This window comes from Microtus pennsylvanicus, chromosome X (genome assembly GCF_037038515.1).
Source record: "Microtus pennsylvanicus isolate mMicPen1 chromosome X, mMicPen1.hap1, whole genome shotgun sequence".
NCBI lineage: Eukaryota > Metazoa > Chordata > Mammalia > Rodentia > Cricetidae > Microtus > Microtus pennsylvanicus.
The window spans coordinates 44566708-44638514 of NC_134601.1; the positions used below are offsets into that span (position 1 = coordinate 44566708).

General features: G+C 44.0%; 1 protein-coding gene and 1 non-coding gene across 2 annotated transcripts; both read right to left on the bottom strand.

Annotated features, from left to right (window-relative positions):
• Positions 1-16323: 16323 nt before the first annotated feature.
• Utp14a (UTP14A small subunit processome component) lies at positions 16324-39975 on the bottom strand. Its single transcript, XM_075957598.1, has 15 exons — positions 39875-39975; positions 38616-38691; positions 37447-37517; positions 36423-36487; positions 31729-31871; positions 31340-31495; positions 25089-25208; positions 24896-24990; positions 24219-24342; positions 24056-24133; positions 22851-23229; positions 21096-21490; positions 20188-20381; positions 19975-20074; positions 16324-16725 (listed from the first exon to the last, which is right to left on the bottom strand). Exons 1-15 carry the CDS (start codon positions 39898-39900, stop codon positions 16456-16458), a joined length of 2292 nt encoding a protein of 763 aa, XP_075813713.1. The 5' UTR covers positions 39901-39975; the 3' UTR covers positions 16324-16455.
• Positions 39976-71472: 31497 nt separating this feature from the next.
• On the bottom strand, positions 71473-71635 carry LOC142841915 (U1 spliceosomal RNA). The gene has a single exon (XR_012909150.1). It is a non-coding gene; the product is annotated as a U1 spliceosomal RNA (small nuclear RNA).
• Between the last annotated feature and the right edge of the window lie 172 nt (positions 71636-71807).

Consider the following 71807-nt stretch of genomic DNA (forward strand, 5'->3'; position numbering starts at 1 on the left):
TTGTGAGCCACCATGTGGTTGCTGGGAATTGAACTCATAACCTTTGGAAGAGCAGGCAATGCTCTTAACCACTGAGCCATCTCTCCAGCCCCTCTTCTGACTTTAAAGGCCGTTCTTGGACTGGAGATGTAACTCAGTCTGGAGTGTTTGCTTATCATTGCCAAGTCTTAAGTTTGATCCTTAACACCCCATAAACCAGATACAGTGGGGGCATGCCTGTAATCCCCTCACTTAGGAGGTGGAGACAGGAAGATCAGATGTTCACGGTCATCCTTATCTGCCTGCTGAATTCAAACACCACCTGAGCTATTTGTGACCCTGTCTCAAAAAAAAAAAAAGCTTATGCTTGTTGTTGTCAACTACGTCTTAAAGTGATCAAGAATGGCCTCACGAGGTGGATCTCTGAGATCAAGGCCAACCTGGTCTATAGACTGAGTTCTAGGACAGCCAAAGTTACCCAGAGAAACCCTGTATTGAAAAACCAAAAAAAGGGGGGACCTCAAATAAAACCATAGACAAACTAGAACATAGATGAATAAGCTTCTTATCTGATCTCAGAAGTAGGGAAAGTTGTTTCAGGCATAAAGGTAAATGAAAGAACAATGAAGAACATGGATTTGGCTATGTAAAAACATAAAACTTTCTTAATTTTTAAATCATGTGTATGATGCATGTGTGGGCATGTACACATGAATATGAGTCTGTGAAGGTCAGAGGCATCATATCTGCATGGAGCTGGAGTTCATACAGGTGGATGGTTATGCACCACCTGATGTGGGTGGTGGGAACCAGACTCAGGACCTCTTCAAACACTGTATGTACTCTCACTCGCTGAACATCTTTCTTGCTCTAAAGCATCTTTTCTTAAAACATTTGTGTATGTTTGTATGTCCCCACAGGAGTCAAAAAGAGGGTATTGGATACTGGATAGAGCTGGAGTCATGTACAGTTATGAGTCACTTGACATGGGTGCTAGGAACTGAACTCAGATTCTCTTAGAAGAGCTCTTTATTCTTTGAACCACTTCTCTGGCCCAGAATGTCTTAATTAAAAAAAATAGAAAGTCTTACAAGTTCACAAGGAAAAGAAAACCAGTCAAAGGACACCAATTGGCCATTTATAATAAGATTTTTTTTAAAGTTTTTGGTTTTTCGAGATGGTTCAGTCCTGGTTGTCCTGGGACTCACTTGGTAGACTATGCTGGCTTCAGACTCACAGAGATCCATCTGCCTCTGCCTCCCGAGTGCTGAAAGTGAAGTTGCGTTGCATGCCACCATGCCTGACGTATAATAAATTCTAATAGCCAATGGACTGGGAGTGGCAGCACGTGTCTGTAATCCCGACATTAGAAATGCTGAAGCAGGAGGATTATCTTGAATTCAAGGCCAATCAATCAATCAATCAATCAATCAATCAATCAAATAAGAGTTGTTGGAAGTGGAGAGATAGTTCAGTAGTTAAGGTTAAGAGCACTGGCTGCTCTTCCAGAGGACCTGAGTTCAATTCTAAGCACCCATATGGCAGCTCACAACTCCAGTTACAGGGCCTCCAACAGCCGGGCGATGGTGGCGCAGGCCTTTAATCCCAGCACTCGGAGGCAGAGGCAGGCGGATCTCTGTGAGTTCGAGATCAGCCTGGTCTACAGAGCTAGTTCCAGGACAGGCTCCAAAGCCACAGAGAAACCCTGCTTAGAAAAACCAAAAAAAAAAAAAAAAAAAACAAAAAAACCCAAAAAAACAGGGCCTCCAACACCCTCACACAGACATACACATAGGCAAGACACCAATGTACATAAAATGAATAAATAAATTTTAAAAAATAGTAAGAGCTGTCAATATGGCTCAGTGAATGAAGTCACTTGCCACCAAGGCTGTTGACCTAAGTTCAATACCCACAGTAGAATAAGGGAACCAGCTCCCACAAATTGTCCTCTGATCTACACATACACACACACACCACACACAGACCATGTATACATGCATATACATGTGCTCACACTTACATTTAATAAATGTAATAAAAACGTTTAAAATTAAGAAAACTGTTGAAAGCAGTGTGCTATCCTTAACATTCTATCAGTAATTTTTCATGTAGTCAATAAATGCCAAATTAAAAATAAGAAAAATAAATATGTAATGATACGAATAAAATACTAGAATGTTAATAGTAGTTAGCTTTATGTTGGTAGGATTACGAAAGAGTTTTATGATTGTTATAGTTCCCTGCATTTTAAAAACTTCTACAATGAGCATGTGATGGTCATACCTATATGTACATACACACACACACACACACACACACACATATATATACATAAATATGTTCATTTTTGAAAGAGGAACTCATGTAGCCCACGTTGGCCTTAAATTTACTACATAGATGAGGATGACTTTGAGTTTCTGTTCCTCCTGCCTTCACCTCCATGCTGGCATTACAAGCATGCTTTACTAAACCTGGATTATTCCGTGTTGGGGATTGAACTCAGGACTTCAGCATTCTACCAGCAGAGCCAGATGCCCAATCCTTTCTAGACCGTCTTTTAACGGAGGAAACTACTATCTTATTTCATTTTGCTACTTTAGACTTTCCCAATTCTTTTCTTACATTTTATTATGGGCCCTAGAGATTAAGGCTTCTTTTTAGCATTGTTTACATGAGACCTCTGGATCGGAGAGGGGAAATGAGTTGCTTAGTGCCCCAGGAGAAAAGTAGTACCAGAGTCTGGAAGCTAAGTTGGCCCCTGAGGCTGATTTCATGAACTTTTCACTCCCTCACAGAACAACAGATTCCAAGTGAACATAGGTCCTGATATTTTGTCGCTTTAGGGATGGAACCCAGGGCCTCTTCTGTGCTAAGCTGCACTCTACTGAGTCATATTCCTAGCCCTATAACTGCTACCTTGAGTAGTATATGTCCCCAGGGACTTGACAGCCACCCTGACTTCTAATCCTGGTCTTAATAACAGACTGAACTTTTAACTTACTCTAGGCCTCAAGTACATAGACAGAACCATCTCCTGAACCTGGCCCTGAGTAACCCCTCATCTGTGATGTGTAGTAAGTCTTTTTTTTTCATCTCCTTACTCCCATATAAATATTGATGGTTGGAAGGAAACAGGGAGCTTGGTATGATGGTACTCACCTGTAATCCCAGGGGTGTATCTCAATCTGTAGCCCAAACTGGCTTTGACTTATGCTGGTCTCAAAATTGAATCAATTGTACTGCTGCAGGCTTTAGAGTTCTGCAATTACAGGTACGAACTCCCACTCCTAGAAAAGGTATATTTTTCTTTTCTTTTCTTTCTTTCTTTCTTTCTTTCTTTCTTTCTTTCTTTCTTTCTTTCTTTCTTTCTTTTTTGGTTTGTTTTTTTTGAGACAGAGTTTATCTGTGTAACAGCCCCTAGCTGACCTGGAACTTCCTCCATTGACCAGGCTGGCCTCGAACTCACAGAGCCCTGACTGTGCATCCAGAGTGCTGGGATTAAAGGCATGTGCCACCACCACCAAGATCCTCTGTCTGACATTCTTTCAGTTCCTTTTTCTGCAGTGGGCTCTGAGCCTTCAGGAGTGTATTTAGGTGTCCCATTTTTTTTCAAAGGGAGTATTTTCTTACAGGCAAGTGGAAGGGCATCTTTTAACTAGAGTGGCCAGATCAAGGCCAGAGCTCTAACCTACCGATTAACCGCTTTCCAATGCCTGGGCAAAGGAATAAAACTCCCTTACTGCTCCCTAACTTCCTAGCTAGGGCTGAAACCAGAAACATTTCAACCATTTTCTGCTGTATGCATTCTCACTTTGCCTGTACTACAAGACACTAGAGCAAGGAGGCTACCACGGGGCCAGTGAAATGGTTCAGCACACAAGGTCTTAACATCTAGCTTTAATCCCCTGAACCTACATGGTAACATTTGAAGGTGGGTAATTGGTCTAGGCCTTTTTTGTTTGTTTGTTTGTTTGTTTGAGACATGATCTCCGTGTGTATCTCTGATTGTCCTGGGAATCAGTCTGTAGACTAGGCTAGTCTCAAACTCATAGAGATCCTTCTGCCTCTGCCTCTTCCTCTGCCTCTGCCTCTGCCTCCTGAGGAATTAAAGGCATGCACCACCACTGCTCAGCTTGGTCTACACCTTTTATTTTTTAAAGAACCACATTTATTTACTTATCTGTGCTCATTTGTATAGGCACTCATGCCACCGCTTATGTGTGGAGGTTAGAGGTAGCAAGAAGTTCAAGAAGTTCATAGACAAGAGAAAGGGACTTGATGAAGTCTTTCCTTTATTTCTCTCTACCTAGAACTTTAAACTCAAGGGACTGGGTGTGGTCAAGGATACAGCTCCCGAGAAGCAACTAGAGAAGAGGTTGGGGGAGCGAGTGCAAGCAGAGAATCAAGATTTGGATTAAAAGAAACACCAGAGCTGGGTGTAGTCGTGACATACCTATAAGCTCAGCACTCTGGCGGTCCAGGCACAAAGGTCTATGGGGACACATAGCAAAATCAGACCGGATCAAAAAGTTGGCAGGTGATCAGAGTATGGGAAAGCTTCTGGAAGGAAGAGAAACTGGAACATTGACTTGGAGAATTTAGGTATGGAGAGTGCTGGGGGAGGGCACAGCAGGCTATTAGAACATCAGGAATCCACATGTGTGTATGTGTGTGTGTGGGGGGGGGAATTTGGAGATTTGGAGATATTGGCACAAAAACAAACAGATACCCAGATAGGACAATGAGAGTTGCAAAGAACAAGACGACCAGCCAGAAGCCAGTTAGCCTCAAAGGGAGAAAACAAGTTCCAACGTCACTGTAGAGTTATAAAACAGGCTCTACTGATAGGAGCATGGGAAAAGAAATTCTGTATCCCTTTTGAGAAGTACATGGCTGTGCCTAACCATCTTCTATTCCTCACCAGGATGAGTTGATTTGGGAGTATTTTCATAGAGAAAAAAATCAGGGGATGGGGAGATGACTCAGTGGTTAAGAGTACTGATTGCTCTCAATTCTCAGTAGCCACATGACAGCTCACAACTGTCTGTAATTCCAGTTCCAGGGGACCTAATACCCTCATATAGACATACACACAAAGCAAAACACCAGTGAACATAAAATAAAAATAAATAATTAAAAAAAATCAGTGGCCGGGCGGTGGTGGCGCACGCCTTTAATCCCAGCACTCGGGAGGCAGAGGCAGGAGGATCTCTGTGAGTTCGAGACCAGCCTGGTCTACAAGAGCTAGTTCCAGGACAGGCTCCAAAACCACAGAGAAACCCTGTCTCAAAAAACCAAAAAAAAAAAAAAAATCAGTGTAAGTATTTGACAATCACGTTGTGAACATGTAGATCACTCTGTGTGTGTGTGTGTGTGTGTATGCATACCAAACTTCCAAGGATATGCACAAAATATATCTTATGCTGCAAAATGGAAGAAGAGAAGGTGGTAGGCTCATTTGCATACTTTTGGAAGCTTCAGGATATAGAGAGAAGGTCATTGGACTTGGATTTGAATTCCAACTCTTCTATTGCCTTATCTGGAGAACCCAAGGCAAATCCCTTCACTTCTCTGGACCCCCTTTCTCAAATGACCCACCTCCATCATTTCCGCTTTTTCTGTTTAAACAAAAAAAGAAGACTTTAAGTTTAACACCTCTGAAAATGGGCACAATAACAGTACTTATTTGCCAGGCAGCAGTGGCTCACACCTTTGATCCCAGTGATCAGGAGGCAGAGGCAGGCAAAGCTCTGAGTTTGAGGCCAGCATGGTCTACAGAGCAAGTTCCAGGACAGCCAGGGCTAAATGAAGAAATCCTGTTGAGAAAAAAACAAAACAAAGACTAACCACCTATTCTACATAGTTGTTGGGACTGTGACGTAAGGTGACTTGTGATGCACCTGAAGTATGGAAGCATGGAGAACTTCTTCTTTGTTTCTAGGTGATGAACTTGGAACTTGCTATGTAGATCAGGTTGACCCTGAACTCACAGAGATCTGCCTGCCACTGCCTCTTGAGTGCTGGGATTAAAGGTGTGTGCCACCATGCCTGGCACCACATGACCAACTTTCTGGTGCCATCATCCCATGTCACCCCTAGGAGCCTGTCTTGTAAACCTTGACACCCTCTGATTTCCATCAAGTTGTGACTTCCTCTTTCTTTTGTTTTTGTTTCTTGAGACAGGGTTTCTCTGTGCAACAGCCCTGGCTCTCCCAACTCTCACTACATAGAACAAGCTGGCCCAGAACTCACAGAGATCCATCTACCTCTGCCTCTTGAGTCCTGGGATTAAAGGCCTGTGGTGCCATATCTTCTGAAATGCTTCTTGTCCTCAAGAAGGTTACATGAAAAAAGTTATGCCAGATAGTTGGCAAGGAGGTCCTCGGTGTGTGTGTGTGGGGGGGGGGGGACCATGTTATAAATGACTAGGGAGTGAAAAGCTGAACTCACCTGGGGGCCTGTGGGCAGCTGTCTGCAGCGTAGGCAGCTTAGGTGGCCCTTTAAGGCAGGCAGAGAACAAGGTGGAGGGGCTAATTTGGGTGGTCCAAATAGGCAACGCAGTTGCCAACAGCTGAGGCTCTGGAACAGAACTTGGGTTTTGGAGAAGTGCAACTGAAGTGTTGAAGGAAGAGGGAGAACACATAAACCCCTTAATCCCCCATGGAGAGCTTACTCGGGTGAATTCATGGTCTTTGCTTGTTATTCGTGGAGCCAGGTCTCCAGCATGCACGCCTGTAATTTTAGGCCAGGGAAAACTGAGGTGGGAGGATCTCGGAGACTGAGAGCAGCCCCAGACTACAGAGGGAGACAATCTGAGAAAAAGCAAAAATGAAAGTGTGGAGCCAGGAGGGAGCCTGACTCAAGGCTTAGGTGGGAGGGTTACTGGAGAATGGAGCTTGAGAGCTAATCCCACTGCCAGTGTGGAGGCACTTCAGTTGTGGAGCCAGGGAGAAGAAGGGCTGTGAGTGTCAACGAGAGTCTGTCTACTCGGGACTCCGAATTCAAGGCACAATTTACAAAGAAGCAACTGAAGATTCTGAAGCTGAGGATGTTTACTCAGTGGACAGGATGCTTCCCTAACCTGTACCCAGCCCTGGGTTCTTAGCTCTGGCACCTCCTAAACCAGGTATGGTAGCATACAAACTTGTAGTTCCAGCACTGGGGAGGTGGAGGCAGAAGGACCAAATGACGAGGATTTCCTCAGCTACATATTGAATTTAGAATGCAGGGCCATCCTGGGCTACTTGAGACCTTGTCACAAAACTGGGGGCTAGAGATAGCTTAGTGATTATGAGCACTTGCTGCCCTTTCAGAGGACCTGGGTTTTGTTCCCTAGGTACCCACATGTAGGTTCACAACCATCTGGTCCACACACATGCGGTACACATATGAATATACAGTGACACATTTATACACATGAAATAAAAGAAACAAATCTGCCAGGCGGTGGTGGCACACGCCTTTAATCCCAGCACTTGGGAGGCAGAGGCAGGCGGATCTCTGTGAGTTCGAGGCCAACCTGGTTTACAAGAGCTAGCTCCAAAGCTACAGAGAAACCCTGTTTTGAAAAACCTAAAAAAGAAAGAAAGAACGAACGAAAGAAAGAAAACAAGTCTTTTAAAAAAAAGTTAAAACCAAAAAACAGAACTGGGCTGGCAAGAAGACTCGGCAAATAAAGGTGCTTGCTGCCAAGCCTGACAACCTGAGTTTGATCCTCAGAACATATATGGTGGAAGGAGAGAACCTACTCCTGCAAGTTGGTCTCTGCTCTCCAGGGCATGCTCCTCCAATAAATAAATAAAAACTACCAAACTCCCCAAACTGATAAAATTTTAACAATGACAAAAAACAAACAACCACCAAATAAACTATTAAAAATTATGGGTCTCTTCCACAAATCCTCTCAAATTTATTGTAATTTCTTTCTGGTACTTCCAGAGACGTTCATTGCTATTATTTTTTTTTAATAATTCATTTACTTTTATTTCACTTGCATTCATTTGTGTTTTGCCTATATGAATGTTTGTGTGAAAGTGTTGGATTCCCTGAAACTGGAGTTACAGGCAGTTACGAGCTGCCATATGGGTACTGGGAATTGAATCCTGGGCCCCATGAAGAATAGCCAGTGCTTTTATCTGCTGAGCCAGCTCTCCAGTCCTCCTCCCTCAGCCTCCCAAGTGCTGGGATTCTAGGCTTGAACCACCAGACAGGATGTTTTTTCAAGCAAAAAACAGTTGCTAACATAGAACTACAAGACCCAGCAAGGGAAAAGGGAAAGGCAGGGCCCAACCAACTTAACTTACTTCTTTCTTTCTTTCTTTCTTTCTTTCTTTCTTTCTTTCTTTCTTTCTTTCTTCTTTTTTTGTTTTGTTTTTTTGTTTTTGTTTTTCAAGACGGAGTTTCTGTTTCTCTGTGTAATAGCTCTGGCTGTCCCGGAACTCGCTCTGTAGACCAGGCAGGCATCAAACTCACAAAGATCTGCCTGCCTCTGCTTCCTGAGTGCTGGGATTAAAGGTGTGCACCACGACGGCCCAGCCAATTTAACTTCTTAATCACACAGAAGAAATCCCCAGATCTCATAGAATAGAAAAAGAAGGGAAAAAGCAATGTGAATGTCCGTGCAAGAAGAACACGGGGCTGATAAGATAGATGGCTCAGTGGACAAAGGTGACCCAAGTTTAATCCTCAGAACGCTCAAGGTGGAAGGGAAGAATGGACTCAAATTGTCTTCTGACCTCCACACAATATACTGAGACATGTGCACTCACACACATACATGCCGGGGGTTGTGGGTCACAACCTTAATCCCGGCTCTCAGGAGGCAAAGGCAGGTGGATCTCTGTGAGTTTGAGGCCAGCCTGGTCTACAAACCGGGTTCCAGGACAACCAAAGCTACACAGAGAAACCTTGTCTTGAAAACAAACAAAAAAACTCCAACAGGGTTGGCTAATTATGAAAGCAACTCTATGTGGCTGAGAACAAGTCTTTTTTGGCAGGTGAGCAGGAAGAGAGTGAACTTCAAAGGAAAGGGGTACTGGTGAAACAGCTCTTTGGGTAAAAGTCCTTGCTTCCAAACCCTCTGACCTGACTTTAATCCCTAAGACCCACATAGTGGAAAGAGAGAACCAACTGCTGCAAGTTGTCTTCTTCATGATACTTGTGCACCCTGCACACCTAAATAAATAAGTGCAGGGCCAGGCTTGGTGGCATTTGCCTTTTATTCCAGAACTTTGGAGGCAGAGGCGGAGGAGTCTTTTGTTTGTTGGTTGGTTTGTTTTTCGAGAAAGGGTTTCTCTGTAGCTTTGGAGCTTGTCCTGGCACTTGCTGTGTAGACCAGGCTGGCCTCGAACTCACAGAGATCCACCTGCCTCTGCCTCCCAAATGCTGGAATTAAAGGCATGTGCCACCACCACCTGGTGGCTGAGGAGTCTTTTGAGACTAGTCTGGTCAACACAGTGAGTCCCGGACCAGCCAGGGCTACATGGTGAGATGTTGTCTTTTTTTTTAAAGTAGTATTTTTATAAAGGAAAACAGGTGGGACAGGACAGCAAAGATCAGTAACTTCTTTGCTATATGTTCTGGGAGGTCTTGAGCACCTATCTCTGTCCTTTCCTTCTATACTCTGGACCCTGTCAATACAGTGAGCACCATGTGTCTCCACATACCATAGAATAAGGTAACTAAGAACAGTCTACAATACTATGAGGATGGGCCTGCCTGCCTACAGAAGGAGCCCAAGGATGCCTCTAAGATGATCTTCATCCAGAGGGTCAGTTTACCCCAAGTTTCTTTGGCAGGTGCTGGAGAGAGGACCCCAGAATTCAACAACCTTTGGGTCCTCAACCAGGGTGTGATGGCGAATACCTTTAAATTGCAGCACTCGGGAGGCAGAGGCAGGTGGATCTCTGTGAGTTTGAGGCCAGCCTGCTCAACATAGCAAGTTCCAGGCCAATTAGGGCTGTGTAATGAGACTCTGAAACAAAGAAAGGAAGTTAAAACTAGGTAGGCTGGGTGATACAGACCTAAAATATTAGCATTTATTAGGTGGAAGAAGGAAGATCAGGAGTTCAAGGCCATCCTCAGCTATATAGTGAGCTTGAGGATACTCTGACTATATAAGATACTACTCAAAACTAAAAGCAAAACTCCCAAGCCAACAATGCAAACATGTTAGAATCAACCAAAAGCACGCCTGCCCTTGCCAGATATATGGTGAGGTCTGGGGACCTGGAGATGAGAGACGCATCCCTACAGACAAAAGAAAAAAAATCAATTAATTCTTTCTCCTTTTTACAACATGCTCACCGTCTGCAAGTTACCTCACGTTATCAGGTGGAGCCAACAAGGCATGGAATGCTGATGATATGGCAGGCCCAGTATCAACAGCCTTATTGGTGTCATCTCAGTTCAGCCTCTAACAATCCTGTAAGATGGGTACCATTTTTTTTTTTTTGGTTTTTCGAGGCAGGGTTTCTATGTGGTTTTGGAGCCTGTCCTGGAACTAGCTCTTGTAGACCAGGCTGGTCGAACTCACAGAGATCCGCCTGCCTCTGCCTCCCAAGTGCTGGGATTAAAGGCGTGCGCCACCACCGCCCGGCGGATGGGTACCATTTTTATGCCCATTTTACAGATGGGGAACAGAGGATCAGGAAATGAAGCAACTCACGGAAGACAGTGCTATGAACTGTTTGAGGTTGGGATTTAAACTCAGGTCTTCTTGGCTCTAAGCCCCACATGCTAAGTGCTTGAGCTGTCCACTACACAGCCTCCAGTATCCTTTGCTGCCTTGTTCCTCACTACTCTATGGCTTCCCCCAATTAGTAGATTAGTCATGTGTTGACACTTCTAGTCTCAGTCTAATGGCTTGTTTATTTAACTGATGGATGCTGCTCCCCATTTGAGGCCATTAGCATTTAAACAAAACAAAACAAAACTGCTGAGCCTGGCAAAGTGACACCGTGTTTACTGTTTTTTTCCCTAGTGTTAATTGTGAACATTTTCCAAATATGTATTTTGATGTGCTAACTGTCCCTAAAGAGAACTTCAGAGCAGCTCAGTAATCTCACGTGGCTCTAGTCCCACTCCCCTTAATCTCTGGTGAGGGGGAGAAAAATCTTGACTAGCATGGAGGAAAGGGGATGGTGACAGTCTCAAGCTGATGAATAATCAGGGGGCAGAGGAACTGGACTGGGCCTTGGGGATAAGCCTTGCAATATCCCCTCTCCAGCTTGAAGAGGGAATTTGGTATTTCTTGCCTGGACAATGAGAACATCTGTGCCAAGGCAGAGGAGGAGGCCGGGCGATCCGAGGCATCTCTGCCGGAGTCTCTTGACACTGTCTGATTGTTACTGTTTCAGTTTCTGCTTGGATCACTGACCGTGTCCCTTTAGAGCAGGCTGGTTTGGGTGAAGACAGTGTAGGGCTGAGGACACACAGAGAACACAAACCCACTGCGGGGGGTGGGGTTATGAGGTGGGCAGAGAGTTTCACTAACCCAGAGTGACCAGGTTACAAATGAGCTGCTGCAAAGCACAGAGTGAATACATCCAGAAATGGGAGGGAGCAGTCTTTTCATTGCCCCCCAACCCCCCTCCGCAGTAATTGGTGTTGAAAGCGTCCGGTATGTTTGCAGCAGCCTTCTTCTCCTGACAGGTTGGGGTTAAGCACGACCTTGGGACAAGCAGATGGAGAGCTACAGGTTTGTCCCTTATATGGGACAGTTTGTTTCGCAGTGAGAAAACCCTGACTACCTACTTTTTTCCGTTTCAGTTGTAAACTTGGAACTGATGATTTTATGTCTTCTTGCAAACCACTCCCAGTAGTGGATGGTTCTAGCACCCATTGTGTTCAGTCAGTGACTGGAGCTATACCTGGCCCCACCGACTCTGCTTTGGATTGCAGATGAGCTAAAGCAGCTTCCTTAGTTGGCCATGACTCAGGTGCATTCACAGTTCTGGGGACTCAGAGGTAGGCATTTGCCTCCTGCATAATTACGTTCATCAGTTTCAAAAACTACTGGCTGCCCTTTCAAAAACCGTTCAGGCACCATGCTGTGCCTGGCACAAGCTAGTAATCCCGATCTGGTCCTGGCCCTGGCCAGTGTACAACCTTAAGTCACAAAAGGCGGGCAGTTAACAAACACATCCAGTTATCTGCCAATCACAAGAGATCTATTGAGCAAGCTAGGGTAAGGAACAGGGACCTCCTTCAAAGAGCTTCTGGTCTGGTGAGTAAATAAGGTCTTGGCTGCAGAGGATCGGGCGAGAGATACCGTCAACGTGGGCATTATGGAACAGACATGTTTTTAAGTAGTTATTGGCCTGTGGCTGGGTTTTCTACTTAGGACACATCCCTCACCTGAGATGAAAGAGTTTAGTTCCAAGCCCTCCACCTGCTGACAGTTGATACAAAGCCCAGAGGCATGGTCCCTCTGAAGGGCCAGAACCCGAGGCAGGGAGCTACCCACTTCCTCAAGCACTAGGCTGGGATGTGAATTCTCCGTCTCCCTGGGTGGTCAGGGCTCTCACTGACGGGGCCAAATTGTCCATAACTAATAACTAAGGCTCCTAATGCTGGAGGGGGGTGTTGGGGAACGTCGTCTCAACCTCGGCCGGCTGAGCGCGAGTACTCAGGTGGTAGCTGCATACTGAAGGCACAGGTTTGGGGCGGAAGGAGGGAGGAGGCTCTGGGTAAAGACATCACTGGCATTCTGGTCGCAGTGTCACCCTTGGGCGCTCCGGGCAGGCTAGAGGAACAGCGCTCAGCCGATCCCTAAACACTTCCGACGGGCACCAGGTCCCGGGCGGGTTCCGAGGGCCGGGCTAAGTAGAGGCGGCCGGGCCCGCCCAGTTTGGGTTCCCGCTCTTGGGTTGTGGGTCCGCTCGAGAGGTGCCCGCGCAGGGCCGGGCTTCCCCGAGGGCGGGTTGCATGGTGCCCGGGGCAGAACGGCTTTGGGGCCTGGGCGAGGTAGCGAGGCAGGGCGGAGGGAGTAGTGCGTGCATGGGGAGAGCACGCGGGAGCTCGAGTCGCCGGCCCGGGAAGGGTGGGTCTGGGTTCCGCGGCGACTGTGGCGGGAGGAGCGAACCAGGGAACTAGGGAGGTGGGCCCGGCTGGAGGGCCGGAGCCACGGGGGGGGGGGGGGGGGAGACGGGGGGGGCGGAGCGCTGAGGGCGGAGATGGGGCCGCGGGAGGGAGGGGGCCGGCGGGGCGCGGCCAAGGGGCGGGGCCCCGGGACCTGGGGAAGATAAGAGCGTGCTCGTGGGGAGCGAAGGCGGGGGACTTAGAGACCAAAGAGGAGACAAAAGGACCGGGTGTGTGGGAGGGGCATAGACAAGCGGGGCTAGGGGAGGGGTGTCGGGGGACGCCTAACAGGGAGGGGTGTGTGTGGGGGGTGGCGTGGGAGGAGCTTAGAGTGGGACGTGAAGGGACAACATAAGAGAGTGTGGGGGTACAGGGAAGGGGGGCAGGAGTTCTCCACCACGCTGGCCACGAAGGGGAGGGGACGCCGCGAAGTGGAGGCCGCTGGGAGGAATGGCCACACACAGGGAGGGAGGTCCTGGGGATGGATGGACAGTCCGCTAGAAAGAGAGACCGGGAGGCGAAGGGTGCACAGACTCTGGGAGAAAAGAACCTTTCGAGAACCCAAGGGTGGAGGCGGATGGGCGTGTATGGAGCGCAGAGGGCTGGGACTGAATGCTGCCCTTTGGGATGACCAAAAGACCAGTGGGGGCTGCAACAGACGGGACGGGGCTATCAAGGCAGTGCGAAAACTGCTCAGGGGAAAGTGGAACCTAGGAGGATTGCTATGCGGTGGCAGGGGTGGCTTCGGGCTCGGCAGGAAGGCGCCACCACCGTCTTCTGCCCGTCCCCAGTGTGCCCCGCCCCGTCCGGGGGCCCTAAGGGCAGCGGCCTGGCCGTGGGGGAGCCGAGCCAGGGCGGTACCATTCGGAACGGAGAGGGAGGGTTGGGGGGAAGGGAGGAGCCAGGGGTCAGAACCCTGTTGGGGGCGGGAGGGGGGCGCCACACCCTGGGAAAAAGGCTTGGGCACATCCAGAACCGACCAATCAGCAAGCAAAGCTGGGGTGGCGTCAAGGGGCAGCTTCGACCAATGAAAAGGAAGAACACTTCGGAGGTTCGGAGGAAGAAAAGGAAAAAAAAGCCCCACGAAACAACAATCGAATCCGTTTGGGGGCTTGGAAGAAGGGGAGTGGGCGTCGTTTATGTCATGTTCCCGATTCTGCCCGCTCCTTTAAAGGATGGGTGGCTTACATCACTCTACTGCTTTGCAGCGCAAACAGCGCTCAGGAGGGTCCCGAGAAAGTAGACCAGGAATTGGCCACTTTTTGGTGGCGCTTCGATTTGGGGAGTGGGTTGCACAGAGGTGGCAGCTTTGTGCGTAAGAGTGAAAGAATGTTGAGGTATCTTAAATGGAGGCAGGAGAAGGTGGAAGTTCCCCATTCTCCTGCACTGGCTACTAATTTAAGTGTCAACTAGCGGAGCCGATTATGGACAATCTCAAGCCAGTGCATAACTTTGAAAAATGCCCTTTGGGCAGAGAACACTACTTATTATATTAATTTCCCGTGACAGCTAGTCCCAGGTACTTCCTGAGGACTGCTGGTAAGAACCATCCCACACAGTTACCACTCAGAATTTCAGAAAAAAAAAAGCTGATTTTTATTAATTTACTGTGTAACACAGGACTTCCCGCTCTACACTGAGATCTTTTGCCTGTAAAAACCAAGGTATTGGGGGTCTAAAACGCCCAATGTTTGCCGTCTAAACATTTCAGAACTGCTTTGGAGTAGCACACTTGTCAAAGAGGTCCAGATGGAGAGGAGGGGTTGTAAAAACCAAAAAAAAAAAAAAAAAAACAACCCACGGTAGCAATAGGTCCAGTGATTATAAATGTTCAAAGCTGAAACTATGTAAAATTGTGTACTTCTGTGTTTTTCTCAGAAAGGTTCCTAACTATCAGCACATTCTTAGCGTTTATGTCCTGTGCTACAAACTTATTATAAGGTTATGAGGGATGAGCCTCCATGGGAGTGTGGTCCAGAACCTTTGTCATGCTAAGCACTTGCTCTACCACTACACTTCCAGCTTTCCAGGTACTGTGATACAAAATGAGGCAAAAGTCAATCAATGTTAACTACCATATGGCTAAATACTGCTTGAATCAATGGTGAGGGACTGGCTGGGTGAGTTAGAAAGGAAACATGTTTATTCTGAAATTGCGTGTGTGCCTCTAACGTGAGGCTAAAACTTCACTGTCTTGGTATGCAGGCATGCAAAAATGATTCTGATCTTCCACCTCTGGAGTGTCAGGGATTGCACTACAGCTCTAGAACACCTCCGTGACCCCACTTTCAGGGGTTACTGGGAGAATCAAACCTGGGCCTTCTAGATATGTAGGCTGGCACACTCGTGTTGTCTGACAAACTTTTCCTGGGGAGACTCAACACATATCTACTCACCCCAGATAGGGAGCCCATGACAGACCAAAGGGGATACCACTAAAGTTCAACTTGGTGAGAACCAGTAAGTTTTACTGGGGGTACTTACAGGATTATGGGTCGGGGGTCACTTGTAGGAGGGAAATGATCCAGCTGCATTGTCCGAGTCCACCCTGGCATGGGAACCTGAAGCACACTGCACAGCCTGCAGGCTGGAGAGTGTCCTTTCTGGGTGCCTCAGTTGCTCTAGACCTCTTCAAGATCTATTTAAGAGTCTGGAAATGGCAGCTTGGCTCTTTCCATCTGAGAGGGACTCCTAACTTTTATTACTTAGGCTGGCAGGAAGGGGGCTGAGTGAAATCTGGTCAGCTGCAGGGAGTTCCAGAAGCTATTCTGAGTTGTTACCTTAATGCTTAAAGAGCTTCCTGCAGGATAGAATGTTTATTTCTTGGAAGAATCAAAACTCCCTGCCACATCTCCCAAAACTGATACTCTACACAGCAACCTGAATGAGCAGGGAAGCTCGCAGATGCAAAAAGATTAAGTTTCAACTCCTGGGGTTAGGCCCCACTTCAGCTTGGTTCCATGACCAGCCAAGGGCAGGATTCAGCTGTGGCTTGTACATGCTGCTTCTAGATCCAGAGGTTAAACCACAGTGCTTTATCAATCCCTCGTTATAAATTGGTATTCACAGTGGATCATGATTAATGGGTGATATGTATGAAACCAGCGATGTGGATAAGTTTCCTTCATTTTCATGACCAGCTACAAGTCTTGGTAAGGAAAGAAGGTGAAATTCCCCTTACAAGGTGCTAAGTAGAGAAGTACAAAGGCGGGGCATCCAAAGTGTCTAATTCAACAGGGAGATAATACAGACAGAGTCGAGTTATAAAGGTAAAAATGCCTTTATTTCTAAGATATGGCTTAACTACACACAGTGTATTAATTAAGCCAGTTTTGGAATTCATTTTGCAGCATAGGACAAGTAGAGGAATGGTCAGGACACTCCTCTGGCAATTCAATCTATTGAGCTCTTTTTCAGCTGTTTCTGATGTTTGGAGCGTCGTTTTGGATTGCTCTGCATGACAGACAGGTCAGACCTTGGGGAAGATTGGTAACCCACATCCTCTGCTTTTATGGGCTTGATAATATGGCCTGCTTTGGTGACAACCTTGGGAGCAGTCAGCTTTTGGAAAGCTCTCTGCGTGTTCCACGTGGATCCTATAGGATTCTGGATGGTCCTTTCAAATTGCTGATGGTGGGTGAATGGATACGGGAGCACTCGCACCTGGAAGGGAAGAGGGATTTGGCGTGAGGCCTAAGGTGCAGTTGTTTAAAGGGAGCCTAGAGAAGGCATAATGGCTCATGCTTGTAATCTCAGCATTTGCAAGGCTGAGACAGGAGGATCACAGGTTCAAGGTCAGCCCAGTCCATAGTTCAGTTCTATGTGACAATCACAAGGGAGGTAAGCTTGAGAGGCCAAAGCACCCCAGTATAATCTTAGGACTGATAATCTGTTTGAAGTTATTTGGTACCCACACTCTCAGGCTTGGCCAATGGTTTTAGGACTGAAAACCCAGAAAACCACTCCTGCCCGGCTACAGTAATTCCAAGGCTGCTAACCAGTGCGTACTTATACAACACTGTCACTTCAAGGAGCCCAGGAGTATTTGTACATCCTCATGGATTCTGACCCTTCTATTCTCCTCCTGCTCTCTATTCTCTCCCCCCCTTGTTTTTTTCATAACAGAGTCTCACTAATGTAGCCCTGACTGGCCTGAAACTTGCTATGTAGACCAGGCTGTCCTGAACTTCACAGAGATCTACCTTCCTTTCCTCTTTATGATTGATGTTTTAAGGGAACCAAAGATACGCCTCTGAAGCCTGAATGCCTCCAGGTTCTTGAGCTCAGCTTCATTTTTTTTTTTTTTTTTTGGTTTTTCGAGACAGAGTTTCTCTGTGGCTTTGGAGCCTGTCCCGGAACTAGCTCTGTAGACCAGGCTGGTCTCGAACTCACAGAGATCCGCCTGCCTCTGCCTCCCGAGTGCTGGGATTAAAGGCGTGCGCCACCACCGCCGGGCCTCAGCTTCATTTTCTTAAGGCAGAGGATGTAGAGCTGGTTGGCCCTACTTGATAGCACCAGCCATCTCCCTTGGCGTCATCATATGTCTAGATGGGGAAGTGATTTTCCCAAGTAAAATAAGCAAATGCAAGAACAGAACCCTTGGGTTCCTGGTCCTTGCCCTGTGCTCTTCTCCACTCCAGAGTGCTAGCATCAGGTTTGTAATCGCTTTCCCAATGTCAGTACTGAAAGAAAAGGCTTCCTTTGCCTTTCGGCTACGGAAATGTCTCGTTTGGGTTAATGTTCTTCTATCTGTGCATGCTACTAAGGGTATGAAAACATAAAGTCAGTTTCAGGAGTCCTCTCCTGTTTTGACACACTTCGTTCTATTGCTCCTATGGTGTCTAGCTGATTCAGTGGTTTTCAACCTCTGGGTCGCAACCCCTTTCAGGGTCAAATGACCCTCTTGTAGGTTTTCTCATATCAGATATTTTCATAACAGTAGCAAATGATAGTTATGAACTTGCCACGAAAATTATGGTTGGGGGCACCACAACATGAGGAACTATATTAAAGGGTCATAGCAGTAGGAAGAGAGAGAACCCCTGAACTAGTTAAAAAGAAGAGACAGTTGGTTGTGTTCGTACAGCACACACAAAGTCCTAGATCCAATCCCCAGGGATCACATAAACTAGATGTGGTGGCATATATCTACAATTCAAGCACTTGGGAGGAGGTGGCAGGAAGAACAGATATTCAAGGCCACGCTCAGGAACATAGTGAATTCAAAGTCAGACTAAGCTATACATGAGATCCTGTCTAAAAAAAAAAAAGGCAAAGCAAAAGTCAAGAAAGATTCCTGGAAAATCATTTCATAATTTGCTGTGACGATAGTAAATAAACATGGGAAGGAAAGGCCAGCCTTTCTGAGAAGCACACTCTTAGCTGTCATCTGTAATTTTGGCCCATTGGAGCCTTCTCCTCTTACAATGTGGGCCTCTGTAAATTAGAATCAGGTTGTCAGGCTTGGCAACAAATGCTTTTACCCAGTGAACCACCTCACCGGTCCTATCAGGGTGTTTCTTCCCTCTCCTTCTATATCCAGTTGTTTAGTTATTATAGTTTCAGCTGGAATTATATTGGCAACAGTTTCTGCAGTGATTGGCTTAGAAACTGAGATCACACAGAATGACTAAACTGTTATTGCTTGAGTTTTGAGAGAGGGCCTCGTATCCCAGGCTGCTCACCAATTCACTGGGTAGCTAAGGACGACCTTGAACTTTTGATCTTCCTGTCTCCACCTCCAGAGTGCTAAGATTAGAGATTAAAGGTATGCTTTCTGTCTAGCTCCAATGTTACAATGCTAGTAACAGAACCCACAGCCTTGTGCATGCTAGGCAAGCAGTCTAACAACTGAGCCACATCCCCAGCTCTCCTCTCTGTGCTGTACACATTACATAGTTCTTTTCTCTTTAGAAGGGCAAGCACAACTCATTTCAAATGAGAGGCAGACCACAGGACTAAAGGGAACATGCAGATTATGCAGTTCAATGACAGTTTTTTTTTGGGGGGGGGTCACATACTCACCTTGAGAGAAGCCCAATTTCTCTCTGGACCTTCTGTCCATTTTCTAACTTTTCTACTTTATGTGCAACAGCACTCAGTATTGCCTGACATATTCTAGAGGACAATGGCTATGCTCTAGTTTCCTAAACTGTAAACACCCCTTGCTCATTATTACTATTATTAGTATTTTTTGAGACAGGGTCTCACTCTGTAGCTCTGACTACCCTAGAACTTGCTCTGTAGATCAGAGATACACCTGCCTTTGCTGGGGTTAAGGGCGGATGCCACCTCATACAGCTCATCCCTTGCTTATTAGCGTATGATTCAGCTGAAAATTTCTTCACTTTTGTGGACAGATAATGAATGGTTCATCGCCACTTTTCTTGACACATGACTCAAACATTCTGGTCTCCAAGTGTTACCTTGACTACAAATCCAAGCGTAGAGCGGAATGGTAAATTTTTAGTTTAGCAAACCTCATTTAGAGCAGAATGATCCAGGGTACAAGTTTCACTGCGACTTGGTGGCTCAGTTACTGCTTGCAAAGAATCTCTTTCAGCCTAAACCTTGCCAGTAGCCAGAACAGCACAGCCTGTCTGGCTTTACTGCTCTCCCAACCAGTCAGTGGAATAGACAAATTTGATCTGTTGGTCACCATCACACCAGGTATGGTGGCACAGGCTTTAACAGGTGCTGAGGTTAGTGATTAGAGGTGTGGGTCGTGTCCAGCATGGAGCAATTGGAGTTCAAGGCCAGACTGGGGTAAGGTGTCTCAAAAAAATGCAAAAGTCTAGAAACCCTAAATGAAAACATCATGATCTCTCTCCCCACCAGTTACTAAAAGAGTTCTCTCAAGCAAGAGAAGCAGGTAGTGGAGATCAGTCACCAAGAGAGTGCTTGGAACCTCACCTGGTGAGCCGCAGCGTGGATGTTGCGTTTCTCATTGATAATCACATTGGGCAAATTCCTGTCTTTTCTCGGTGGACCTTCAGGAGCTTTAATAAGAAACCTGGAAAGCCATAGTCAAAGGAGTATTCAGGATTTAGTCAAAAGTGCGGGGAACACGCTTCAGGGTGGGCTGGGGAAACCGTGCTCTTTTGACAGGCTTTTCCCTCCGCTTACCGGCGTCTTTTTTTGGCGCTGGGCTTCAGGTCCATCCCGCCCCACTCTCCCCAGCCAGGCAAGGTCAGGTCCAAGTCCTTTGGCTTATTGGCCTGGATAGTTTCCCTCTTCTCTTTTAGGAACTCCTTGATGACATCATCTCCGGCAAAAGCTTCCTTTATCATTTGCTTTTGGTCTCTCTCCACTTCATCTTCCTGGGAAGAAATAAGAGCAAGAACTGAAACTTGTCTTGCAAGTTCTTCACGACGAGACCGAATCCTGGGTTGTGACATCTTAGCGCCCCCTAGGGGGAAGTGCTGAAAGAATGATCGATTCGCAATAGGAACCAATCAGGCAATCATGCTCCAATTTCTTTCTCTCTAGGGTGACACAATTTAAACCCTTTAATAAGGAAGTTTTAGGGTGGGAGAAAAGATGGCAAGGGTCAAAACAGAATCTCCAAGTGTGGCCGGAATGTGAGCTCCAGCAGCTTTATATCCCAGGAAAAGCAGATAGGTCTTGCTAGTTTTAATTACTTAAATTTGGGGTTGGGGCTGAGGGCAAACCACTGGTGGTCGGAAGTGTGGGGAACTTTGGCAGTAACTCAGAACTGAACTTTGAGTTCTCGTGCCTGAGATCTAGCCAGAGTTTTCAGTGACTACCTCCTCCATTGAGACTTGGTCGACAGTCACCACAGAGAGCTTTAGTGGCCCAGAATTTAGGCTGCTTGTGTGGCTCAGCTGTGTGCATATATCTGCATCTGTTAAACTGACACTTGGGGCCTACCTGGCACCATGGTAATCTGGAATTCTTAACTCCTGAAACGTCTTCCCAGCAATACCAACTTTCATAGACTGTGCTGTGTGTAAGAAGGACTCGTTCTGTTCCAGCTCTGGCCCCTAAAAGCCCAAGACCCTGGCTCTACTCACCTGCTCCTCTACTGTTGTGGGAACAGCCACTGATGTCACAGAAGGAGTTCTTGTAGTCAGGAGTTTCTGTAGACTGATCATTTGCTCCTTCTTCTTCCCCTTCAATTCTTCTTGTGGTTTCCTCCTTACCTGCTCCCCTTCTACTGCAGCTCCAGGGAGCTCCTTATTAGGAAGACAGTCCTCTTTACCTAGCTCTTCTAGTTCCTCCAGAGTTTGTACTCTCTCTGGCCTCTGCAGCAACAGAGGCTCCTCTTCCTCTGGGGCAGGTTCCTCTTCCTGGACCAGGAGAACTGTCTTTGCTGGACTCTCTTTTGGCTTCTTGGACAGACGATTGTCCTTACTGAGTTTCTGAGACAGTGCCTTCAGTTCAGATAATACCTCCTTGGTTGCAGAATCTGGAGGGAAAAAAAATAAAGCTGTCAGAAGTTTGGAAGTTTCCCAGTTGAGGAGTATTTGCCAAGCAACTACTGAGTGCCAAGAAGCATGAAATACACTTTAATAAGGACAAACAGGGTCCTATTTCCCAGGTGACTGCTAATGTCTGGGACTGGGGTTTAACTTCCCTGCACAGTCAACTCTACTTGGAAAGATCACTCAGAATTCTTTTTAGTTGTTTTTAAAGTGTGGTTCTGGAGCTCAAACCCAAAGCCTGGCATTGCTTTTAAATACTGTCATAGGTTAGGGGTGTGGCTCAGTTGGTAGAAAAATTGCCTAATAAGCATGAGGCTCCAGGTTCAGTTTCTAGCACTGTATAAAACTAGTCACTGCGGCACACATTTGTAGTCCTAGCACTCCATAGGCAGAGGCAAGAGCGTCAGAAGTTCAAGGTCATCCTTGAGCCCGTAGTAAGTTTAAGGCCAGCATGGGATATATGAAATTGTATTTAAGAAAAAAATTCAAGCAGCCTCTGGGGCAAGAATATTATTTATAGAAAATCTCATCATGGCCGGGCGGTGGTGGCGCACGCCTTTAATCCCAGCACTCGGGAGGCAGAGGCAGGCGGATCTCTGTGAGTTCAAGGCCAGCCTGGTCTACAAGAGCTAGTTCCAGGACAGGAACCAAAAGCTACAGAGAAACCCTGTCTCGAAAAATCAAAAAAAAAAAGAAAAAAGAAAAAAAAGAAAATCTCATCATGGAACTGAGGAGAGCTGGGCAGTGGTGGCACATGCTTTTGATCCCAGCACTTAGGAGGCAAAGGCGTGCAGATTTCTGAGTTCAAGGCCAGCCTGATCTACAAATTGAGTTTCAGGACAGCCAGGGCGTCACAGAGAAGCATCTTGAAAAACAAACAGACAAAAAAAAATAAGAAACCCATTCCCAGCACTACAATAAATAAATTTACCATATAGCCTGCAGAACTATTCATTCTGGGGAAGTGTCACTCAAATACAGACACATAATATCTAGCATTATGAAGTGCCAGAAATGCCATTTTCTCACTTTATGTAAGCAAGACATAAAAACCCAAAAATAAAAAATTGGACTCCAGACATTAGGAGCAGTTTAACAATTTCTCCAAGTCTACCTCTTGTCTAAAAGTATGTATGGATTCTGACACTTACCATCTTACTTGATTGCAAGTCTGTAGGTACCAGCAATGCTAAGCAACACCTTTTCAAGGCTAGCTTAGCACATAGCCTTTTGAAAGTCCCTAGATGTTAATCACCACAGAGCGTGTGCGGGTGGACATTCCTTTCTTCTCTCAGTCCAGACACAGCAACACGAAATTGTCCCTTCCACCCCATCACAGCTCACCTTGGCCACCCACTGGCTTAGCATCCTGGTTGAGCTTAGATCTTTTCCTAAGGGATCTCCTTTCCTCAAATTCTTTCATCAAAACATCTTCCTCTGCCTCTGGTTTTTCATTTCCCTCGTTTTCAGAAAACTCATGGGCCACAGGCTCAGGCAGTTCATTCGAGCCAGCCTGGACCTCATCCTCTTGTGCATCACGATTGCAAGTCCTGAGCATCCATGGATTGGGTCCATCAGCATTCATCTGTGCTTCATTCACTGCATCAGGAACTAGGGCTTCTTCCTCTTCAGCGCCTCCCTCTTCTTCACTCTCTGAAACAACTTGGAGCTTCTGCGTCAGTTCCTTGTTCTTAGCCAACTGTTCTTGCATAGCTTGGCGGGCCTAGAGGAAGGAGTTCCCAGCACGGGAGCTTTGTCGTTAGTGACCATAGCAATGCCTTTCCCCTCTACTCTTGCCTTGCTAGTGCTGGGTTTGTTATATGTGTAACAACAATAAACTCAAGCTGCTGCCTTTATTTTTTTTCTTCAGAATGCTGGGCTGGAACCCAAGCTTTCACCATGCTGAGTAAGTACTCTACCATTAAAGCCACAAACTCAGTTTTCCCATTTCACTTGGCATTTCTTTTCTCCCTTTCCTTTCCCTTTCTTTCTTTCTTTCTTTCTTTCTTTCTTTCTTTCTTTCTTTCTCTCTGGCTTCTCGAGACAGGGTTTCTCTGTAGCTTTGGGGCCTGTCCTGGAACTAGCTCTTGTAGACCAGGCTGGCCTCGAACTCACAGAGATCCACCTGCCTCTACCTTCCTGTGAGTGCTAGGATTAAAGGTGTGGGCCACCACTGCCCTACCCACTTAGCATTTCTTACTAGCATTTACTGTTTAAACAGTACACATAAAATAAACAGTCGCCATAGAATAAAATAGAAAGACAAATTATTCTTAAGGAAGCAACAGGTGAAATACAATGATAAAAGTATAAGAAGTTTCTTCCTTTTGCTAGGTTTGCCTTGATGTTATTTTTTTCTTTCATCTTTTTCCACCTTTGTCCTGGTCATTTTCTCTCTGCCTTAACCTTTTTTCTGATGTCTTTCTATATTCCTGGTTTTTCATTAATCCTTGTGACTTTCCCCCCAATTCTATTTCTGCGGCCATTCTTGTGTACTGATTTCCTTTTTTCCTCCAATTCCATCTCCTTTTGTCTGGTCTGTCTCTTACCTCCAGGTCATACTTTGCCATAATTGCCTTTGACTTGGCCCATTTGCCACTGTTCTGATGCTTAAGGCTCATTCGCTCCTAGAAAGGAAGGACAAAATGAGATCTTTAATGCCTTTCACGGATAGTTGTTAGCAAAGGTGTCAAAAGCAAGAGGCAATCTCACCATCATTCTGGCTTTCTCAATTTTTTCCAGTTCTTCCAGTGCAGCATTTGGATCGACTTTCCTCAGCTGCTCAAAGTCTTTTATGGCTTTTTTGGCCTTTCCTTTCTTCACAATTTTGTGGTATCTACAGGGTAAGAGAGGAGGTATGGGAGCTGAGACTTCGCTGAAACACAGAATGCCACATGCAAAAGTGCCCATGGGATCCAAGGGGTTTCCTAATGCAGGTGCTAGAACGACTACCACAGTCAATACGGAACCTGAGACAATGGCCAGGACTCTCCAACCCTTCGAACTTCTGCAGAGCAGACTCTTCTGTTCCTATAGTTCAAAGAAGGAACAGAACACATTCCAGAGAGGCAGAAAAGCAAAAAAATTTCTACTGGATTCCACGCTCTGGAAATTCAGAGCTCACTCTGCAGAACCAATCCATGGTCTTTTGGAAGGAGAGAGAGTAACCAAACAGTCCTTTTCTTGTCAATGTCAAGTATAAATGCTAAAGGCAGAGGAGGGGGCATTCCTGAAGTGACACAACCACATGAGGTTACTCTAGGAAAAGGTGATGTCATTCCTACTTGGGAGTTCTTTTACATGACCTTAAACATCATGTTAAAAGTTTTCTCCAAAGGGTTCACGATTAACGACACCACTTGCTGATATGAGGTTCACAGCTTCCTTACTTTTTACTTTTGATTTTCTTCATCCTTCGAGCCCTGGCTTCATAGTAGGACTGCAGAGCTCGGGCCCTCTGAAGCTCTGCTCGGCGAATCTTAGCCTACAATGAATGACATTTACAGTAACTCCTGGACTTGAAGTCAAATGCTGGGAGAACCATGGCTTGCCTGGGTATGTGAAATGGTCTACAACACTTACCTCTTCCAGGCTCATGGCTCTGAGGGAGGCTTTTTCTACAGGAGTCAGTAAAGGGTCTGTCACTGGCTGTTTGTTCTTATGCAGGAGGTTAAAAACTTCCTGTTCCAGAGGGGTTCTTGCCTTAAGGAGGTAACAAAACATGCCAAACCTTAGGTTCTAATCAAGCTGTTCAGAGGAATAGACAATGCTTTATTTTATTTTGAAGTTTAAAAATTTGTTTTCTTTTCCCTCCCTCCCTCCCTCCTTTAGACAAGATCTTACTATCTAGCTCTGGCTAGCTTGAAACTCACTATAGCCCAGGTTGCCCCAGAAGTGATGGTGTCTTCCTCTTTTAGCTTCTCTAGTACTATGATTACAGGATGGTACTATTCCACTCAGCTTGATTTGTTTTTGAGACAGGGTCTCTCTGGGTAGCTCTGTCCTGGAACTTGTTCTGTAGACCAGGCTGGCCGTGAACCCACAGAGATTTGCCTACCTATGCCTCCTGAGTGCTGAGATTAAAGGTGTGTGCCACCACTGCCTGGCTTCAGCTTGAATTTTCTAAAAAATTATTATTAAGGCAACTTCCACAAGGGAACTCAGGGACTTTATAATATTACTTGGGGGATCATTTTCTGTTATCAATTTTCTTAAGGATCTAAGCATGATAGTCTTATGTTAAATGCTAGAAAGAGAGCATTACTAAATTGTCACGTTAATTTTAAAAGTCCAAAACTGTCAAAATGATGGTGGTGCATGCATGTCTATAATCCTTACACTTGTGAGACAAAGGCAGGCTGACAGCTGCAAGTTCAAGGCCAGGCTGGGTGACATAGCAAGCTTCTGACTCAAATAAAACAAAACAAAAGTAAAAAAAAATTATATATATATATTTGAAGCAAACACCAATTAATTACCTTATAGTTGGGAATCTCAGGGTCTTATCATAACTCTACAGGGAAGGAGAGGTTAGATCTTAAGCATTATTTGCCATTGATGATATTAACTGGAAAATCAACCCAGAACTTTTTTTTGAGGAAAAAAATCAATTTATTTAGCTTATGGTTATAGCACATCATTAGGGAAGTAGACAAGATTGCCGGGCAAAAATTGGGAACTTGGGGGTGGGGTGGGATGGGGGTAAAGGGAAATGGTGAGAGAAAAGTGAGAAGGGGAGGATGGGGGAAGCTTGGGGGAATGGGATAGTTGTATTTGACAGAACTTTTTTTTTTTAAAAAAAAAGATTTATGCCTGCATGCTAGAAGAGGGCACCAGATGTCATTACAGATGGTTGTGAGCCACCATTTAGTTGCTGGGAATAGAACACAGGACTTTTGGAAGGGTAGTCAGAGCTCTTAACCACTAAGCCACATGACCAGTCCCCTAGAACTTAACTTATTTATTTGGGTAGTGCTGAGGATTGAATCTGGGGCCTGTGTATGTATACTTCTAAAGCCCTCATTTTTGATTTTATGATATAGGATCTTGCTATACATCATGGTCTGGCTAGCCTCAAACTTCAATCTTTCTGCCTTAGCCTTCCAAGTGCTGCCAGGTATGTGCTACTATGCCTGGCTCTCATCTTTTTATTCATTACCAAATAGACAAGAACAGTCATTCTTAAGTAGATTTTGCCTAGTAATTTATCTTGCGGCAGGGTATGTGTTCCCTATCAAATATTTATCTAGCCTTCTTGTAATTCAAATTTAACTCTGCTCATTTTCTAACTTTGGCTCCAGCTCCTTAGTTTCCAGTGACTTTTCAATGACAGGTGGTAACTATGAAATAAACTGTGCACCAGTTATTTCACACGTCAATCAAATATCCCATTTGCTACTTGACTGACATTGTGAGGATGACTAAAATCATCAGGCCAATCAGGCCATAGTCCATCCGGACACAGCCCAAAGACAGCCTTTGGCAACAGCCAGTTCCAAACCTCACATATTATGCGTGTTTTTCTTCAGTAGCCACATGCATCATGGTCAGTAGTAAACTTACAAATATCTGAGCAAACGCATAAATACACATCATCACATGTTACACGGTGCTATTGATTTAGCCATAAACCTATTCTACTGAATGGTAAAGGTGCATGTTCTTCCATTTTTAGTATCTGCAGAAGTGATCAATCACAGGCTACAAAGTGATTTATATTACAATGTTGTAATCGCCCTTCAAATTCAATTCAATTTGCCAACATTTATTGATTTCAGCTACATTCCAGGCACTTGTGAGGGGTGCTAGGACTATGCAATTAATTAAGATAGATCCTGTCTTCATAGAGCTCAGAGCAAAGATATGATACACATGCTACTAACAATGTCCCATTAATGGGTTAAATGTTATAACGGTAAGCACACAGAAAGGGTTTGTTAATCCTGATTTAGGAGGTGGGTGGGTTAGAGAGGGAAGGAAATAACTCTTAGATTTAGGTATGGAGGCTTAAGCACAATCTTTCAAGAGTGGGAAAAGTTCAGACAGATGGGCATAAAAACACAGGTACCGGGAAGTAAGTGGTATGTAAGGGAACAATGCACTGCTCAGCTAGCTAAAACACGAGGCATTTTTATTTTGCTTAAGTGGAGTGCCTTAGATTTGAATTCTTACAATGACTGTGTGTGCGTGCACATGTGTGTGGGTGTAAGTGCTCATGCCATGGGGCACAGGGCAAATTTTGGGAGTCAGTTAATTTTTTCCACCACGTGGGCTCTGGAGCTAGGACTCAAGTTGTCAGGTGTGGCACTTAGCATTCGTAAGGCTGAGCCCTCTCCCTGGCCCATGATGGATTTTTAAGTAGGAGAGTGCCAAATGATTTTGTGGTTCAGAATGGAAAGCATGGTGAGTGTGAGGATCCTGACCAGGGCAGCAAAATCTAAAAATAAGAGAGAACAAGCACCCGAAGCCATAACAGATTTGATAAGATCAGCCTACCACGCGTGCTAGGGAGGGGACAGCTAAGGAAATGGGTAGGGATCAGAGGAGCCAGGTTTTCAACCCAGGTGACCCAAATGGGGAGTTAGGCTGTGAACTGAATAAAGGTGGCGATTAAGGCTTGGGAATCTAGAAGTGTGATGTCTGGTGGCACAGTTCACATGGAGATGTGGACATGCCCCACCTACAGGCTGTGAGACTAGACTTTGGGAGAGATTGAGAGTGACAGCCAACTCACAGAATTGACAGAGTAAGACCCAAAAGGCCCAGGAAAAGCTGGAGAAACCAAGCAGTCAAAGTACAGAGCGGAAGCCAAGGCTGGGAGAGCGTCTAAGAACGCGGTTGTCCATGCTGTTGCCAGACAGGCTGAAGCCGAGGAGGGCTTAGGACAAGGCAACTTGGAGGCTCGTTATTACTGTACTTTGAGACAGGCAGCAGTAGGACAGGAAGAGGAGACAGCAGCAACAGCAGCGGAAACCAGATCTTCCCAAAGCACGTTCCTTGTAGGTTTGCTTCATTGTGTAAAAGCTTAAAACACAATTGAACTTTGCCATTTTTTTTCTATTCCCAACTTTAAAAAGTTTTCAGCTGGAGACAGAATGTTGCTAAAGTGTCCTGGTTGACTCAACCTTTCAAACCTCTACCTCAGGCTCCCAAACAGCTAGGATTACAAGCCTGTGACATCATGCCCAGTCCTCCTTCCCTTGAATTTGCCTTGAACTGAAAATCCTTCAGTCTTAGGCTTCTAAGCGTGGGAATTGTAGGCGTGTACCACTTCACTTAGGCACATCCCTTTCCTGAGATGTGGTCTCAAGGCCTCAGTCCTCCGCCGGCGTCCCGAGTGCCAGGATTACAGGCAAAGGCTACGATACGCGACCTGCCACTTCACTTTTTAGAAAATCTGCTTATGGTTCAGATTAGGTACAACAGGTGAACTTGCTCTTTGGGCATAGCCTTTAAAATCCGGGTGTAGGAACTAGGCGCCATTCCAGGACTGAGAGGGTTGAGCAAGAGGAGTCAAGGCCAGCCTAAGCAAGACATAACAGCTAGGATACATTGTGCCTCAAAGCAAAACGTAACAGCTAGGATACATTGTGCCTCAAAGCAAAAGGTAACAGCTAGGATACATTGTGAACACTTTGGAAAATGCCGGTGCTCACGAAAAGGAAAAAGAGATGGGGGTAAAGGTTACTTTATATCCTTTATAGAGAATGGTGCAGTTTACAACCCCCCCCCTTAACTCTTCAGCTAGAGTTAAGTGCAATTTTAGGAAGGTGAAACCCAAACTAGAGCGCAGGCATTTTTGATTGTTCACCTCCAGAGATGCAGTTCTGTTACTGTCTCTGGTACTTCGAACTCTTTAAGTTGCAAGGAAAGAACTGGAAGCTGCTAGCCAAACTCTTTCCTTTCACGTTCCGTGCCATACTAGCATAGTTTCTCAGGAATAAGCCTCAGAATAAATGGCACAGTATTCTCAAACTATACCATCTGGGCCCCACTCACTGAGGAAGAGGCTGGGCCATTCTTAGTGTGGTCTCCTTCACTGACATGGTACTCTCCTGCTAACTCCCAAATTACATTATCATTTAGAAAAAGCAAGGCACATAAATAGTGTGGAAACTACTTTCTCCACCAAAAAAAAAGGGTAAAATTCATGAATATAGAAATAAAACTCTAGCTGGGCTGTGGTGGCGCACGCCTTTAATCCCAGCATTCGGGAGGCAGAGGCAGGTGGATCTCGGTGAGTTTGAGGCCAGCCTAGTCTACAAGAGCTAGTTCCAGGACAGGAGCCAAAGCTACAGAGAAACCCTGAAACCCTGTCTCGAAAAACAAAAACAAAACAACAACAAAAAAAAAAAGGAAAAAAAAAGAAAGAAAACTCTAAATCAACAATAAAAATAAAACTGGTTATTTGGGGGCAGGCATGGAAGGCAGGTGGGGCAGCGTGAGACATCACTATGTAGCTTTCATACTTTTTTTGAAACCCTGTAAATTGTTATTACCTCTTCAATTTTTTTCTAAAGTCTCCCTTCATTCTGCAGCCACACTTTATACCTGATCTCTTTTTCATGTAGAAAAGGAAGAATCCTAGAAAGAGAATGGTAGTGACTTCAAAAATACTATCAGAAAACAGAACTTTTTTTTTTTTGTTTAGTCATGGTGACAAGCAATGCAGTTTTAATTAGCTTAACTTCCTGACATAGACACTATCATTTCTGGTTTTTTAGAAAGCACAGAGAAATGTAACACCTTTGTAGTTAGATCGATCGATCTATCTATCTATCTATCTATCTATCTATCTATCTATCTATCTATCTATCTATCTATCTATCTACCTATCCATCCATCCATCTACATCTATCTATGGTGTAGGTACTGTTTTCTTTGACTATTTTTCTTTAAGACAGAACATTCTAGTAGAGACTCCATACCATTGGTATACTAGAAAAGTAGGCTGGCTGCTCTGAAGGGGTTGTTCATATAGTAAAAAAAGAGACTCTAGGGACCAATTCGGCCAAGAGTGTAACTGCCATTCTACCAAAACTGTATCATTTGCTACAGGCTAAAACCCCTAAAATGGGAAGAATACCTAATAACGAAGAAGAGTTGGTACATTAAAACCCACCCAACTCACATAGTGACAGGGGTCAGTGTTTGGGAAACACGGCTTTAAAGTATTCCTCCCTCCCTTCATGAGTTACTCACTGAAGTTCTTGTCATTAAATGGTAATATAAGTTTTGGGTGGTAGCATTACAACAAAATAGAACTGGGGGATAAGAAAGAAAATATGAAAAAAAAGAAAACATGGGTTGGAGAGATGGCTCAGTGTTTAAGAGCACTGGCTGCTCTTCCAGAGGACCTGGTTCAAATCCCAGCACCCACATGGCAGCTCCCACCTATCAAGTTCCAGGAGCTCTGACACCATCACACAGACACACATGCAGGCACAACACCAATGAATATAAAACAGAAATAAATTATATAAAAGAAAACATAGTATGTTCCTTTCATCTTGGCAGACACACACACACTTTTTTAAATTAATTGTTTTTGAGACAGGGTCTCATGTAGCTAGCTCAAGTTGGCCTCAAACTCCTGATTATTCTGCTCCCACCTCCCAAATGCTGGGATTACAAGTATGTATCACCATGTCCCAATCTTTGTGATCAGATGTTTTAACAGAGCTACCGTGTGGCTTGGCTATTTCCTGACTGACAGCTAAGATACACTGTCTCCTCTCTTTTCTGACCACCGAACGAAAACGACAAAAGCTGACATTCAGGGTTAAATTCCTTCAAACTTGTTGAAGGGTTTGTTTTTGTTTTGCTGCCCTCACCTTCCAGTCAAGAAACACTTGTTCAATGGGAGCAAAGGAAGCTGGCTCCTTCTCCAGGGGGAAAACCAGCTGCTCTGCTTCCCGGTTCTTCTGAACAACAGAATCCCATTTGGAGAGGATCTGTGAAGTCTTACTGAATGCCACTTCTCTGTGGATCTAAACCAGGCAAAGTACAGAAAAGGAAAGGGCCATGAGATCCCACATCAAGCTCAAAGGAATACCAAGAAACCAGAAGGTAATGTTTCTTTCTTTGTCGTCCCCACCCCAACAACCAGAAGCCCTGAAATGACCTCTTGCTCACTTCTGAAGAGTTCAGCCACCCCTACTTTCCCTCCCCTTCTCAGTTCAAGTTCTTCCCTTTATAAGGGGATGCTTTCCATGTAACTTACCCGTTCAACCTCTCCTTTGTTAAGGGGCAAGTCCAGAGTCTTCTTTGACTTGACTCTACTCAGTTGCTTTTTTACAGCAGTCAATGAGGAGGAAGGCTTAACAGGCTCAAGGAGATCTGATAGGGCTAATTTTTCTCCAGAGCCTGTGAAAAGGTCAACTTTCTCATCAGTTTTGGAGGTGAAACAAAAAAAAATCTCAATATAATGTAGGAAGTGGTCTGAATAGAATATGTTGAGTCTCAAAAATGTATAAATATAAATTATCCTTATTTCAGTCCTTTATCCTTTAGGCATAGTAACACCACTAATCTTGTACATTTCCAAATATGTTAGGGGGTGGAAGGAGAAAAAGTTATTTAAAAAGCCAGTTATTCTCCCCCCCTCCCACACACACAGGGTTTCTCTGTGTAACAGCCCTGGCTGCACTGGAACTTGCTCTGCAGACCAGGCTGGCCTCAAACTCACAGATCCTCCTGTCTCTGTCTCCTGGATTAAAGATGTGTGCCACCACTGCGCAGCTTCTCCTTGTCTTTTTACTTCTACTCTTGTCTCACTGCAATTAATTCGTCCCACAGCAGCCAGTCAGTTTTTAAAATTATGTATCTCAATATGTCATAATCCTGCTGAAAGTGATTCAAGCCTGCTTAATTATACCTAGAATCTCATAAACCCAAAGGACAAGTCCTGATAGGATTCGGTCTTCATTTGCAGTTAACTCTAACTCACAACATTCTACTATACTCAAGTGATATTAGTCCTTTTCCTGAGTTTTTCTTTAAGTGTTCCTAAGCTGTTCCTTTGACAAGAATGTTTTCTCCCACCTTTGTATGGTTGACTTTCCTTTCCCTTCAACCTTGCCTCTTTAAGGACCTTTCATGGCCAATCAATCTGAAGTATTCCTTTAAGTCATTATACTACACCACTTAGATTTTGTCTTGTTTTTAAGATAGGATCTCTTGTAGACCAGGGTGGCCTTGAACTGTGTAGCCAAGCTTGGCCTTGAATTCCTGCTCTTTGCTCTTCTTGCATCTTTCAAGTACTGAGATTAAAGACACGGGCCACTGCTGCATCAGCCTGTTTTAGTTCTTCCATCATTCCTAGACTGTAGAGCCCATCTGATCACCCCTTATTCTTCATTGTTGACTTAGTATCTAGACTAGTCACCTGCTATTGATTTAGCTGCTTTGGTGGATACACTGCAGAAGCTCAATAGAAACCCATTGAATCAATTCAGCTAGCTTACCGGTAGTACACTGCTAAGTGCTCTGAGGTTCCAGTGGTGATTACTAAAAGCACAAACTCATTGAATCTGCCAAAGTTCAGAAAAGGTTAAAAAAATGGTATCTAGACACAGTAACTATGCCACTTACTAGACCTACTTGGTTTTTTTGGTGGGGGCAAACAGGGCCTCAGAATATCACCCTAGCTGGCCTGCAACTTGCTATATAGACCAGGCTGGACTTGAACTCACAGATACACCTGCTTCTGCCTCCTTAGTGCTGAGAATAAAAGGTATATGCCACCATACCTGGTAGATCATGCATTTCTAACAGTCATGATATTGTCCTTTTCCTCTCTTCCCCCAACTCAGGGGATAAGAAGGGGCTCTTGAGGGGGCAGGGTATAGTATATCTTAGATACTACTAAGCTTCCAAGACTCAACATTTAGTTATTGATTAGGAAATCAATAACGGAAAAGCAATGGGGTTGAAAAATGTCTGCCACCTCTACCTAGGTCAGTCAGGTAAGGGTCTGCCATTTCCTTTCTGCTAAGGAGGCCTAGGAGTCTGTCTTGATCCCTTTGCCCTGTGACATGCTGCTTTGTAGGGAAACACAGCAAAGATGCTGATGTTCAGGAAGTCAGAAATAAAAAAAATAAAGTGCTAAGAGATCACGGCCACTGTCAGCCTTAACTGGTCATGGAAGGAAACTTCCTGTTGCAGTGGTTGACCAGAGACTCAATCACCCCAGAGACTTGCTGTGGCACAATGCTTAGTCCGAAATGGCTATCTGTACCCCACTTCAAGCCTAAGGGAACACCATGAAAGAGAGAGTAAGGGGTGGCTTGTTATACGGCAGTTGCTTCCAAATTGAAACCATCCCACGAGGGAGGGGGAAGGCTCATGAGGAAAACAAGTGTCACATGTCTGGGAACACTGAAAATTGCAGATTATCCAAGTCCACCCCCAAGACACAGCTTTATAGAAGTAGCTAACAACTGTTGGGGGGAAGAGATATGAGCAGCCAGCTACAGAGATTTTCTTGGTCAATTCCTTAAAGAAGTCAAGGGGTGCAGCATTCTTGAGTTTTCATCAGTGTTGCAGTGGGCTTTCGGTAATACACCTGCTTTGGGGTCATGCTAGCTCCTATAAATAACGCCTCACCCATATTCTGTTAGTCACGACAATAGAAACTCTTTGGTTTACCAACATCAAACAACTCTAATAAGGCTCCAATAAAGCTGAATATCTATCTGTCTGTCCTAACTCAAAGCATCATGCGAGAACTGAAATACAAAGGCAATTGTGAGCTGGGTGGTGGTGGTGCATGCCTTTAATCCCAGTACTTGGGAGGCAGGGACAGATGGATCTCTGTGAGTTCGAGGCCGGCCTGATCTACACAGAGAATTCTAGCACAGCCAAGGTTACACAAAGAAACCCTGTCTTGAAAAACCAAAAAGGAAAGAGAGATAAGAAAAAAGGCAATTGTGAACATTAAAAAGCTATACAAACACTGCCCATCAAAATCCCGGCAAAATTCTTCAAAGACCTCGAAAGAACGGTACTCAACTCCATATGGGAAAGCAAAAAACAATCCTGTATAACAAAAGAACTTGGAGGCATCACAATCCCTGACTTCAAACTCTACAACAGAGCTACAGTACTGAAAACAGCCTGGTATTGGTATAAGAAGAGACAGGAGGACCAATAGAACTGAATAGAAGACCTGCATATCAATCCATACATCTTCGAACACCTGATCTTTGATAAAGAAGCAAAAAAATATCAAATGGAAAAAAGAAAGCATATTTAACAAGTGGTGCTGGCATAACTGGATAGCAACATGCAGAAGAGTGAAAATAGACCCATATCTATCACCACGCACAAAACTCAAGTCCAAATGGATCGAAGACCTCAACATAAAGCCAGCCACACTAAACCTTATAGGAAAGTGGGAAGTACATTTGAATGCACTGGCACAGGGACCCACTTCCTAAATATAACTTCAGCAGCACAGACACTGAGAGAAACAATTAATAAACGGGACCTCCTGAAACTGAAAAGCTTCTGTAAAGCAAGACATGGTCAACAAGACAAAATGACAGCCTACAGAATGGGAAAAGATATTCACTAACCCCAAATCAGACAGAGGTCTGATCTCCAAAATATACAAAGAACTCAAGAAATTGGACAGCAACAACCCACATAATCCAATAAAAAAAATGGAGTACAGACCTAAACAGAGAACTCTAAACAGAGGAATCTAAAATGGCTGAAAGACACTTACGGAAATGTTCAACATCCTTAGTCATCAGAGAAACACAATTCAAAATAACTCTGAGATTCCATATTACACCTGAAAGAATGGTCAAGATCAAAAACACTGATGACAACTTATGCTGGAGAGGTTGTGGGGTAAGGGGAACACCCCGGCATTGCTGGTGGGAATGCAAGCTGGTACAACCCCTTTGGATGTCAGTGTGGCGATTTCTCAGAAAATTAGGAAACAACCTTCCTCAAGACCCAGTAATACTACTTTTGGGTATATATCCAAAGGATGCTCAATTGTGCCACAAGGACATGTGCTCAACTATGTTCATAGCAGCTTTGTTTGTCATAGCCAGAACCTGGAAACAACCTAAATGCCCCTCGACTGAAGAATGGATAAGGAAAATGTGGTACATTTACACAATGGAGTACTATACAGCAGAAAAAAATAACAACATCTTGAATTTTGCAGGAAAATGGATGGAGCTAGAAAACATTATTTTGAGTGAGGTAACCCAGACACAGAAAGACAGTTATTACATGTACTCACTCATAGGTGGTTTTTAAACATAAAGCAAAGAAACCAGCCTACAAACCATAATCCCAGAGAACTTAGACAACAATGTGGAGCCTAAGAGAGACTTACATAGATCTAACCTACATGGAATGTAGAAAGTAGAAAAAGATAAGACCTCCTGAGTAAATTAGGAGAATGGGGATCTTGGGGAAGGATTTAGGGGGGAGGGGAGAGGCAGGGAGGGGAGCAGAAAAAATATAGAGCTTAATAAACATCAATAAAAATGTATAAAAATATATACATATAAAAGCTATACAAACACGACAGCTAAGGTAGTAAGAGATACACGGAACCATCACTCAAGTCGCTTTAATGGATTAAGCATCCTATTGAGGTCCATAGGAGATATTCAGCATTCTTTATTTGACTACCCTTAATGCATCCTCACAGGTAAATATTTATGATTTCATGCATAAATACCTTTTAAAACTTATCTTCAGGAGCTGTGCAGTGGTGGCACACACCTTTAATTCTAGCACTCTGGAGGCAGAGGCAGATGGAGTTTGAGGTCAGCCTGGTCTACAGAGTGAGTTCCAGGACAGCCAAGGCTGTTACACAGAGAAACCTTGTCTCAAAAAAAAAAAAGAAAGAAAGAAACAAAAAAAATGAACAAAATAACAACCCCTTACCTTCAGAACTAACATTAAACTCAGACACTTTCAGACTAGCCTCAGATCTCTCAGCCGATTTCCACCTGAAATTAGGAAAAAAGATACACTAGAAATGGAAACATTTGCATGGGGAGCGCAAAACACTTCCCTTTATTGTTTTGTTTCTAAGATGCTGAAGTCTAGGGTTTCATACCAGCTCTACCACTGAGTTACATCTTTAAGCACAATGTTTCTTTCTTCAAAGGCAGTTGTGGTTTTATGGTCCACTTTTGTCAGTACAACCAAACTGTTTCTAACTTTAGACTTAGTCTAATCCGCATCTCATATTCTTTATATAGCCCCAGCCCTTAAAAATACAATGTAGCTGGGAGGTGGTGGCGCACGCCTTTAATCCCAGCACTCGGGAGGCAGAGGCAGGCGGATCTCTGTGAGTTTGAGACCAGCCTGGTCTACAAGAGCTAGTTCCAGGACAGGCTCCAAAACCAGAGAAACCCTGTCTCGAAAAACCAAAAAAAAAAAAAAAAAAAAAAATACAATGTAGTACAATGAAAAAGATTTAAGCACACATAAATTTGAATCCAGGTCCTGCCCTTATAAATGGTTCACCATGGAGTTAAAATTTTAATTTTAACTTTAATGTGGTTAATATGTATTCAATGCTTCAAAAGACTATTGGTGTGAATTAACTAAAACTGTACGAGTTCTAATACATTGACAGCAATAAAGAAAATAGCTAATAATCATAGTTTTTTACTATATGCTATACACAGGCACTAGGATCATTACATGAGATACTCAATAAATCTTAGTAGGGCGAGCAAGATGGCTCAAGAGATAAAGGCCATTGCTGCCAAACCAAACTGAGTTTGATCCCTGAATCCCCCATATGGAAGGAAAGAACCAACTTTTACAAGCTGTCCTATGACCTCTACTTGTGCTAAGTGGCATATGTATATCCCCACACAAAGGAAGGAAGGAAAGATGGAAGACAGACAGACAGACGGACGTAATTATAAGCTGTCCAAACTGACAGAGATATTACCTATTTTTTCCACTAAGGGAACCGATCGCTTCCAGAAGTTTTTGATGTTTTCTTTCTCCATCACCATCCCCCTAGACTCAGAGGAGGAAACTCTATTAGGACAACGCGAGGAGGGGAAAGACAACTTGGAAATAAGTGCACATGCAAATTTGGGTTCTGGTTGGCAGAGAACAGGGGATTCAGATGAGATATTATATGACCACTCTAATCCAAGCTGGATTTGGAATTAGGGAACTGTTTCAAAATCCAAACACTATATAAGGAATGTAGATCCTTCAATCCATCCCTGACCCAAAAAAAAAAAAAAAAAGACTGTAGATCCTTAGTAACTTGGAATGTCCTAACTGATTTGAAGATAACATCTTAAACCAGGCAGTGGTGACTCATGCCTTTAAACCCAGCACTGGTGGATCCATGTGAGTTTGAGGCCAGTCTGGGTGGTTACAGAGAAACCTTGTCTGGAGACTACCTTCCCCCACCCTGTGTTTTTTGGTCAGCTTAGTGACTGCAAATGAATCTGCTGATAATTTAATTATTGTCTGCAGAGAAACCCTGTCTCGAACCCTCCTCCGAAAGAAAAGAAATCAGCTTAAAATACTGTTTCTGCATAAAAGTGTTTTTTTTCCATACAGAAACACCGACCAACAGTTAAAGTCATAAGCACAGTACTCAAAGTGGCTTTTTAATCAGGAGAAACTACCCCACCCCCTTCTGAGACAGGGTCTCATTACGTAGCCTTGTCCGGATTGGAACTTACTATGTACCCCAGGCTGGCTGCGAAATAATATAGATTCACTGCCTCTGACTCCCAAGTGCTGGGTTAAAGGTGTGTGCCACTGAGCTTCATAGAATCCCTTACAAACAGATGAAGACAAGCTCTCGGTTAGCAGCAGAGAAGGGTCTCAAATTTCAGATCCTCCTGCCTCAGGCTCCTGAGTTCTAGGATGACTACCATGACCCCTGACCTTTCCTTATCATTAATATCGGTACTGTTTTACACAGAAGGAGGGGAAACGACTTAAGGATTTTGTCAAGGAATTAGGCGTACAATTCGGTCAGCAGATGCTGGAGTTCTAGGTACCCCCCCCCCATATACATCTCCAATCCTTTCCGCTCCAGGAATGCTTTGTTCGCCCTGATTTTGAATCAGTTCAACGCTGGTCACCCACCTCATCTTCACTGGCGCTCAAGGGGTAGTTGGTTGGCAAATCCACTAGTTCTTCCTGCTGGCTCAAAGCCAGAAGGCTGTTTTAAAAAGGCAACATAGAAATATTAGCATGCGAAATAACCCTTCTTTTAAAACAGCGTCTCCACCGGCGGTTCTCAACCGGTGAGTCGCGATCCACCGGAGGTTGTCGCATGATCCTTTTAAAGGAGTTGCTAAAGACCATCGGAAAACACAGATAATTACGATTCATAACTGTGGGAAAGTTAGAATTATGAAGTAGCAACGAAAATAATGCTATGGTTGGGGGTCAGCACAACATGAGGAATTGAATTAAACAGTCGCGGCGTTGGGAAGGTTGAGAACCGCTGTTCTAAACCAATTCATTCCGTTTTTTTTTTCAGTTCTGAGTAGCCCGAGAAGAGGTGCAAAAGCGCAACAGTAAGAGCACCTTCGGCAATTTGTCAAGACTTTACATTTAGACCGAAGTAAGGCAACACCTCCAAGGTAACAGTAACTGACACCATTCAAATTCGCAAGAAAAAGAATGAACAAAACTCATTAGTGATTGACGCTGCGTTTCCCACCGATGCTACTGCTGGTCTTTGAGGTAAAGGCAGTTTCCTAATTAACCTTTTAAAGATTCTATTAGCGATTCTATGCATCTTCTATCAGTCCGATGCCTTAATAAGTGCATTCAAAATGTAATCTTGATCTTTTGTACCCAGAACTGGGGAGATAGGCGAATAATTGAAACCAAACGAGTATGGGTGTTTAACTAAGGAGATTGGTATTTAGAAAGAGTCTACTATTACTTAACAGAGTATCTCGGTATTTACTAGGCAAACATTACCAAATGGACTACATTTAGATTTTATAACGCTGAGGGGGAACACGTGAAATACCACAGGAGAGGTAATATTGTGGACGACTCTCACACAATTTGGCACTGCCTGCGCAGATCGCGCGTGGCACAGACAGAAAATGGGCACGTGACAAATAAAGGGAAACCAGTAATATTAACTTTGTCAAGAGATAGATCTGATCGACCATTAGGTCTAACAGCGTCGCACTTAAAGAGCCGAAAAACAGAGGCGCAAAATCAACTTAAATTAAGGGGCTTTAAAGGACTAATAGCAGATACATTAACTACTGGCAGGATCTTGAGAGACGGATAACTACTGAGTGTTAGAAGGTGGCGTTTCTCCCCCTAACTCCAGGAAACTCAGCCCTCAGACCCGGGATCTCCCTTTTACTTCTTACCCCTTCGCAGCTTTGGTCGCGTGCATCGCCGTAGCCTGTCTCTCACATGGAACAAGGGCGGAAGCCAAAAAGAGAGCAAGTTACTAGCCTGCCGCAAAGCAATTATTGCTTCCGCCAATCAGGCACGACTAGACGCGTCATTTCCGCCCAGGGAGAGGCTGGTGAAGAATTTGAGTCCCTTTAGGATTGGCTGGCACAACGCCCGGTTGCCTGGCTGCAGGCGGCAAGGACGGCGGGCGGGACTTTGCAGTCTCCGTTCTTTTCGGAGCTCTCCAAATTAGCGGTGGCGATTCTCAGACCCTTGATTTTCTTGTTGTCCCAGATGAGTGAGGTGAGGTCGAGGGTGTCTGAGCTCCGCTGAAAGCTAAAAAAACCCCAAAGCCTCCAGGTCCGTGCCCAGCTGAACTGTGTCTCACAAAACTCATCGCTGGCCAGCCTCAGACTCTGTTGTACTCCCGCATAGTGGTTCACATTGAGCCAGAAGGATGGAGGGCACACGAATATAGCAAGTTTCCTCCCATCTTAAGGGAAATCACTTTTGAGTCTATGTACCTGTGATTGCAGCCCACTGTTCCTTCTTCCTATGCAACAAAATGTCATTCAAAAAAGAGTTATTAATTTATTCCTAGCCCTGGAAAGGCAGAGGCAGGAATATATCTTACATTTCATCCGGGGCTACATGGTGAGAGTCCTTCACACATACACAATGTTATTTCATCCCGGTTGTAGCTCACTGGCAGAGGGCTTGACTCACAGGTACTAGGCACAAGGTCCTAGTCACAGTTTCTCACCTCTTGAAGAACTTTTTTTTTCTTGTTTGAGACAGGCTGTATAAAAATTCAGGCTAGCTATAAAAATTGGTGATCCTGCCTCAGCGTCCCAAAGGTTGGAATTATATGTTTGTGGCATCGCATCAGGCACAACAATTCTTTTTTTTATAAACTTATCTATTTATGTATGTGAGTGCATTTGTGTGTGTGTGCTCATGACACTGTACACATATGGAAACCAGAGGACAATTTGTTGTCCTTCCACCATTTGACTTCAGGGATTAAATTTAGGTTGTCAGGCTTGAGGTCATCACTTTTGTTCATTGAGCTCCATTGCTACCAGTCTGAGACTTCTTGCCTGAAAACATTCTTGCTATTTCTTTTAGGTCATTTCCATTTTGTTTTCGTCAACTGTTCCACCCAAGTGTCTTATGATCAGTGGCACTCTAACTCTTTAGTAAAATAACAATTCTTGGTCTTTGTCTTCCCAGAATTTGATTCGGGATTTCGTAGTTCTTTTTGTTTTTCATTATTCATTTATCATTTTCTAAAAAAATAATTGACTCTGTGCCAGACTTTTAGGAGCTGTTGATATATTGGTGAGTAAAACAGATATATTCTATGGCGTCATAGATCCTATTTCCCAGTGGGCTTTATTAACACAATTTTAATGTTGTTAAAACTCCATCCCAGAGTTCCCTGCCTATTCTCTCCCGGTATCTTAGCTCTGTGTCCAGCTTCAATTTTCTCTTCTGGATACATCTAATATACTTTCCCCCTAAATGATGATATTCCCGAAAATTCTACTCTCAGTCTTCTTTGTTTGTTCCAGATGTCCTTCCTGGGGTATATTGTATTTAAAACTAATATGTAAACTTCAAAGTCTACACTTCTAAGAAAGATGTCTTTCTTAAACTATAGACCAATATCTGGTTGACTTCTTTGTTTCCACAACCACAATAGAAATGACCGTTGACTTCTACCTTTCCCACAGAATTCTCTTATAATCTTCATCTCTATAACTGGTCAATAAGCTATCCAATCAAGTCAGACGTTTGAGAGTCACCTTAGACTCACCTTTCCGTGGTTATTCCCCCAACACCGTCACTTTTAATTCCGGATTCTCTCAATTGTGTCTCCACTTTTCTGTCATTTTATATTTATAACATCTTTATATTAATTCAGATTATCTCAACTTCAGGTCTGTGGTATTGCAGTAAACTTATAGAATAAGGGAATAGTGAAGTTAGATTATCTGTGATTGAAATTTAGTTCTGTCACTTATTAATTTGATAAGTAGTTTTTAACATATTTAAACATTTATTTCTTGTTTGTTAGGGGTATGTGGAAGTCAGAGGGCAATTTGTGGGAGTTGGATCGCCTTCCACCATGTGTGTTCCAGGAGTTGAACTCAGGTTGTCAGGTTTGGGGAAAAGCACTTTTACCTGCTGATTTTCATCCAAGATTGGTACTTCTTAAGCCATTTAGGTCCTTGGTGTCTTTGTTTTCTTATTTTTAAAATGGGAATAATAAAGTCAGTCAGGCATTGGTGGAACATGCCTATAATTGTAGCACGTGGAAAGGTGTGAAGACCAGGAGTTGAAGCTCATCCTTGCCGACATAGTGAGTTTTGTGGCTAACCTGAGTAACATGAGATGTTTCTCAAAAAAGTGGGGATAATACTACATTAGGTAGTTGTGAAATTAAATGAATTATTATGTACATAAAACAGTAAAATAAGTGAAAAACTCTTAGAGTAGCCGGCTACACACACATCAAAGGTTCAATAATTGTTAACTATAATAATGACAATTGTTTCAATCAGTTTTTCAGTTGCTAGTCTTCTATCCAATTATGTACTTAAAAGATGTGAAGAGACTATTATTAAGGAGATAAAAATAAAATAGACGTTTAGTCTGTCCTCTCTGAATTACTTGTCACTTCTCAAGACACTTCAAATTATGTTTTTATAGATAGATGCTATTTTATATATAATATGAATAAGAACATTTTTGAAAACATTGACTTTTTTTGAGAAAGGGTTTCTCTATGCAGCTTTGGTTGTCCTGAAACTCACTCTTTAGACCACAAACTCAGAGATCCGCCTGCCTCTGCCTCCGAAATGCTGAGATTAAAGGCATGCTCCACCATGCCTGGCCCTTCAAGTCCCCTCTAATGTGGAGTTATAAGGATGGCAAGGCCATGTTGTAGCTAAAACCTAAAGGATGACAAGGAACCAGTTTTGCAAAGAATGGGGGAAAATTTTCCGGGCAGAATGAACAATGTACACACAGTCACTCAGGGTTAGGAAGACCTTACAGTATTTCAAAAACAGAAAGGACAGTGTGGCTGCATCATTGTGAATAACAGACCATTTAGGACCTCACAGATGATGAAAGAATTTAAAATGGGTCACGAATATTAAGTTATGCAGGAGAATGACATTTGAAGTTTTATAAATATCATTTTCCTGCTGTGTGTAGAATGGACTGGAGATGGGCAGGAGCAGAAGTAGAGACAGAGTTGGGCGTGGTGGCCTTTATTTAATCCCAGCACTCAGGAGACAGAGGCAGACAGATCTTTGTGAGTTCATGTTCCAGAACAACCAGGGTTCTGTTATACAGAGAAACCCTGTCTTGAAAAACCAAATGACCTCCCCACCCCAGAAAAGTAAAAAGATTCAGAGATCAGTCAGGAAGCTATTGTGCAGACAGCAAGAGAAGGTGGCAGCTATGGGGACAGAGTCACTAATGGACCGACCAAAAGAATGTGGGAGGAAAGAGAAAGATTAAGCCGAAATTACTGGCTTCATCAAGTGACTGGGTAGTAGGCTACTTACTGTGAACTCCAGAAGACTAGCGAGGGCATGGGTAGAGACAATAGTGGAGTGAGACTAAAATTTCTGTCTTGTATTTTTGTAGTTTGAGAGTTAGTCGCCTCCCTGTTGGTATGATAAAATGCCCTGGTCAGAGGCAACTTATGGAAGAAAGTGTTTATTTTAGTTTATGGGTCGAGAGGGATAAGAGTCCATCCTAGCAGGGAAACACGGCACAAAGGGAAGAAATGGAAACAGGAACAGGAAGCTGAAAGATCGCCTCTCGCTCTCAAGATGGGGGTCTTGCTATATAGCCCTGGATAGCCTGAAACTCACTGTGTAGGCTAGGATGGCCTCATACAGTGATCTGACTGCCTCTGCCTCTTGAGTGTTGGTATTAAAGGCTAGAACCACCATACCCAGCTGGAGCTCAGATCTTTTAATGCAAACAGAAGCCAAGTGAATTGGAAGTAGGGCAAGGCTGTAGACTCTCAAACCCCATTGCAGTGATATACTTCCTTCAGCAAGGCTGCACTTCCTAAAACTCTTCAAATAGTACCTTCCATTGGAGACCCAAGTGTTCAGATATCTGAACCTATGGGGGACATCTCACTCAAACTACCACAAGAGTTAAGTACTTAATTGTAGAGGTAAAATGTATAATAGGGTATAGGAGTTATGGAAGTGATTGCCAGTGAATAAAACTATAAGCAAATTCACAACCAAGTGAAAATAACAAAAATTATTGTGTGTGAATATGCATGTATACCTCCCACAAATAAATTTATAATTTCATTTGACTTATGTTTCACAAAGAAGACCCAGGCAGAGGCAAGAATTGTAGTGTAGCATAATTGTGTGGATTTTGTTTGTTTTTTTGAGACAGGGTTTCTCTGTGTAGCCCTGGCTATCCTGGAACTCTCTCTGTAGACCAGGCTGGCCTTAAAATCACAGAGATCCACCTGCCTCTGAGGGGATTAAAGGCATGTCCACCACACCTGGCTTTGCAATTGAGATATTTTAATTTGCTATGAATTCAGCTTATTGTGATTATCAGTTCATTATGGTTTTTTTTTGTTGTTGTTGTTTGGTTTTTTGCGTTTTTTTCTTCTTGATTTTTTTGAGACAGAATTTCTTTGTGTAGCCTTGGCTATTTTGGAACTCACTCTGCAGACAAGGCTGGCCTGAACTCACAGAGATTTGCCTGCCTCTGCCTCCAGAGTGCTGAGATTTAAGGCATGCACCACCACCTCCTGGTGGCTCATTCTGTTTAAGTGTGCATCTCAATACTTTAAACATTTTTTTTAGATTGACTCCTGCCAGGGAAGCAAGGAAGCTGGGTGCAGATCATTACCTCTCCTGTTTCTCCAGACCCAATCCCCCAGTGGCATTCTCAACTCTGTAGCAGAACACCTGCTGTGGTCTCCCTTTCCTTTAAGACTTCATCCTCAGTGGGCCACTCCTCCAACCTTCCTTACTCCAACACACCCCATTTCCCTAGCCTCCAATACCAGCAGGAATTCCCCAGGAAAACACACCAGCTGAGCAGGTGAGGGGAGGGGAGTGGGGTGGGCGGATCCCAACTACAAAAGGCCCTCCCTGCTAATCCTCAGGGAAGCAGGTAGGCTGACTGTAGATCTTTCCCTCTCTTCTGTTCCTCCAGATACAATAATCCCCCAGTCTCATCCTCTTCACTCTCTACACCCGTTCCAAGGAGACTAAATAAGCCGACCCTGGTGGAACACTCTGCGTTCCCTCCTGTGAAAGCTTTCACATCCCTAGTCTATCCCCATCCCTCAGTGTCACCTCCCAATACCCAGAAACACATTTTACCTGGAACCACCAGTGGCCACACCTATCAAGTCCACAGAAAGTTTCCTACCTGGAACACACAACCATCACATTCTCAAGGAACAAACCACCTATCCAACAAAGACAAAAGCAGATATCAACATCTATATCTATAATCGTCCTAATCCCAGATGCCTGGAAGCCAGAGTAAAAACACAGTAACAGCCAAGACAATATATCTCCATTAGAGCCTAACAATTCTACCACAGCAGGCAGCCTTTATGAGCTGGGCAGTGGTGGCGCATGCCTTTAATCCCAGCACTTGGAAGGCAGAGGTAGGCAGATCTCTGTGAGTTTGAGGCCAGCCTGGTCTACAAGAGCTAGTTCCAGGACAGGCTTCAAAGCTACAGAGAAGCCCTGTCTCGATAAACAAGCAAACAAACAAACAAAAACCCAGCCTTTATGAATATGACATAAGTCATTAAAGAGGAAATGAATAAATCCCTTAAAAAAATCCAGGAAAACAAATAAAACTGTTCAAGACCTGAAAATGGGAATACAATCAATAACAAAAATCCGAACTGAGGGAATTCTGGAATTGAAAAAATTAGGAATTTGAACAGGAACTACAGAGACAAACTTCACCGACAGAATAGAAGAGACAGAAGAGAGAATCTCAGGTGTTGAAGATATGGAGAAGAAATGGGCGCCTTGGTCAAAGAAAATGTTAATCTTAGAAGCTACTGACACAAAACACCCAGGAAATCTGGGACACTCTGTAAAGATCAAACCCAAGATTAATAGGGCTAGAAAAAAGAGAAGATTCCCAGCTCAAAGGCCCAGAAAGTATCCTCAACAAAAAAACATAGAATGAAAGTTTCCTAACATAAAGATGGAGATGCTTATGAAGATATAAGAAGCATACAGAACACCAAATAGACTGGGCTAGAAAGAAAAGTCCCCTAGACACATAATAATCAAAACACTAGACATACAGAACAAAGAAGGAATTTTAAAGTTCTAAGGGGAAAATACCAAGTGACATATAAAAGCAGACCTATTAGAATGACACCCGACTTCTCAATGGAGACTCTAAAAGCCAGAAGGGCCTTGAAGGGGGAGGACAGCTGGGGTTGAGGGAGGGAATATGCAGAGAAACTGCTTGAATTGAGGGACATTTGAGGGGTGGAAGGGAAACCTAGTGCAGTGTAAACTTCCTTTATATTTTATATATCTTTTAATGATTTTTAAATTTTTATTTTTTTGTTCATTAGAGTTTGAATGCATGTATGTATGTGTGAGGGTATCAGATCCCCTGGAACTGGAGTTACAGATAGTTGTGAGCTGCCCTATGGTTGCTGGGAATTGAACCCAGGTCCTCTGGAAGAACAGCCAGGGCTCTTATCCACTGAGCCACTTCTTCAACCCTGAAGCTTCCTAAAATAAATGAAGGTGATCCTAATCAGGCTTCCAAGTAGCAAGGGAGACAAAACCCCAATTGGCCATCTCCTATCACCAAAAGAAAGTTTCAGTACTGGGAATGGGTTAAATCCAATTGAGTTGATGGCCAAAGGAGTCCTATGGAGATCTCCAAACAACTCAGTCTGTTGCTAGGTTGCTTTACACAAACAGACATCAAGTTCCCATTGCTGAAGACAGCAGCTACACAACTCATTGAAGATGGAGTTATTGAGCTGGTGCCTACATAGAGCCCTCACCCCTATGTTCCCATGTCTTTGGTACAGGAAGGTACTCTGCAGGTTTCCAAAAGAGAAACGTAAACTCCTACCCAGCCACAAAACCTTTGATCTACAGTCTGTCCTGCCTGAAAAATATGCTAGGGCAATGGAGGTATAAAACTTGTTAGAATAACCAACCAGTGTCTGATTTGACTTAAGGCCCACTTTGTGAAATGGAAATCATCCCCAACACTGCTTGGATGACTAAGAACCAGAAAGCATAGCTCAGAGATGTAGAGTAAAACCAAATACTACTGTACTTCAAACAAGTAGTGATAAAATGACTCCTAATGCTATTCTGCTATCTTCATAGATCAGTGCCTTATTCAGCCATTATCAGGGAAGATTCCTCCTGCAGCAGATGAGAACAAATGCAGAGACCCACAGTCAGACATTAAGCAAAGACTGAGAGAGACCTTAAAACACGCATCTCTAAATGGGATGTCTCCATGAAACACTTCCTTTCAGATCTCAGGGGGTTGCAGAGGAGGAGGTGGAAAGAGTGTGAGAGCCAGAAGGGATAGAGGACACCAGGACAACAAGGTCCTCTATATCAACCGAGCAAAACTCATATGAACTCCCAGAGACTGAAGCAAGAAGCACAGGCCCTACATGGCTCTGCACCAGGTCCTCTGCAATATATTATAGCTTTTATAAGATTCCTGAATTTGTGAACAAGTGGGTCTCTGCTTCTTGTGTCTTCTCTTGGGTTCTTTTCCTTCTGTTGGGTTACCTTGTCCAACTTTGATGTGATAATTTTTGTTTTATTTTATATTTTTTATGTTTTGTTATCTCTTAGAGGCCTGTTCTTTTCTAATGAGAGACAGAAATGAGGTGGATCCAATTGCAGGGGAGGTGGGGAGGAAGTGGGAGTAGAGGGAGGCGAGACTATAATTAGGATATATTATATGAGAAAAGAATTTATTTTCAATTAAAGGGGAAAATTCTTTTAGATCCTGTGTCTTAGTTAGGGTTCCTATTGCTGTGAAGAAAGACCACGATCACCCCAACTCTTTTTTTTTTTTTTTTGGATTTTCGAGACAGGGTTTCTCTGTAGCTTTTTGGTTCCTGTCCTGGAACTAGCTCTTGTAGACCAGGGTGGCCTCGGACTCACAGAGATCCGCCTGCCTCTGCCTCCCGAGTGCTGGGATTAAAGGTGTGCACCACCACCGCCCCAACTCTTTTAAAGGAAAACATTTAATTGGAATTGGCTTACAGTTTCAAAGGTTAAGTTCATTATCATCCTGTCTGGACATGGTGGATGCAGGCAGACATAGTGCTGGAGAAGGAGCTGAGAGTTCTACATCTGGATCCATGGGCAGCAGAAGATTGTGTTTCACATATGTGTTCCACACTGGGCATAGATTGAGCATAGGAGACCTCACCTACTCCACCAAGGCCACACCTCCTAATAGTGCTGCTCCCTATGGGCCAAACATTCAAACACACGAGTCTATGGTGGCCATACTTATTCAAACCACCACATTTTGCATATATGTATATACACCACATGCGTGCCTGGTGCCTGTGCAGGTCAGAAGAGGTTGTCAGCTCCCCTGCAACTAGAATTATAGATGGTTGTGAGCTACTGTGTAGGTGCAGGGATCTGAACATGGTCTTCTGCGAGAGCAGCAAGAGCTCTTAATCCCGGAGTCATCTCTCCAGCTCCAATTCAGTATTTTGTTTTTCACTTTGTATGGTCACAGAATTGTACAGTTGTAAGTTACAGGAGGTATTTTTTTAATAATCTGTAGAACAGAACCTTGTCCCCTATATTCATCACCTTACATTGTTCTTCCCAACTTTGGGCAAGCACGTATCTATTTATAGATTTGTCTTCTGAACATTTCATATAAATGTAATCATATAGCTTCTTTGACTTGACAGTTTTCAAGGATAATGTATTTTATAAGCATGTATCAGCACCTCACTTTTTTTTCTTCTCTTTGTATTATTTTTTATTTCCTAAACATAATTTTTTAAATTTATTCTTTGGAAATTTTACATCATACACTACAATTCTGCTCACCTCCCGCACCTCCCCACCATCACCCTCAACCTCCCCTCACCCCTGCAGGGCTCCCCAAAAGAAAATTTAAAAAGTCAAGCCAAAGCAAAAACCAAACAAGCAAACAAACAAACAAAAATAAGAACAAAACAGAAACTCTCTGCTTCTTCCTTCCCACCTCTCTAACATCTCTCCACTTATCCTGGTGGCATTGGGAGCAGTGTGTCACATGATGTACCCTTTGTCCAATCAGCATTACTAGCAAATGTTCATTGCAGTGAGTCACTGGTCTGGTTCAAGGCCTCAGCTTCCTGGAACACCATCATCACTGAGTCCCTGCCGGAAATCCTCTGGGATAGCCCACGGTTGCCCTGGGCCATGGAGATCCTTCAGGTGTTGTTGCTCAGTGCTCAGGAGCAGTTCCTTCACAGACTCCAGCAGATCATAGATGTTAGGCTGGGCCAACCTAAGGCTTGGCTGTGGGCCTCCGTGATAGCTGAGCTGGTCAGTTCGGACCACTCAGGTCACCTGCCTCAGGCGAGGGGGCAAAGCCAGTCTCCCTAGGCCCATGCCATCCGGGTTGGTTCCCCCTTGCCTATTGGGGACATCTCTCCCGAGTGCAGGGTACAGCTCTCTGTGAGGGTCAGGGCCACTCATGCTGCAGTGTCCAGCGAGAGGCAGAGACAGCTTTCCCTTGGTCAGTGAAGGGTGGGGCTGGTTCAGCATGGCCCCCTGGTTTTATGATGCATGGTTCCCACAGTCCCCTGAGGTGACACACGTCACAGACATTAACTCAGACTCCAGCTGTAGTTGGACCACAGACCCAGGCACAGCCCTTGGCAGTAGCTCAGGCCCGGAAGACATCTTGGCTCTGAGTACCTCATTTCTTATTAGTGAACGAACACTCTCCCACTGTATAGCTATGCCGCATTTTGTTTATCCAGCCGCTGGTCCTCACACAAATTAAGAATTAAATCTCACATATGAGAAAACCATGCTATATTTAGTTTTTTGGTTTATTTCACTTAATGATCTCCCGTTGCATCCATTTTTGCAAATGCTGTGATTTTATCCTTTTATATACCTGAATAAAATTCCATTGTGCTTAGAACATATTTTTTTTAATCTACTGATGGACATCCATGCTTGTTTTATAGCTTCACTACTGTGAATATTGCATCAGTAAACAAGGCTGTGTAACTAGTTCTGTGGTATGTTGACTTAGAGTCTTTCAGGTACATATCCCGGAGTGGACTATCTGGTCATTTGGTAGCTCTACTTTCAATCTTTTGAGGAATTTCCTTATTAATTTCCATAGTGGCTGTACCACTTTGCATTCCTACCAACAGTAAGTAAAGGTTGTCCTCTCCCCACATTCTCACTAACATTTGTTTTTCTTTTTAAAAATTAATTTATTAGTTGATTTTGTGTGTTTATGTGTGCATATGAATGTATGTGAAAGCCCTACAGAGCAGCTTGACAACATTGTTCTTCTACAAACTAACACATCAAGAATAAAAACAAGAACAAAAACAGAAATGAAATTTTACTATTTTTCTTTTCATTTATTCTTTTCTCATACAATACATCCCGATCATAGCCTTCCCTCCCTCCACTCCTCCAATTTCCCTCCCCTCCCCTTTTCTTTCCCCTGGATCCACTGCTCCTCTGTTTCCCTTCAGAAAAGGTCAGGCTTCGCAGGGATATCAACCAAACACGGCACAGACCCATTCAGGCTTCATGATTGTCGCTTCAGTCTCTGTGAGCCCCTACGAGCCCCACTTAGATGATTCTGTGGGCTGTGTTCTTCTGATGCTATCAACCCCTCTGGCTCCTACAATCCTTCCTCACTCTCTTCTGCAGGGTTCCTGAGTTCTGCCCCTTTGGCTGTGGGTCTCTGCATCTGCTCCCCTCAGCTTCTGGAGGAAGCCTCTTTGATGATGATTGGTTTAGACACTGCAGAATATTGTTAGGAATCGCAAAAATGACATTTTAGTCAAGGATGGGGTGCATGACTTTAATTCCGGCACTTGGGAGACATAGGCAGGCCGATTTCTGTGAGTTTGAGGCTAGTGCTGCCAACAGAGAAAGTTTCAGGGCTACATAGAAAAACCTTGTCTCAAAAAACTAAGAAAAAAAAAGAAAAGAAATGTTATCAACTATCATTTGAAATAGACTAAAATCATTAAATCCTTGAGGCTGGATTGTATACAGTGGGAATTGTGTCTATATAATCCTACAAAACAATATATAGAGAAATTAAAAAAGAATTTAAAGAAGATTAAATAATTAGAGAAGTATTAAAAAGTGTCAATTCTCCTGAAATTTACTTATTCTAGATAGGGTCTCACATAGCACAAGCTAGCCTCAAACTCAGGATGTTGTCAAATCTGACTTTGAAATTCTAATCTTCCTGCCTCCATCTCCCAAATGCTGGCATTACAGATATACCATCTACCAGTGTGATGCCTTTGGAGTGGTGGGATTGTGGGTGTGCACCACTACCATGCCCAGTTAAACTGTCTATGTTAAATAAATAAAGTATATGATATGTGGATCCTATATCAAGCTGTTTTGAAAAGAATAAGATATGCTGAGCCCCAGCACACTGAGGATGAGATACAAAGACTGACTCAAGGTCAGAGCATTTCGGACCAGATCATGCTACACAGAGTCAGATCAACCAGAGCTGCAAAGTAAAACCTTGTCTCAAAAGAATGAGAGTGGGACTGGAAATATGGCTTGGTGATTAAAAGCACTTGCTGTCCTTTAGGGGAACTGCCAGCACTCAGTCAGGCAGCTGATAGCTGTCTGTAATTCCAGCTACAGAGAATCAGATGCCTCTGGCTTCCACAGGCATCTATACTCTCTCTCTCCTCTCCTCTCCTCTCCTCTCCTCTCCTCTCCTCTCCTCTCCTCTCCTCTCCTCTCCTCTCCTCTCCTCTCCTCTCCTCTCCTCTCCTCTCCTCCCTCTCCTCTCCTCTCCTCTCCTCTCCTCTCCTCTCCTCTCCTCTCCTCTCCTCTCCTCTCCTCTCTCTCTCTCTCTCTCTCTCTCTCTCTCTCTCTCTCTCTCTCTCTCTCTCTCCTCTCCTCTCCTCTCCTCTCCTCTCCTTTCCCTCTCCTTTCTCTCTCTCTCCCTCTCCTCTTTCTCTCCTCTCTGTCTCTCTAAAGTTCGAGGCCAGCTTGGCTAATTTAGTGAGACCCTGTCTCAAAATAAAAACATCTTTTTCTGCTAGGCATAGAGGTACACTTTAGGAGGCACCATATCCATCCAGTATTTATGTGGCTTTTGAGGATCTGAATAATAAGGTTCTCATGATTGTATATGGCAAGCACTTGAACCACTGAGCAATCCCCCCAGCCCATAAAATACATTTTAAAATGGGCTGGGGATACAGCTTAGTAAAAGTGTATTTGCCCAGTATGTACAAGGCTGTGGATTCTATCCCCAGCAATACACATCCATACATGTCATTTCTTCTTTTCCAAAACGAGTGGCTTTCATTTCTTTTCTTTGTCTTGTTGCACTGGTTAGGATATCCAGGACAAACTTGAATTGGAATAAAGTAGATATCTTTTCTTGTCTTTTTTATCCTTTTTTTTCTATTCTGGATTCTTTAAACATCACTTTTATTTATTAATTTATTTATTTTTGATTTTTGGTTTTTCAAGATAGGGTTTCTTTGTAGAACAGTCCTGACTGTTCAGGAACTTATTTTGTAGACCAGCCTGGCCTTGAACTCATGGGGATTTACTTGCCTCTGCCTCCTGAGTGCTGGGATTAACAGTATGCACAACCATGCCTCACTTCTTTATTTTTTATTTTAAATTTTTATTTATTTATTTCTGAGACAGGGTCTCATTATGTAGCTCTGGCTGTTTTAGAAATCTGTATGTAGCCCAGGCTGGCCTCAAACTCACAGAGATTCCCCTGCCTCTGCCTCTCAAGTGCTGGGACCAAAGGCATTGGCACACTGTTTTAGACTCTTAACCAGAATGCCAACTACATTTAGATATTGGCTATCCTTAGATTCCTCTTGTTTATGATAGTCTCTCAGACTTTCCTTGCTTTCAGTGACCTTGACACTTTTGGAAGTACTGACCAGGTATTTTGCAGACTATCTCTTTATTGGAGTGTATCTGTGGCGTTCTTTTGGTTTCTGAGATAGAGTCGAACTACGCAGTAGAGCTCGCTAGAACTTGGTTTGCAGTCTAGATTGGCCTTGGCTATGTGATCCTCTCTCTTGCTTTAGCTTCCAGAGTCCTGGGATTGCAGGCTTGTGTTGCCCTGGCTGTTGTTTTCCTCATGAATAGATTTCAGTGTTTCTAGAAAGACTATGGAGGCAGAAAGCCATTTTCATCATATTATATCCAAGATACAGTTATCAGCTTGACTTCTCACTGCTGATGGAGTCCTTAACCACTGGCTTGGGTAGTACTTTGTCAAACTTTATGCGCTGTTAATTGACTCTTTCCCCCTTATTTTCCATATTGTACTGTTTGGAAGGATGTCTGTCTATACAGTTCGTACTCAAGGAATGGACAATAATGCTAACTGTGAGGATTGACTATTGCTATAAATTATTTGGGATTCTTTAAAAATGTGAGGTTTTGTACCCTATCTTGTTACTCAGTTATTTTTTCTGATAATTTTTATTACATTATAAATAATACCAATCAAAATTTCCATTTCCTCCCCTCCTCCCACTTCCCTTTCGCTCACTCTCCCCTCCCCCTCCAGTCCTAAGAGAGGGCAGGGTACCCTGCCCTGTGGGAAATCCAAGGCCCTCCCTCCCCTCTCCATCCAGGCTTAGGAAGGTATGCGTCCATTGTTACTCAATTATTAATTTATAACACTTTGGACTCATAAATATCTGTTTTCTGTGTTGGATTATCATCTAACACTTCACTATTTTGTTGCTGAAACTATTTTGCCTTTGATCGCTAGGAATGCTTTTCGCTGGTTCTCATGTCCCTTTGAGACAGGAACTCTCATCAAAGTGGGCTTTCTTGGCTTGTTTGGACACTTCCTTATTTTCTGGCCCCACAAGCTGTCATAAGAGCTTGTACATTTCCTGTCCCTGCTCTAAAATGAGCCATTTTTGTTCAGCTGTCTGGCTCTTTCCTTTGTGTAACAGAATGCCATTAGAAGCCAGTAGCTGGGATTTTGTTGTGCTTTTTCATTGTTTTGCTATTCATGCTTTTGCACTTAAGTACAGGTTTTAAAAGAAAGCTTTTTGGCGTTTTCATCAGGATTCTATTGAATTTCTAAATCAATTTGGACACAATTTCTTTCTTTGTTTTTTACATAGGGCTTCACTGTGTAGCCCTATCTAAACAAGACACAATTATTATTAAACAATATCAAGTTATCTGAACCATGAATTGACCTATATTTCTTTAATTGTACTACTCTTTCAGAGTATATGTCTTGTAGATTTGTTTGTATTTTCATTATTTTTACACTGTTTAAAATTATATTGCTTTTAAAATTTACATTTCCAGTTGTTGGCCGGGTGGGGGTGGTGCATGCCTTTAATCCCAGCACTTGAGAGGCAGAGGCAGGAGAATCTCTGTGAGTTTGAGGCCAGCCTGGTCTACAGAGCTAGTTCCAGGACAGGCTCCAAAGCTACAGAGAAACCCTGTTTTGAAAAATAACAAAAACAAAATATTACATTTCCAGTTGTCTGCTGTATGCATGGAAGCAAACTTTTCATTTGCATATCAATCTTTTATCCTGAAATCCCACCCTCTCTCTGAGACAGGCTCTTATATAGCCCTGGTTGATCTGGAATTCATATATATATATATATATATATATATATATATAGGCTAGCTTATCTTAAACTCAGAAGAATGTACTTGCCTTTGCCTCCTGAGTGCTGTAATTAAAGGTGTGTGGCTCTATGCCTGGCTTATCCTGAAATAACTTAAGGTTGCTTATTAGGTCTCTAGTATTTTTTGTCTGTTTGACTGGTTTTTGTTATTTTTCTTATGAAACAGGGTCTCACTGTGTAGCCTTGGCTGGTAGTCCGGAACTCACTTAGTAGATCAGGCTGGCCTTGAACTCAAAGAGGTCCATCTGTCTCTGCCTCCCAAAATGCTGGGATTAAAGGCCTGTGCCTCCATACCCAGTCGTGATCTAGTATCTTCTTTTAGATACTCTAGCCAGAATTCTATTATGAATTAGCATGCCATCTAAAAAGAAAAAAAAACAGCCATTTATTCCTTCTCCTCCCCTCTCCTCCCCTTTCCCTTCTCTCTCCTTCCCTCTTTTACCCTCCCATCCCCTCCTCCACCCTCCCCTTCCTGTCTCTCTTCTCTTGTCTGCTCTTCTTCTTCTTTTCTTTTTTGAAAAGCTGGGGTAGAAAGCCAGGACCGCACGCAGTAAACATTCCATCTCTTAGCTAACCCCTAACACTCTTTCTCCCTTTAAATCTTCATGCTATTTATTTCTTTGTCCTTAATGTAGTGCTAGAACCTGCATGCAGTACAGTGTTGAATGGGGGGGGGGTAGAAGTGGATATTCATGTCTTGTTCTTACTCTTAGGGAATCCACTTAGTGCTTTAACATTAAGTAATATTTAATTGTAGGGAGTTTTTTTTAATTTTGTTTATCAGTGTAATGGTTAATCTTTATTGCCATTTTGGATGAACTTGGAGTCACGTAGGACTCACATCTCTGGATGGATGTGTTAAGGTGTTTCTAGGGAGGTTTAACGGAGGAGTGGAGCCTCGCCTTGGATATATTCAGCACAATCTCATGGAACTGAGTCTTAGACTGAATAAGAAAGCGAGTGCAGACACCAGTATTCGTATCTCTTTGCCTCTGGACTGTGGATGTAACATGGCTGGCTTGTCTGGTTGCTCCTGCTAGCACAGCTAAAGTTGCCCTTGCCACCATGTCTTTCCTTAGGAATGAACTTGACTTGTCAAATGCTTTTTCTCTACCTATAGATATTTTTATATGATTTTTTTTTACTAATTAAAATTTTTCATTTATTTTACCTCCTGACTGCAGCTTCCTCTCCTCCTTCCTCCCATTCTCTTCCCCCAGTCTCCTCTGCCTTTGTTCAGAAAGGGGTAGGCTTCCCATGGGTGCCAGCAAAGCAGATGCAGAGACCACCCCAGCCAAGCACTGGGCTGAGCCTGGCGAATCTTGTTGAGGAGAGAGGGGAAAGATTATACAAGCCAGGGGAGTCAGGGTCATCACAAGGGAACCCACAGAAGCAACTGGCCTGCTCATGGGAACTTACAGAGTATGAACCGATGGCTAGTGAACCTGCATGGGACCAGTCTGGGCCCCTGCGTAAGTGTGGTGGTTGTGGCTTGGTCTACTTGTGGGACTCCTGGTAGTGGAAGCGGGGCTGTTCCTAATGCTTTAGCTGGCTTTTGGAACCTGTTCCTAATGCTGGGTTGCCTAGCCCAGTCTTAAGACAACTTGATATCAACTTGATATGCCATGCTTTATTATATGGCACGTGTGTATGTGTGTGTGTGTGTGTGTGTGTGTGTGTGTGTGTGTGTACAAGGCCAGGCAGTGGTGGAGCATGCCTTTAATCCCAGCACTTGGGAGGCAGAGGTCGGTGGATCTTTGTGAGTTCGAGGCCAGCCTGCTCTACAAAGCTAGTGCCAGCACTGCTAAGGCTACACAGAGAAACCCTGTCTCGAAAAACCATATGTGTGTAGCTGTGTATGTGTTTGTGCACATGTGAGTGCAGATGCCTGCAGAGACCGGAAGAGGGTGCTACATTCCCATGAAGGTGGAGTCACAGGTGGATGTGAGTCTCTTGAGATGGATACTTGGAACAAAATTCAAGTCTTCCTGAAGAACAGCAAGGCTACTCAACCACAGAGCAATCTCTCCAGCCCCAAGTTTTTTTTTTAAGTTTGTTGATATGCTGAATTACATCAATTAGATTTTGGGTTTTTTTTGGGGGGGGGGTAGCACCACTGTCTGGCCCTTGTAGTTTTTTAAACGAACTTGGACAGTTTGTGGTATTTTTTTAATTTGTCAGTTTTATATTCATTAGCACTAATTTATCAATCAGCTGTCCTTATTTTCAAATGTCTATAGAGTCAGTCCATTGTGATGCCATCTGAGTTTTATTGAAGTGCTTCTGGTGATGCCACAAAGCTCCAAATGGATGATGCTAACATTCTTCCATGTGTCTTCTCTTTTATCCTGATGAAACCGACTAGAATTTGGTAATTTTTGGTGATTTGTAATTAATTTTATTTCTTTTTCTTACTTTGAGTAAGATCCGCCTGCCTCTGTCTCCGAGTGTGGGGATTAAGGGTGTGCCACCACTGCCGGGCTAAAACAGGCTGCTTTAATCCACTCAGTTTGTAGTAATCTGTTAAGCAGTAACAGAAAACAAATGATCATATTGAAAATTTTCAGTTTATGTTCTCTTGAGTTGACCATTCAGTTTCAGAACATTCTAAATTTGATCCTTGGTGATATTCTGTAGTTTGAAATCTATTTTGATTTTTTTTTTGAGACAGGGTTTCTCTGTAGCTTTGGAGCCTGTCCTGGAACTAGGGACTTTTAAGACCAGTGCACACTACATACCCAGGCCAGTCTGTAGCTTGACATTCCTGCCTCATCCTTCCTGAATGCCGGCTTTACAGGTGTGCGCTATACTTGGTTCTGCAATCTGCTTTGATGTTGATATCCTTTCTAGAGATTTCTTTAAAATTGGTGTTAGCCATCTTTTCAAATTGTAACCTGTATGTAGCTTCATATTTAAGGTAGGTTTCTTTTTGTACTACTTAATTTATTTAGCCCACATGTGAGCATAAGCCACAGCATGCCTGTAGAGATCAGAGGGCAGCTTCCAGGTGTCAGTTCTCCCTATCTCCTATGTAGGATTTGGGGATCAAACACAAGGCTTGGTGGCAAGCATCTTTACCCACTGTGCCATCTCTCTGAACCAACGTCTCTGTGTGTGTGTGTCTGTGTCTTACAGAAAGTATATATTTGATCTTTGTTTTTTTATCCAATCTGATAATCACTTTTGTTTCTATGTTTTGTGTTTATATGGTCTTACTATGTAGCCCACGTCACATGCCTGGTTAACTATGCTATTTGGGGTTTTTAATTTTTTAAAGATTTATTTAAGAAAATTTTGTGTATATAAAAGTCTTGCCTGCATATATGTATGTGCACCATGTGTGTGCAGTGTCTTTGGCTTTGCATCTTCTGGAACTGGAGTTACAGATGGTCATGTGGCACCATATGGGTCCTGAGAAATGAACTCAGGTCCTCTGCAAGGGCATCAAGTGCTCTTTGTCACTGAGCCATCTCTTTGGCCTATGTTTTATAATTTAAAATTTTGTTTAATTTGTCTATGTGTGTGTGTGTGGGGGGGGAGTTTATATATTAAGTTCCAGACCAGCCAGGACTTCATGGAAAGGCTCTTAAAACACAAGACACATTTCTCTGTGTCTCAAAAAAGATTTATATGGCAAATTTTATGTTGCATGTATTTTACCACAATTTGCAAAGATACCCAACAAGATATTATAGAAAGTTTTTCAAAGTGCCGATGACCATAAGCAGTCTCTAGCTGTTACGGCATTATCAGCCTTTTTAGTGAGAAAGCGTGAGCGTTCTTATCTGAGACTGGAAACAAGTTTATGCTATTCATTCTTGCTACTTGTACTGTACATTCTTTTTTAAAAATATTTATTTATTTATTATGTATACAATGTTCTTTCTGCGTTGTGCCTGAAGGCCAGAAGAGGGCACCAGACCACATTACAGATGGTTGTGAGCCACCATGTGATTGCTGGGAATTGAACTCAGGACCTTTGGAAGAGCAGGCAATGCTCTTAACCTCTGAGCCATCTCTCCAGCCCACATTCTTTTTTTTAAAAGAAATTCTGGGTCGTGCTGGCACACACCTTTAATCTCAGCACTTGAAAGGCAGAGGCGGGTACTTTTCTGTGAGTTTGAGGCCAGCTTGATCTAGAGAGTGAGTTCCAGGATAATCAGTGCTACACAGAGAAACTCTGTCTCCAAACATCAAAAAAGGTAAGTAATTTATTTGTTTAATCTTAAGTGTGTTTCCTTGTGCACTGCATGTATGCACTGCCCATGGAGGCCAGGAGAAGGCATTGGATTCCCTGCAGCTGGAGTTATAGACAGTTGTGAGCTGCCTAAAGTGGGTGCTGAGAACCAAACAGCTCCTCTGCGAGAGCAACAAGTATTCCTAAACATGAGCTATCTCTCCAGCATCATGTAGCCAGTGTAGCTAGAACAGAAAAGAAACAAAAACCACTCAGATAGGAAAGAAAGGACTCAAACTAGCTTGATTTCTAGTTGACAATCGTTTCTGGAGAAAACTAGAATTTATAAAAAAGGATGTGTGGGAAAAGGTAAATATACAAATGAATTAGATTTTTGTAGAATAGCAACAAAATGTAAAAATAAAATTAGACAACTCTGTTCACAATAATACCAAAATAAATTAAATGTTTTAAAACAATTTTAACAAAAAAACCCATAATGTACGCTTGTACGCAAAACCTATGAGGGCTGTGAAATGGCTTAGTGGGCAAAGACACTTGCTGGCAAGTCTGATGACCCGAGTTCAATCCTTGGGACACACATGGTGTAACAGAGGACTGATTCATGAAAGTTGTCCTCTGACCTCCACACTTGCACAGTGGCATGTCCACACCCAAACACGTAGACACAAATAAGTAAGAAAATGTAGAAAATAAAGAATGAAACATTGCTTAAGGAAAGTAAAGAAGATCTACAGAAGTGGAGAGGAAGTCCATGTACATGAATTAAGAAATGGCTTTGCTAGCGTAGCAATTTACACCAAAGTGATATATAAATTACATAAAATCACTATTAAAATGACAATAGGTTTTACAGAAAAATATACCGCTGATCTGTTTCTAAAAGTATACAGAAATACAGTGTGTGTGGAAATGCGAAGAACTCAGAATAGCCAAACGATTTGGCAAATGGGACCCTTGCATGTTCACATTTGAAAACTTACCATAAACTCTTGGTAATCAAGATAATGTGATTTTTTTCATGTATTTATGTATATAAGTCAACATACACCTTTATTCCAGAAGAGGGCATCAGATCCCACTGTAGATGGTTGTGAGCAACCATGTGGATGCTGGGAATAGAACTCAGAACCTCTAAAATAGCAGTCAATGCTCTTAACCACTGAGCCATCTCTCCAGCCTGATAATGTGATGTTGACACCAAGAAAGAAACATGGGCGGAACAGAATGGAGAGTCCATAAACGAACCCTTCTGTGGTGGCTAATCTTGATCAACTTGACACCTCTGGGGAAAGGGAATCTCAATGGAAGAACTGCCTCCCTCCATCAGGTGGGGTCTTGCTCTATAGCCCGGGCTGGACTGATACTTGCCATACTGCTGAGACTGACTTTGGACTTGTGGCAATTGTCCTGCCTCAGTCTCCAAGTGCTGGTGAAAGACCCCCCAGTGTGGGGAGACTCTCACTCAAGTCTCGGGATAACACGACCCCCCCCCCCAGTAACTCACGAAAGACCATCCTTGCTGCTGTAAGACTTTAAGACAATCCTGAAGCCATTTTTGACAATTCTGAATCCTCTCAGCCTCTGTGCCATAGTGCTTCCCCTCCTCCCCTGGGAACCAAGGACCTAACAGCTACACTCGCATGTACTCAGTTCCTGAACAATTACCCATATACGTATGCTTTGGTTCGGTCCCCTGGGAAACGGGGTCAAAATGACCTCTTACCTCATCTGATCTGGCAACAGCTCCCCAGTCAATTATTGGTAATAGCCCTTTCAAATAAGCCAATCAGGATAGTCAAAGAACAACCCCCCTTGCTTCTGTGGCCCCTTTAAAAGTTGACCGTACCAGCTGTTCGAAGTCCCTCGGTTTCCCGAATGCTGGTGGACCCTGTCATGACAGAATTAATAAAATCCTCATGCTTTTGCATCGGCTGTGGTGTATGAGATGGTCTCTGGGGGTGACTCCTTCTCGGTGTCCAACATTTGGTTCCCTGACCCGGAATGGAGTCGCTCCCAGACACACTCTAGACCCAGTTGGAGGTATAAAGAAACGAGCTCATTTTTATGTCTGTCTGTTTGTGTATTGTGTTTCTGTTTCTGTGTAATTGTGAATCAGTAACTTGAGAATTGTACCTGCGCAGGGCTAGTATTTGAAGGGGACCAGGCAGTGGGACAGACGTGTCCGGGAACACTCCCTGGCCCAGCCGTGGAGGACGCTTCACTGGCAATTTGTGAAACTAGGAGCGACCAGGTCATCTTAGTTTCTAGGTAGTGTGGCCCTTATCGCCCACTCCCTTCCAGGTTCGTATCAGTTTGTTGCCTCGCGCTTCTGATTTTGAGTCTATGTCTGTCTTTTTGTTCTTGTGTATTTTCAGTTCTACACCAGAGTGGTGGTGAGAGCACCAGCTTCTGGTTTTGAGTTTGTCTGTCTCTTTATATTTTTGTTTTTGTATGTTGGTTTGTCTTTGTTAAAATCCACCTGCAGGAATTCAGAACCTGGCACCAGCCCCCTGGCCATCATCAGTTTCCCTGATTCCGAAAGCAGCCCCATTGCTGGAGGAGGTGGTGGCTGCCCCTCCCCAAGCCCTTTGTCTTCTCTCTTTCCTGTACAGGAGCAAAAGAAACCCAAAATCCAGGCACCTCCGGTTCTTCCTGATATCCAGCCAATATCCAGCCAAGCGCTCCGGCATGGCAGACTTCTCCCTCCTCCTCCCTCAGAGGAAGCACTTCGTTCCTGAGGAGCCCTGCTGGTCAGGGGCCCTAGCCCTGAAAACTTCAGTGCTCAGCGTCTATGCTGGGACAGGGGAGGGATGTCCGCTAGGGAGAGAGTGACCTCCCAAGCATTTCCCCTTTGCTCAGTAGCAGGCCAATTACAATACTGCCTTTTTCTGCTTCTAATCTTTACTTACAACCCTTCCTTTTCTCGGGACCCTCAGGCCGTGACCAGGCTTATAGAATCTGTTCTGGTTATTCATCAGCCCACTTGGAATGATTGCCAGCAGCTCTTACAGGTGCTCCTAACCACAGAGGAAAAAAGAATGTCCCAGGAGCTGACAGCAGGCCAACCCAATCACCGGACAAGATAGAGGATGGGACTTAAATACTCCAGCTGGTAGGGAGCAGCTCTGTTTTTATTGCCAGAGTCCAGTTGGCGGGTCTAAAAAAAGGAGGGGGGGTTGCAAAGCACCTCACTAATTTGTTAATTTGGCTAAGGTAAGAGCAATAGTACAAAGGTCTGATAGTACTCCTACAGGATTTTTAGAAAGATTATTGGAGGGGTACAGGATGTAAACCCCTTTTGATCCCATGGCAGTAGATCGCCAAGCCAATGTAGTGATGTCTTTTATAGGCCAGTCAGCATCAGATATTCGTAGCAAGTTGCAGAGAATGGAGGGACTGCAGAGATGCTTCCTCCAGGACTTAATAAAGGAAAAAATTAGATAGGGAGGCAACAAAAAATGACAGCTGCAGAGACTGCGCACCTCAGACAGAGCAGCCCCTGAGTGGCCGAATGCAGACTTCAGTGAGGAGTGGCCCTACAGGACTTTGGGCTCAAGACGCTTCCCAAAGCAGCTGCTGAACAGAAGCAGGTCGGAAAACGGCGCCAAGCACAGCCAGCTACTGAAGCGATGCTCTGCCCACCTGAGAGGCCTATGCAGCAGCCACAGTGACAGTACTGAAATCCCCCCCCCTTGTTTATACTATACACCCAGGTGTCCGATTCTGGGGTGTACGGGGGGGGAAGGGGGGAGGAGTTCCCCCTCGCTATGTCTAAAGCATTTGATTATGGACACAAGGATGGCTGATTATTCCTGAGTGTCCCACACTTTTATTACAAAAAGACCTGTTGGAGACTTTGACTTCCCCTAGTGTTCTCCAGGGCTGTAAAGAAAAGCAGGCTGCTCTCTGCCTTCGCCATGCCCACCTCGCTGAGGAAGGCTTTGCAGCCACTGCCAGCTGAATCCTCCTCCCAGCTGCCTTGGTCACAGCCCAAGCCTGGGAACTCTACTTACAGCCACCTGCCCCCGCAGGTAGCAACTGACTGAAGAGAGGAGGGGCCCGGGAGGTGCCGGAGCCCAATTGCAAACAGCCTTCCCGAGCTGCTTGCAAGTTTCACAGAGAACAACTGCCCCCAGCTCCCAAATCGCAACTGTGGAAAGCTTGGGGTTCAGCAATGCCCAAGCAGAGCCGGTTTTGGTGGCGTGTGCCGGTAGGATTTGCTGAAGAAGACAGGGCAGCAATGGTAAATGAACTGAGCAGCCTACTTAAAGGGACATCGGCCGGAAGGCAGAAAAGCTTTTTCTTATCAGGACTAAGAAGATCAAAGAAGAAATCTTCTCGAGGTTTGGCCTGCTCAAGGTAATCGAGGTTGATGGTAAAACTGCCTTGTTGCTCAGAAAAAGTCAGGACATAGGTAAGACTGGGGAAAATTACATTGTGCATACAGACCCCAGAGTTCAGGATAAATAAAGACCCTTACCAAATTAGCCTTTGGAATCTGGCACTAGAGACTGGGTACAGCTCCTTCCCCTAGCCCTGTTCTGTGTACGAAACACCCCGTCTCAGCTTGGACTAACCCCCTATGAGATCCAATATGGGGGACCCCCCCTCTTAGTTTCCTAAGGCCCCTCATGACCCATTTGCTCACAAACCCCATCTGCAGGCGAGGTTGAAGGCTCTCCAGATCTCCGAACCCAGGCATATAGACCCCTGGCCACCCTGACACCTGGAAATCTCGCATTCGTTCCAGAATTGACACCTGGGGTATATCCGGTGGGACATGAGAAAAGCTGCAGCACCCCACAGCCAGAACAGCAGCTGCCCGCTCATACCTGCAATCCATGCCTCCTCAAGCCCTTGCTTTGATACCCCTGTCCTTACCCCTGATTTCTGTCAACTAGTGGCAGAGCTAGCCTCCTGGGATATCCGAGATACATGTCCCCCACAGCTGCCCCGGAGGCTGGCAAAAGATTTTCCCCTGGAGGAAATATTTGGACACGGGGGTTCAGACATCTCCCCCACTTGTCTCCCAGGGGCTCCCAGAGGCAAGAAGCGGGACTGTCTCCATGGGTGTCGGGAAGGACTTGGGGCATAAGATGGTATTTAAAACCAAGTACTATCTGACCAGAGCCTGCTGCTGCAGGCCAGACTAGACCCTAAAGGGGCCCTAGCTATCCCTGCTGCTGCCTGCTGGACTAAGCTACTCTCCCTGTTTCTCTGCTGGCACCTCCCAACACCAGCCCGGGCACCCGGAAATCTCACACCCGTTCCAGGTTGGCGATTCTGTATATGTTCAGAGACACCGGTCTCAGAACCTTAAACCTCGCTGGAAGGGACCCTATACCTACTGCCCTCAAAGTGGACGGTATTGCAGCCTGGATGCATGCGTCTCACGTCAAGCCTGTACCTTCACAGGACGACCCAGGACCATCCAAATGAAAGCTTCAATGTACCCAAAATCCTCTCAAGGAGGCCTGATTCTGCCAGGCTTGCTGATCTTTGCCCTGATGTTTAATCTGGACCCTGACTAACTTTGAGACTGGGCAAGCCTTAAGGCTAGCCACTGAAGTTCATCCCCTGAATACCTGGTTCCCCCAGCTAACTTTTGATCTGTGTGTTTTAGCAAAAGCCTCTTGGGAGGATACTGAGAAAACCCCCAGAAACTTTTATCCTGTATACAAATATTCTGAATGATATATTTGTCCGGGGGAAAAGCAAACTCTGCAGTATTGGGGGGGGGGGGCTAAAATATTTTATTATGCTGCCTGGGGATGTAAAACCCATGTCAATGTCTCCTGGTTGAGGGTTAACAAAAAGGACTTAGTCTCTTTCACTCGTACCACACCAAAAAAAAAAAAAAGAGCTAACCAGTTAACAGGCAATATTTGGGGTTTATAGTTATATGATCCAGGAAGAAAAGACATAGAAATTCTGTTTACCCTGTGAGTTGTTGTAACACCTCCAATGACCATAGTACTAGGGCCCAACTTGGTATTACCTGACCAGGGCCAGCTAGCCCCTGCTGAGGTAGCCCCCTTTCCACTCCTAGTCCTAAAAACCCTTCTGCAACCCCTGCTTCACTGCTGGCAAGCTCTAATACAGGCCAGTGACTGTTTAATCTGATAGTGGGAGCCTTTTCTTTGCTAAATAGTACTGACCCCAGCTTGACACAATCTTGTTGGCTGTGCTTGTCAGCAGGACCTCCCTATTATGAGGAAACAACACTGGTTTGTTAATCTCTGTGTACAGATCCAAGTGGTCCTCCAAATTTACTAATATCTCAAGATTGAGGTATTTGACCAAATAAGAGGAGGGAATGTAAGACTTTAAGACAGTCCTGAAGCCATTTTTGACAATTCTGAATCCTCTCAGCCTCTGTGCCATAGTGCTTCCCCTCCTCCCCTGGGAACCAAGGACCTAACAGCTACACTCGCATGTACTCAGTTCCTGAACAATTACCCATATACGTATGCTTTGGTTCGGTCCCCTGGGAAACGGGGTCAAAATGACCTCTTACCTCATCTGGTCTGGCAACAGCTCTCCAGTCAATTATTGGTAATAGCCCTTTCAAATAAGCCAATCAGGATAGTCAAAGAACAACCCCCCTTGCTTCTATGGCCCCTTTAAAAGTTGACTGTACCAGCTGTTCGAGGTCCCTCGGCTTCCCGAATGCTGGTGGACCCTGTCAAGACAGAATTAATAAAATCCTCATGCTTTTGCATCGGCTGTGGTGTATGAGATGGTCTCTGGGGGTGACTCCTTCTCGGTGTTTGGACGCTAGAGTCCAACACTGCAATCACACCAGGCTTTAATTGATGAGATGAGACGGGAACCAGTGCACTGGGGCCGAGACTCATAACCCACGCAGGGGAAGAGTTCGACCCCGAGTGATCGGGAGAAGCGATTTTTAAGGGAAGAAACCACAGCCCAGTGATCCGGAATTGGCCGGGAGTGTGTCACAGAAAATTCCGAAAATACCAGTGAAGATTACAAGGGGGCAACCCCGTGCCTCTCAGGACCACTCCCAAGGTCATTATCAGCTAGTTCTTAAAACACATTACAATGACAATCAGAAGGGGGAAACTCCCTGTTTCTCAAGATTATTCTCAAGATTACAACCTAACTTTATCTTCAGCTAGTTCCTGAAACACAGTCACTAAACTGGCTAATGCTAGGCTAGATTCCTGATTCTTCTCTTCCTGCTTGGATTTTTGGCTATTTTCTTCCTGCTGGGGAGGTCTGGATTTATCCAGGTCTTTCACTGGTAACAACTATAGATTCTGATTCCTCTCTCTTCAAGGTATATAAGGTTATTTATCATTTTCTGTTTAAATTTTTTATTGTTTTTGCTTAGTGATATGCTTGTACTAAAGAGTTTTAATTCCTTTGAGTGTGTGACAAGATTCTCTGATTAACAGTCTTGTTTTTATATTTAAATTTAACTGTCGGGGGCTGGAGAGATGGCTCAGCAGTTAAGAGCATTGCCTGTTCCTCCAAAGGTCCTGAGTGCAATTCCTGGCAACCACATGGTGGCTCACAACCATCTGTAATGAGGTCTGGTGCCCTCTTCTGGTGTGCAAGTATATATGCAGGCATAATAAATAAATCTAAAAAAAAGAAAGAAAGAAAGAAAGAAATTTAACTGTCTAGGGGTCTGTTGTGTAGCAGTTTCCTCCAAGACTAAAGCCTTCCAACTTGGAGGAAGTCTTGCTAAGACACAGGATGTTTACAGGAGGAGAAATCAGCAAGGTGTCCTAAAAGGTGTAGGTGCATGAACATACTGTTATTCACTGAAGCTGTTAAGTTCAGGAAGTAAACAATTGAATAACTTCAGGAAGTTCCTAAAACTGACCATATTCACTAAGCTTCTACCGCCCAAATACATATATAAACTGTAAGGACTGTTAAGAGACTCTCTTAAACCATCTGAGCAGCCTTGAACAGGGTGAGACCAACTGAGGCACCTGGAAAGGAGACTCTCCAATCCCCTGAGCTGCCTACAGGCTGTGTAGTGTGCTCCAGGTTTCCAGTTTCCAGGAACTGTCACTCATACTGGAGTGGGCTTTGGTGATGCAACCTAATATTCTTTTTAAAAAAATGTTGCAAGATCCCCAGTGGCAGTAGGCAGCAGAAATGCTGTAGGTCCCAAATGGCAGCAGGCAGTGGGCCCCAGGCAGAGACAGCTGCTGGTCCCTGAGCAATGGCTGGTCCCAGGCAGAGAGACACATGGCAGGCGGGCAGAAGACAGAAACATGAATAGACACGACATGCAGGGTGAGGTTGAATGTTTATTCAGGGGGTTATGGAGGAGGAAGGGTGAAGGAAGGACAGAGAGAGAGGGAGGGAGAGAGAGAGAGAGAGAGAGAGAGAGAGAGAGAGAGAGAGAGAAGAGGAGAAAGAGACAGAGAAGGGGGAAGCAGAGAAGTGGGGAGAGAGGCAGAAGCGAAACTGCCTCTCCGAGAGGAAGATGGAAAAGAGAGCGAGCTCAGGCTGAAAGCTGAAGATCAGCCTGCCTCAGCGGATGGGGGAGGGAGTGGGCATGGCTTATCTCTTAAAGAGACAGAAAACCATAACAAACCATCTTCATGTTATTTCTGCTCCTGTAAGTAACCCCACTCCCATATTCCTGTAAGTAACCCTAGTAAAACTCATTGGTTCAGCAAGTCAAACTTTGGTGATATTTGTACTTTGGTATGTTGGAGGCTCCCTATCTGGGGTGAATTTGTTTACATCTCTCTAGGAATAGTATCATATAACAGACTTGCTCCTGGGTTGTCCAACTTTGTGGTCAGTCAATTTATTGATCAGAGATTTAGCTTAACATTTTGAGTCAGTAATTTTTCTACCCATTTCTAGTACTCACTGGTCAGTTATTCCTAGCACCTGGATGAGTTTCGAATCTTTACAGTAAGTGCAATTCACTTGTTCTAGGAGTGGCAGCATTTTAAGAGCATAAACCCAAATACTTTGAAAGCACTTTGAAAGGCACAACATATATATTTAGCAAAACAATAGTGGTAGGGTCCATACTAGGACCTTGTCATCTTCCTAAATAGGGGTTTTGGCGAGGTTTACTTACTATTCCAGGCATAAATTCTTTCCCATGGAGCTGGCCTCAAATCAAACCAGAAAGATATTGGTTATTCTCATAAAAATCATGCCACTATTTAAGTGGAAACATATTGTCTGTGTATCAGTCTCCTTTTTCTGAGACAGGATCTCTCAATGAAGCCAGAGCTCCCTGAATTAGCTCTGTTCACTGGCTAATGAACTGGGGTTAAAGGGGTACACCACTGTACCCGACTCTTCACATCAGTGCTGGGGGTCTGAATTCACATCCTCATGCTTGTGTGACAGACACTTAGCTAACTGTGCTGGCTAGTCTTATGTCAGCTGGACATACAAACTAGAGTTATCTGAATGGAGAGAACCTTAATTGAGAAAATGCCCCATAACATCTGGCTGTAGGGCATTTTCTTAGTGATTGATGGGGGAGGACCCAGTCCATTTTGGGTGGTGCTATCCCTGGGCTAGTGGTCCTGGGATCTGTAAGAAAGCAGGCTGAGCAAGCCATGGGAAGAAAGCCAGTAAATAACACCCCTCCAAGGCCTTTGCATCAACTCCTGCCTCCAGGATCCTGCCCTGTTTGAGTTCCTGTCCTGACTTCCTTCAGTGATGAACAGCAATGTGGAAGTGTAAACTGAATAAACCCTTTCCTCCCCAACTTACTTTTTGGTGCAGCCATTGCCTTTGATATATTTATTGCTTACACTGCATTTTTTTTAGTTTTACTTTCAATGTTAGTTTCTATATTTTAAGGGGTGCATTATTTATTTATTTATTTTGTTGTTGTTGAAAAAAATTTCCGCCTCCTCCCCACCTCCCTTTCCCTCCCCCTCCCCCCTCCCCACACCCCCTCCCCTCCCCCTCCCTCTCCAGTCCGAAGAGCAGTCAGGGTTCCCTGCCCTGTGGGAAGTCCAAGGTCCTCCCCCCCTCCATCCAGGTCCAGGAAGGTGAGCATCCAAGCAGGCTAGGCTCCCACAAAGCCAGTTCATGCAGTAGGATCGAAACCTAGTGCCATTGTCCTTGGCTTCTCATCCGTCTTCATTGTCCGCCATGTTCAGAGAGTCCAGTTTCATCCCATGCTTATTCAGTCCCAGTCCAGCTGGCCTTGGTGAGCTCCCAATAGATCAGCCCCACTGTCACAGTGGGTGGGCGCACCCCTCGCGGTCCTGACTTCCTTGCTCATGTTCTCCCTCCTTCTGCTCCTCATTTGGACCTTGGGAGCTCAGTCCGGTGCTCCAATGTGGGTCTCTGTCTCTATCTCCATCCATCGCCAGATGAAGGTTCTATGATGATATGCAAGATATTCATCAGTATGGCTATAGGATAGGGTCATTTCAGGTTCCCTCTCCTCAGTTGCCCAAGATACTAGCATGCAGACAAAGCAAGTCATCAACCATTGAACTTGTGATGGTTTGAAAGAGAATAACCCCTATAGGCTTATATGTTTGAATACTTGGTCCTCAGTCGGTGGCACTATTCGGGTAGGATTAAGAGTTATGACCTTTTTGTGTCACTGGGGCAGGCTTTGAGGTTTCAAAGCCCATTGCTATCCCCAGTACACGTTCTCTGCTTCCTGCCTATGGTTCAAGCTGTCAGCTCTCAGCTTGCCATTCCAGCTGCCATGCCTGCTTCCTCCCAGCCACCATGGACCCTTATCCCTCTGCTCCCATAAGCCCAAACAAACTCTTTTTTTTTGTAAATTGCCTTGACCACAATGTTTTATCACAGCAATAGAAAAGTAACTAATATTCCTGTTAAAATATAGTCTGGGCCAGGTGTGGTGGCGCATGCCTTTTATCTCAACAGTCAGGATGCAGAGGAATGCGGATCTCTATGAATTTGAGGCTAGCCTGCTCTATGTAGCAAGTTCCAGACCAGCCAGGACTATATAATAACAGCCTGTCTCTAAAACAAAGTAGTCTAGCCGGGCGGTGGTGGCGCACGCCTTTAATCCCAGCACTTGGGAGGCAGAGGCAGGCGGATCTCTGTGAGTTCGAGACCAGCCTGGTCTACAAGAGCTAGTTCCAGGACAGGCTCCAAAACCACAGAGAAACCCTGTCTCGAAAAATCAAAAAAAAACCAAAAAACAAAAAACAAAATAAAATAAAGTAGTCTAACAGTCTGCATTTTAATTGGTATTTATAGTTAATATAAGTATTTCAGTGGGAAGTTCTGATAGGGATATATTTTGATGACATAAATTTTAATTCATTGTTTAAAATATTCCACAAGGCATCTTATTTTTTTACATTTATTTTTATTGAGTATGAGTGTGTGTTTGTGTGCATGCTCTATGGTGCCCATGTGAAGAACAAAGGACAGCTTGTGGGAATTGGTTCTTGCCTTCTTCTGTGTGGGTCCCAGGGATCAAACTGAGGACTTTAAGCTTAAAAACAAGCATCTTTACCCATGAGCAATCTTGCCCGCTTCACAGGACATTTACATAAGCCTCAAAACAGTTTCAAACCTACAGAAGAGTTTTCAGCATGATACAAAGAACACCTCCCACCGCCTACCCTCTTATTTCTGGACATTTGTCTGTGTGTTTGCTCAAATACAGGAGTGCTCTATTATAAAGCTTTTAGTATAACCATCAACATTAGATTATAGTGTTGCTATTGCTACCATCCCACTCAAGCCTGGCCAGGTTTTCAGCAGTGTCCTTAAGTCAGAGAATCCAATTCAGAATCAAGTGCTGCATTTTGTTCTAATTTCGACTCAGTATCCTTCAATTTTCAATACTTGAAGATAATAGTCTAGTGATTTTGTGAAATGCCCTGTAACTTGGGTCTTTCTGACATTTCCTCATGATTATATTCTGCCTGTGAAATTTGGGCATTAATACCGAAGAAATAATGCTTTTTCTTTTCACGACATCTGACTGGGAGCATGTTGTTTCGCTATTTTATTATTTTTTAAAGATTTATTTTTATTATTTTTAAAATTATGTGAGTTGTGTGTGTTTGTGTTGGGATAAAACCCTTGGCGGTCAGAGTTGTTGGATCCCCAGGAGCTGGAGTCAGGTCATTGTGAGCCACCTGATGTGGGTGCTTGGAAATGAACTCAGGTTCTCTGCAAGAAAAGCAAGTGCTCTTAGCCGCTGAGCCATCTCTCCAGTCCACTGTGTTTTATCATTGGTCATTTTCTCTTTGTTCATTTGATTAAGGTGACATTATCTGAATTTTCTCTTCTAAAAGGTTATTTTCTTGTATTGTTTCAACTTTAAGTATCTGACAGAAAGAAACTTTGATGCTATGTTTGCCTATCAATTATCTCTTTCTACAGGCAATGAGTAACTACACACACACACACACACACACACACACTCTCACATATAGTCATAAAACTTACTGTTTTTACAGTTTTTATTTTAGGGGAGCATGAACATATTTCACCACTACCACAAATTATGCAGTCAAGTTTTCCACATTTGAGGAAATCACAGGAGACAGCACACCCAGGGTGCAACAGATGAGCTCCATCCTGAGATAATCACCTTCATAATCATGGTAACTCTCCCCTTCAAGTAAGTGTCTCATCGTTCATGGCAATGTGGACTCATGGCTTTCTTTTCTTCCTTCCTTCCTTCCTTTTTCATTTTTTTTGTTTGTTTTTTTGAGACAGGATTTCTCTGTAGCTTTGGAGCCTGTCCTAGAACTTACTCTTGTAGACCAGGCTGGCCTCAAATTTACAGAGATCCGCCTGC

Bases quoted from the DNA above. Each gene is read 5' to 3' on its own strand.
- Utp14a (XM_075957598.1), bottom strand. From the start codon at position 39,900: ATGCACGCGACCAAAGCTGCGAAGGG. The intron at 21,491-22,850 runs GTGAGCTGTGAT...TTTTCCCTCCAG, and splicing joins TAAGCCAGTGGGTGGCCAAG to ATTCTGCAACCAAGGAGGTA. The intron at 20,075-20,187 runs GTAAGCGGAGGG...ATGGCTTTCCAG, and splicing joins AGCGCCAAAAAAAGACGCCG to GTTTCTTATTAAAGCTCCTG.